Raw genomic sequence first — 72,089 nt, 5'->3', positions numbered from 1 at the left:
TCATCGCACCTCGGGGATTTTATTACGTAAGACGTAACCCCTAGGTTCCATTCCTTGTTCTGAACATGAAACCATTTACAAATAAAGATTAATTTTCTACAAAGTACAAGCGTTCTTGCTGATAGCGATCGACGAGGTTGTTGCACCTTTAGCCCTTTAGCCCTTTAGCCCATTAGCCCTTTAGCCCTTTAGCCCATTAGCCCTTTAGCCCATTAGCCCTTTAGCCAAGGAATGTGCGGTAAGGAGGAGGAAGAGTCCTTTCATCCTTTTTGCTCTTCTGACAAGATGTAACCCCTGGGTTCCATACCCTATCACGATTTTTTTTCAGCTATGTTTATGCGATAACTTGTTCGACTGATTTTTACACACAAGACGAATGATGGAAGGTAAATAATTTGAAGTTATACTTTGGCCACATCGTTTACCGAGCGAGTTAGCTGCGCAAATCATCAAAATTGTACTTTTGCTCTGAACACATCAAACAATGTTCTGATCATATCTTGAGGTTAACAACATCGATTACAGTGTTCGATTCTAGTCTTGTTATGTTTCATTCTGATCTTCTTAGAACAAGGGTACCCCCTAACATGTTCTAAATACATGTTGTATTGAGTACAGTGTTCGATTCTAGTCTTGATCACTTATTTCGTGTTCTGAACACATCGATCAATGTTCTGATCACATGTTGTATCGAGTACAGTGTTCGATTCTAGTCATGATCACTTATTTTGTGTTCTGAACACATCAATCAATGTTCTGATCACATGTTGAAGTTAACAACATCGATTACAGTGTTCTGTTCTAGTCTTGTTATGTTTCAATCTGATCTTCTTAGAACAAGCGTATCCCCTGACATATTCTAAACACATGATGTATTGAGTACATTGTTCGATTCTAGTCTTGATCACTTATTTTGTTTTCTGAACGCATCAATCAATGTTCTGATCACATGTCGTATCGAGTACAGCGTTTGATTCTACTCTTCTTATGTTTCGAAAGTCTAAACATGCACAATAATGTTATCGCTGCACGCGCTTGCCTTCGCGATGCAGGTTTAAACTTGTTCGATATAAAGCTATGCCTTGACATAAGAGGCGGAGGAGGAGGTAGAGAAGGAGGTGGAGGAGGGGGAGGAGGAGGAGGAGGAGGAGGAGAATGATAAGGCCTTAACAGCCTATGTATAGTCGCCATTGTTTTTAAAGATGATAGCTGTCAAAAGAATTTTTCAAATTATCCACCACCACATTTCAGCTAAAGAGGGCGGCAGGGTGCTCTGTTGATTAAGCACATAGAATTTCAAATTGCCCTCCACCACATGCATAACAGCAGCTGTTATCTTGCGCAGTAGCGTCTAAGCTAGCTTTCTTCATAAGAGTAGCCGCCATCTTGTGCGAGCACCCCTAGGCCGTCTCATAAGGAGCTATGTATAGTCACCATTTTGTGTCTGCCATCTTGCGTAAGCATCCCTAGGACGTCTCAAGGCATCATGTTTCTCATAAGAGCAGCCACCATCTTGAAGAAATAGATAGCTGCGAATGCCAAAGTGCTTAAGTAGGAATCGAACCGTTGATCTCATCATTAGACTATGTTTTTTCTTGTTCCTGATACTACGAACCTACGTATTAGGCGGAAAAATTTTGTCCGTTTTGCTCTACGATGCATCGTTTTTGAGATATTTAACATTTTGCATTTAAGCCTCCAAATTTAATGAATCGAACCTGCACGGTACGTTATACTCTCTACCATAGCTAGACCTGATCATGTTACGAAGACTCGCTTCAATACAAGCTAAAACAGAGCAAATGCCAAAGGGCCTAAGTAGGAACCGAACCGTTGATCCCATCATTAGACTATGATTTTCTTGTTCCTCATACTGCGAACCGAGGTATTAGGCAGAAAAATTTTGTCCGTTTTGCTCTACGGTGCACCGTTTTCGATATATTTAACATTTTGCATTTAAGCCCTAAATTTAATGAATCGAACTATCACGACACGTTAGCCTCTAAGCTAGCATTCTTCATAAGAGTAGCAACCATCTTGCGCAAGCACCCTTAAAGCGTCTCATAAGGAGTTATGTATAGCCGCCATCTTGTGTCCGCCATCTTGCGCAAGCATCCTTAGGGAGTCTCTAGCCAAGGACCCTTAAGCCGTCCCATAAGAGCAGCCGCTATCTTGCGCAAGCATCCCTAGGGTATCTCATAAGGAGCCATGTATAACTGCCATCTTGCGCAAGCATCCCAAGGGCGTCTCATAAGAACCTGTGTATAGCAGCCATCTTGCGTAAGCACCCTTAAGGAGTCATGTATAGCCGCCATCTTACGCAATTAGCGTCGAGAGAGGGCTGCTGTAGAATTTTTCTTTTTAAATTATCCGCCACCACTTTTCAAAGGTATCGAGCTAAAGATGGCAGCACTGCGGATGACAGGTGACGAATTTACATCTACTACGATAAAGAGGGCAGCACGGTGCTCTCTGTATTAAAGGTGGCGGATGACAGCTGTCAAAAAAGCACATGGCTATGTTTACCAAACAAGAGCACGTGGAATTTGCCGCCATCACATTTCAAACTAAAGAGGGCAGCACTATGCTCTGTTGATTAAAGATGGCGGATGGTAGCTGTCGAAAAAGCACGTGAGTTTGTTTCCAAACAAGAGCACGTGGAATTTTTCAATTTGCCGCCACCACATTTCAAAGGTATCTAGCTAAAGATGGCAGCACGGTGCTCTCTTGATTAAAGATGGCGGATGATAGCTAACAGAACTTTTCAAATTGCCCGCTACTACGTGCTTAAGGTAGTAGCCATAAAGAGGGCAGCACGGTGTTCTGTGGATTAAAGATGGCGGATAACAGGTGATGAAATTGCCCGCAGCACAGTGCTCTGTTGATTAAAGATGGCGGATGACAGCTGTCAAAAAAGCACATGGCTTTGTTTCCAAACAAGAGCACGTGGAATTTACCACCACCACATTTCAAACTAAAGAGGGCAGCACTGTGCTCAAAGATGGCAGATGACAGCTGTCAAAAAAGCACGTGAGTTTGTTTTCAAACAAGAGCACGTGGAATTTTTCAATTTGCCGCCACCACATAGAGGGCAGCACTGTTCTCTCTGGATTAAAGATGGCTGCTTGTCGAAAAGCATTTTTCAAATTATCCGCCACCACATTTCAAAGGTAAGTAGCTAAAGAGGGCAGCACTGTGCTCTATAGATTAAAGATGGCGGATGACAGCTATCAAAAAAGCACGTGGCTGTCAAAAAGCACGTGGATTTGTTTATCTCGAGCTAGTGAGGTTAAGTTGGTAGCACTAAGGTTTAGGTCCGTCAAGATGGCAGCACTGCCGATGACAGGTAACGAAAGAGGGCAGCACGGTGCTCTGTAGTTTAAAGATGGCGGATGACAGCTGTCAAAAAAGCACGTGGCTGTCAAAAAAGCACGTGGCTTTGTTTATCTCGCGCTAGTTAGGTTATGTTGGTACTACTGAGGTTTAGGCCCGTCAAGATGGCAGTACTGAGGTTAGCGATGCGTTGTTGTCTGTCAAAAAGCACGTGGCTTTGTTTACAAATCTGTCAAAAAGCACGTGGCTGTCAAAAAACACGTGGCTTTGTTTACCTCATGCTAGTTAGGTTAAGTTGGCACTACTGAGGTTTAGGCTTGTCAAGATGGTAGTACTGAGGTTTGCGATGCGTTGTTGTCGATGACAGCTGTCAAAAAGCACGTGGCTTTGTTTACAAATCTGTCAAAAAGCACGTGGCTGTCAAAAAGCACGTGGCTTTGTTTACCTCGCGCTAGTGAGGTTAAGTTGGCACTACTGAGGTTTAGGCCCGTCAAGATGGCAGTACTGAGGTTAGCGATGCGTTTTTGTCTGTCAAAAAGCACGTGGCTGTCAAAAAACACGTGGCTTTGTTTACCTCATGCTAGTTAGGTTAAGTTGGCACTAGTGAGGTTTAGGCCCGTCAAGATGGCAGCAGTGAGGTTAGCGTTGCGTTGTTGTCGATGACAGCTGTCAAAAAGCACGTGGCTTTGTTTACAAATTCAAATCTCGCGCCAAAATTCAAATTTCCCGCCAAAATTCAAATTTCCCGCGGGCGGCGGCGGCGGCGGAGGAGGCGGCGGAGGAGGCGGCGGGAGGAGGAGGAGGCGGCCGAACCCGCTTATTATACTACTGAGAACCTAATTTGCAACGCAAAGAGGAAAAGCGAACACCTAGTCCGTGGAGCAGATGCAAATTCAAAGAAAGAATTGGATGAGGCAAATGACAACTGTCCTCTCAAAGAAGAAAAATATCAAAAAGTAAGGTGGTGGAACAACAAACTAGCCCAAATGAAAAAAAAGAGGTGAGGATGTTGTATAGAATATCATCTAGAAATGGAGTGTGGGACGTATATCATAGGAAACTCACTGAGTATAACCTAGAGATACGGAAAGAAAAAAGAAAATCTTGGGGACTGTTATGTGAGAAAGTGGAATCACACACTGAAACAGCAAGGCTCCAGAAGGTTCTGAAAGCAACCAATATAAATCAAGTGGGGATACTGTAGAAACCAGATGGGTCATTTACTCAAGCGGGGAAGGACACGCTGGATATGCTAATGGCGTGTCACTTTGCTGAGGCTGAGGAGATGACAGAAGAAGAAACGGTTGGAACAGAGATCAGAGCTCGAAGAGCAGACTGGAACTGTGCCAGCAAAATAATAATAAACATAACACGTAAAATGGGCAGTCGAGACATTTCATCCTATAAAGGCTCCGGGGCAAGAGGAGATACTTGCGATACTCCTACAGGAATGCCGGGAGATACTCGTCAATGCCCTGACGGACCTCTTCAGAGCTAGTCTAGCTTTAGGGTACGTGCCGAAATCATGGTCTGAAGCTGAAGCAGTATTCATACCTAGACCTGGAAGGGCAAATTATGCCCAAGCCAAAGCAGACAGAATATTATGTTTAACCTCCTTCGTGCTGAAAGCAATGAAGAAAATTCTGGATAAATATATCAGAAGAACGGTGCAACTGAACTCAACGTTATATTGAAATCAGTTTGCATATAGACCTGGGAGATCCACTGAAGTAGCACTCCACCATTTGGTTTATAAACTAGAGGAAAGCCTAGAATATAAAGAAATTGCACTGGCGGCATTTCTAGATATAGAAGGAGCCTTCAGAAATACAACCTATGACTCTATGATCAAAGCATTGTTAAAGAGTAAGTTTAGTAAAACCGTCGTCAAATGGATTAAATCCATGTTAGACGGAAGGAAGATAAAAGCAACCCTGTTTGAAGGAGGAGTTCTTTCTCCTCTGCTGTGGAACCTTGTGGTGAACAAAATCATAGCCATGCTCAAGGAACAGGGTTTTTATACACATGGATACGCAGATGACCTATTGATTGTGGTACGAGGTAAGGTGATGAGTGTTTTCTAGGAGCTCATGCAAATATCACTTAACCTTGTGGATAACTGGTGTCGGGAAGAACAACTATCAGTCAACCCGTACAAGATAACTCTGGTCCCTTTTACAAGAAGGAGAAAATTAGAGGGAAAGAGATCACTGAAGCTCTTTGGACAAGGAATATATATGGAAGAACAAGCACTGCACCTAGGTTTAGTGTTAGATAAAAATCTAACCTGGAATCCACATATAGAAAGGAATATAACCCGGGCCAAGAACTTGCTGTATGCATGTAAGAGAGCCGCTGGGAAGACATGAGGCCAAAGACCATCAATGGTAATGTGGATATACACAATGATCATTAGACCGTTGATGGGCTATGCTGCAATCATCTGGTGGCAGAAAGTAAGTCAAGAAAAAGTCGGCAGTAGATTAAACAACCTACAGAGAATGGCATGCATAGCTAAAACTGGAGCTATGAGAACTACGCCGACAGAAGCCTTGAATACTTTACTAGACCTCCCATCACTATGCAATTTCATAAAAGGGCAGGCTAGAATGAGTTCATATATATTGACATAATCAGAGTGTTAGAATGCACAAAGACCCAATCTAGGACACTGTAAAATTAACAGAGTAATAACAGAGGAAGTTCTACACATGCCTTCTGATTATATGATACCAAAGTACAACTTCGAAAAACCATTTGAGACCCAGATAATAAAAAAAGAAGACTGGGATATCAACACATGGAATACTGAAAAAGAAGATAAATAGTGTGGTGGACTGATGGCTCAAAGACTGAGGATGGCACAAGAGGAGGGATCAACGGGGGAAGACCTGAGAGACCAATCTAGATGAGCCTGGGCAGACAGAGTCTTTCAAGCTGAAGTGATAGCTATCACAACATGTCTTGAAGAAAATCTGAAAATGAACTATAGGAATAAAAACATTTTCATTTTTACGGACAGCCAAGCGGCCATTAAGGCACTAGAGGCAGTCCGGATAATATCCAGAATTGTCTGGTATTGCCACTCACTTCTCCTGAAGCTCTCAAAGTACAACATATGTCAAAATAATATGGGTATCAGGGTATGCAGGTATAGAAGGAAATGAAAAGGCAGATAAACTGGCCAGGAAAAGGGCAGAAACACATTTTGTAGGCCCAGAACCTGTATGCGGAATTCGTTATGGACAAGCCCGACACTACATAGGAAAATGGGTACAAAAGAAACAAATAGAAAACTGGAAAAAATATTCCAGGATGCAGGCTTGCAAAGGAACTGATAAAAGGACAAAACGAGAAGCATACTAAAGAACTGCTGAAACTCAGCAGAGAAAATATAAGGTAGGTAGTATGACTGTTGACAGGACACTGCCATCTGAAAAAAACACCTACATAGAATTGGAGTATTAAGAGACAATCTATGTAGGAAATGCAATGAAGCAGAGGAATCAGCTGAACACATATTCGAATGTGAAGCGGTGGGTAGAATCGGACTCTCCACTCTAGGACTACCGGGTGAAGAGAGAGAAAAATCAAAGAAGACCCAATAAGAACAACCTGCAACTTTGTGAAGGGAGCCAGGTATACCTAGGTGGGAATGAAGGAAAAACATGGTAGCAAAGGATCTTAGAGGTCGACGCTAATTAGGAACTAATATTTAGAGGACTCATGAAGAAAAGAGGAATAAGAAGAAGGAAAGCGATAGTAGCAAATGTAATGTTTAAAATACAGCGGATATCTACCAGTGCCGGCCCCGTGGTGTAGGGGTAGCGTGCCTGCCTCTTACCCGGAGGCCCCGGGTTCGATTCCCGGCCAGGTCAGGGATTTTTACCTGGACGTGAGGGCTGGCTCGAGGTCCACTCAGCCTACGTGATTAGAATTGAGGAGTTATCTGACGGTGAGATGGCGGCCCCGGTCTAGAAAGCCAAGAATAACGGCCGAGAGGGTTCGTCGTGCTGACCACACGACACCTCGTAATCTGCAGGCCTTCGGGCTGAGCAGCGGTCGCTTGGTAGGCCAAGGCCCTCCAAGGGCTGTAGTGCCATGGGGTTTGGTTTGGGTTTGGATATCTACCAGTATAGTATTAAGGGGCCCATTTAAGACACTGGGTCATTTTTCCAACTTTTCAATATAAAAACCAATAATTAAAAATAATTAAATTTATATATAAAATAGCTAGGAAGACGGGATGCACATGACTTATAATTATTTTTCTAGCAAAGAGGCCCGTTTAGGCTATATATAAAATATCCAGGAAGACGGAATGCACACGACTTATAATTATTTTTTTAGTAAAGGGGCCCTTTTAGGACACTGGAATTCATACATAAAAATAGCTAGGGAGACGGAATGCACACGACTTATAACTATTTTTATAGTAGAAAATTAAAAAAATAGCTGAAAAAATATATTTAATAAATGGCAAGTTTGCACAGGTTGAAAACGAGTGAGTTGAGAGAAATAGCCAAAGAGCGGAAATTAAAGGGGTATACCAAGATGAATCGGAATGAATTAATAAGGCACATTTCTTCTAGTTTTCCTTTTCATTTGGCAAACGAAATATTTGGTGAACCGGAAGAAGAATATGAATTTTGTGGGACATGTACGACTTGGAGTAAACTTGGTCACCGCTGTTATTTTGGTGCTCCAGCTGCGAAAAGTCCACACGACAACTTTGCATACCGAAAGAAGAGAATGAACAAAATTTTAGTTTTAGTTGAGTTATTTTATGCAAAGCAACTTCCGAGACTCGACAGTATAAATAAAATTGAAGAGGTGTTTGAGGTTTTTAATAACTACTACAAAGACAAGGCTCTACCCTATTAATTTTTTGTAGCACAAATAGCCGACCTCTTGAACATGGAACACAAAATAAAAATTAATGACAAGTTGAAGAGGAATGACAAAAGTGTGGGCAGATTTTTTAGCCATGAATCCCTTTGAACAACTACAAATGAAAAACGAACTTGGAGCGTACATGGAAAAGCAATTTAGGTATATTTGCAAATGCACCAACTGGTGGGACGAAAAAATTAAATTGATGAATATTTGTTGAAAATTATAGATGAAAATTCTTACTTAGAATTATTTTCTTTCTTGCGTCTTCTAAAGAATTCAACGAAACATACAGTAATCAACTCAAGAATGCTTCGTAGGTTTTATTCATTTATCTTGCTCAAAATTTCTGTGTAACCAATCTATGATGAGCGTCAAAAATACATACATGATTAAATACATCAGTGTTTCAGCGGGTATAGGAGCATTAAATGTAGCGCACAACGTCATACTTGTCTTTGCAGCAGTTACAACATTCCTATGCTTACTCATGTTGATGACGTAAATAGGATACGATTGAATAAACTGTCGAGGACTGATGCTTACATCTAAGTTTAGTTGAGTAATTCTCTTGAAATCTGTAAACGCATCGTAAGCTTTTAAGAATTTTCTCGGAGGGTCAATATTCCAAGATTTCTCTGGAAATATTTCATCTCGACCGTTTTTACATATATGTTTTGAAGCTGAACATGATCAAACCGAGATGAATCGAACAGTTGATTTTCCTTTCTGTTGGTTTGGAAAGCTACAAACATAAATAGATGCTGATCAAACTCCATAGACTGATAGTAATTGGTGACGTCTATTTCAAAGTTTCTTTTACCAAAAATATCAGAAAATTCGTGCGCTTGTAAATCGAAAAATAAGATGAGACTTTCGGGATTTTTATATATTTGTTCTCTGCGTTCAACATAATTGGGCTCGTACTTGACAATAGGGGCTCGAATTTCCAAATGGGTAATGGTTACTTTTCCTTCTTCAGGGCGAGTTCCAACGACATCACCTCCTAAATCATTTTTAGTGAACGATCTATATAGCGCATCTTTTGCGTATAGGCTCCATGTGAAACTTACTGTGTAATTTCCTTCCCGCGCAATCTCTTGGAAATCTTTCAAGAATCCACCCAGGTTTTCCAAAGTATACAACACTTCGTTTGATTTTGATTGCAGCTTACTGCTGTTAACAACGTTGGATTCTAGTCGAACTTCATTACTTAAAGATGAAGTGAGTTGATGCAGTACCGATGCGACGATACCTGGATGTTCTATTCTAGAAACAAGATGGTTACCCTCTTTTGATAGTTACTGCAGACCACAGAAAAGCAGGGAAAGTATCTATGAGCTTTACGTTTCCCTTCATAATTTGTATAGTCGGTACCATTGACGTGAGTAACGTCAAAATTCATCACTAGTTGGAATTTATTCTTTTCCCATCCATCGCCAACTTTGATTTCTATTTCGGTGTCTTTGTTAGGCACCATAAGATTGTTTTTAGTTCTTTCATTCGGCGGGAATGAATGCCACTGATAGCTTTCAATCTTATCCATTTATAGAAAAGAAAATGTGACGTCATCTACACAATACCTTCGTCAGGGTTTACAGTTTCAGAATTTATTGGATGGCGAACGTTTAATTCCCCAAACATGATGACTTGAGCATAAATAGGTATGTACGATTTTATTAAACTTTTTGGAACAAAATGAATTACATCTCTTGCTTTAATTTTGATGGGTAGCGCATCTGGTATCTGTTTTGTTTTCTTCATTAATGTGTATATAAAAAAGTGATTTATTTTAGATTCTGGGAATACTCCAAGTACTCCATCACGACTTAAATTTTTTTACAATAACTATTTTTCTAATCCAACACTCGTATCAGAAAGTGTGAATGATAAAGGCAGTATCAGTTTCCAGCTCAGCGTTGACTTCTATCTTGTCAAACACCTTCTTACTGACATCTACTAGCTTTCTAGTTAGGTTATGAATGTCATTGGTTAAAGGAGCAATTTCTGCTTTTGTAGAATAATCGCGAAACAGTATCTCTATTTCCTTCTTTAGTGAAATAATTTTTCAGATCAGGAGTACTTGATGATGCCAACTGCTTTTCTAAATATTCTTTGGTGACTACATCGCGTTTATTGATATGTCCTGCTATATTCGCTAACCCTTTCTTGAGAAAATTGACATAGTTGTCGTTCGGCTTGAAAATTTTGGAGCGATTCTTATTTAGACTATTGAGCGGACTCTTAATTTTTGCATCCAGCTCATCTTTTGTCACACCAAACTTAACTCGAAGTTGGTTTCCAAAAATGTCTAAGGCCATTTATTGTGTCTAAAATTTCACTTCGGTTATCGTTTCCTTCGGAAAACAGTTTCAAAACAAGTAGGCACAAATGACTACAGATATATTCGTCGTAATTTTGTATTCTTTGCGCATTAAAGAATAATTTTTGGGTTTGAGATAAACAATTAATTCTTTGGACACATTGCCACCGCAGGAATCGAATACAACTTTTTCATCACCTTTCTTGAAGAAGCAAATCCAGTGCGTACCAACATGATGAGAAGTATCTAGATTTACAATGCCTGATTCAATATTTTCATCCAGTTTAGCTGGCAGCTCATCAACCATAAACACACCTCTGAAATTTTTAATCTTTAATTTTTTAACTAATTTTTCAATATCGAAATTACTTAGCGGACGTGAATATTGTTCGATAAACGAATTTAGGACGTCCGCATCTATTTCGCTAAAAAAAACCCTTGACCAGTTTTATTTTTCAGCGCCTCAATAATTTTTTCTAAGCCTTACTTGACTAAAGATGATCCAATAATTGCTCTCAAACAGGAGCCTTTCTTGTCTCTTTTGCTCTTCTAGTTCTGCATCGTTCTTTTGTTTATTGTGGACAGCGCTTGTTATTGCTGCAGCTCCTCCAGCTAGTGCACCAACAGCGCCTGATGCTGCAATTAAAATAGGTAGAAGGTAGAAATCCTCCTTCATGTTCTGTTAGACCCGAACCCTGTTTCTTTTTCTCTAAATATTCGTGTAATTTTTTCGCTACAGGTATAGCAGAAGTTAGAAGTAAACTTCCAACTTTCTTTATCTGAGTTTTCTTCTTTTTCTTTTGTGCTTCAGTTAGGCAATCATTGAGGAAATCGTATTTCTTTAGATGATCGTTTGAAACTTTGAAAGAAATAGACTTAAGTGTAGGTTTGCCACTTGGACAACGCACAAACTTGATATCTCAAAGAACTCATTTATAGACAATAAAAATGCTTTACAGTCCTAATCCATTTTGATCGAGGTTTACAGCCTTCTTCGTCAAGACGATCTCTTCCTACAACACCGTTAGCTACTTGCTTATCTAGTGGATTCCCCGGCCCGCAAAATCTGTAGCCTGGAGATGTTAAATCCACGTTATGTTTTCCTGCTTGATTAATCAACCAATTGACTTCCAAGTTTCTCAGATGGTGGGATAATTACTTTTACGCCAAATTTATTTGCTAAACTCGTTAACTTAAAATTTATGTCTTCCCCTATTCCAGATCCTACTTTTCCATTTTTCCAAAACTGTTCTGGAGTAGTATTTAGATGTTCAGGAATGCTATTTAGAAATGATACAATATCAGGAACTGCCGCGAAAATTCCATATCCAGAATGATTATTTTGAAGAACTTATTTACCATGTTTTTCCGACTTCCAAAACGTATGAGGAAGATTACTCAAGAACCGGATGATATAAGGAATGCCTTTAGGATGATTGACAATAAAGTCACTAAACTTACTCGTTAGCATTTGTGTGATTCCAACTTTCTCGTTGTTGAAGTTATTGTTGCCGGCATTTTCCTCTCCATGAATGACTACGAGTCTATCGATCAAATCTCGAACATTATCCATCCAAACATATTCTACTGGCTTTTCTGTGTATTGCTTCACAAATCCTGTACCAGTTCTTGGCAGAGTGCTTACAGACTTTGATATCGATGTTTTCCTATACCTTTTTCTTCCTTTATTTGTTTCCACACTCTACTTAGAATATGTTTCCATTTTTCTGCAGTAGACGATCTTACTTTCCCCGTATTCGGATCGTAGTTTTCATAAACCAAGTTTGTGTCTACTGCAATTTCTATGTAGTGTTATAAATCGACATCGTCATCGTCTTCGTTTTCTGTATACTTTTTGTTTAATTCTTTTCTCGTTAACAGTGTTAAGAGGCCTTTTTTCCTATATTTTTTTGCCAGTGCTTTCAACAACGAAATCATCGTGATCGAGAATGACTCTCGAATCTCCAATAAACCTCGCTTTTCCTACTGGCCTAATCCAAATATAAAATCGTTGGCATTGTTGAGGGCTTCTAGTAACTCAGGTCCTACATTGATGAGATTTGGGTTATCCTTCAATATTCCTTTTTTGAGCATTCTATTTCTTTCTTTGTCTTCAAATTGTGCCAAGAGTGGCTCTAAACTTCTTCTTGTTGGAGTATGGATCGATCCATCATCACTTGCAAACAAATTTTTCTCAAAGGATGTTTCTTCAGGTGTGGAAGGTATCGGGAATAAATTATTAAAGTCGTGTTTGTAAGGTATTAATTTTTTTCAACTTCTCTATTTTCTTCTATTGCTTTAACGACACTCTCTTCGATTCCTCCCAATTTATTTTGAAGTTTATCGATGGCATCTATGACGGGCTGATCTTCCTTTTTGTATTTTTCGTATTTTGTTATCGGCTTTAAATTCCAGGCTTTGAAACCTTTAGTTCTTGAAGTTTTCTAAGATTTTTATTTGCTTGCTTAACTGCTGTTTCAGAATATCCTGTTGGTTGTTTGATATGCTTCTTCTTCTTTTCCTTCTTTGGCTGTTTATCAACCACAGACTCATAATGGGCTAACATTTATTTGGCGGAAAAACAGGCTGTTGTTTTATGCAGGAATGTTGCAATTTTATGTCTGTATCTGCCATCGTGTGCTTTACGAATCAAGTCTATAGTTACAAATCCAAAATCATCTTGATTCCAACAGTTACTGCACATTTCTTTAAATCTGTCGAGTTTCATGTCTCCCCCGACATTTTCATGGTAAACGTGATTTAAGTTGGAATATATTTAAAAAGTTCAAGTTATCTCTCACCAACTGTTTTGGAATTCTAGAGTAAGTTTTAGATAAAGAAAAGCAGTCAATGCCCTTGTGTCTTCCCTTAGTAAAATATTCCCTAACGATGTCTTGATTTTCTAGAATAAAATCGTCAAATAAAACCACAGAACAATCTTCGCACTCATCTAAAGGTACAGCATCTTCATTATTGCAACTGCAAGACTACAGTCGTCGTAGCGCCATTAAAGTCGATCAAGTTATCTTCTTCATCTGTGATCTCGAGACGTATATTTTGAATTTTGTCATGAAGAGGTACAAACAGTGGGCATTGCGGTTCGTAGATGATGGGATCACCAAATTCAGCATTTAGCATGAAAGAAGCAATGGCGTTTGTTTTTCGGTGGTAGTGGTATCCATATTTTTTCAAACATGCCATCGGCTAAATTAAAGTGAACTTTGATCATCTCGAGGGGAATAATATTTAGAATGTCACGCGCAAGAGTTTTTGTTTTTGGCTCTACGATTTGATTATTGAACCTCAATACTGACACGATACTCTCTTCTTTATCAAAGTACAATTTAAAGTCGCTTTTGATTTCAACTCTGTTTAGCTGTTTATTTGCTTCAATATTTATGCTTGTAGCGTTGAAAGGGGCTTGAGTCTGAATCACTTTTTCTAAATCTTCTAGTGTATATTGACCAGGAGGAAGAAACATCTTAGTGATCATATGTAGTCTATCGTCCATTAATCCAGGGACAACTTTTTCATAATGGAGTTTATTGTTCTTTGAAGTAACATTTGGCGTTAAAAATCGAGAATAAAATCCCGCAAGTCTAACTTGAGTAAATGTGTTGCTGATAGGCACGGTTAGTCTTTTTTCTAGGATAGATGTATCTCCACTCAACTTAAATAATCTACTCATTTATAGACAAATAAATGAAGACGGACTGGGAACCAAGAATAAGACTTCCCGAGAAAAAATAAAACATAGACATGGAGAAATTTTGCCGAATTCAATTCGTTGTGCCGTCATTGGGCCAAGTGGATGTGTGCTATTTCAGAAAGGCAAAAGCTATCGTATGAGTTTAAAAAAGAATTTAGTGACAAATACTTGAATTTATCCTGGATATGGAGAGGGATAAAGAGGAAGAAGATGTTTACTGTAAAAGGGACCCTTAGATATTTACAATTTTCACTTACATGAATGAACAGACTAATCCTTGTTACAACCACGATCCCAGTGTTGGATGGTTATCCAACACTAACCAATCAAAATCAAACTCTAACTACCATAAATTATTTACATGAATTTGGTTCTCTATCAGCTGTAGATGAAAAACAAACTTCAGAAGTAAATGTAACGACTTATCAACAAGCTATAAAATTATTACAAGAGTACTACAGTCTCGAAGTGACTGGAACATTAGACCAAGCAACATTAGAATTAATCAGCAGTCCGAGATGTGGTGTTCCGGACGATGAAATATATTTCAGTACAAGAAAGTACAAGTGGAACAATAAAAATATAAAATGGCATTATGCTTTAGCCAATCAACAAGTACTAGGAATAGCCGAAGCTGCTTTCGAAGCGTGGCAACAACATGGTGATCTAGAATTTAAAAATGATATACGGAATCCAGTTATTGTTATTTCTCGCAAGCGAGGAAACCCACACCGAAATTATAAAATCGGCGGACAATGTTCTGGTAGATTTGATGGTAAAGGAGGAATACTGACACACGCAAATTACCCAAATAGCGTGGCAACAACATGGTGATCTAGAATTTAAAAATGATATACGGAATCCAGATATTGTTATTTCTCACAAGCGAGGAAACCCACACCGAAATTATAAAATCGGCGGACAATGTTCTGGTAGATTTGATGGTAAAGGAGGAATACTGACACACGCAAATTACCCAAATAGCGTTAATTCACCGATTGAAATTCATATCGATCAAGACGGAAGTTGGTACTTGAACATTGATCCCAATACACCACAAGGTCAAACAAATCTCTATGCGTTTTGCTACACGAATTCGGACATGCTCTAGGAATAGCGCATTCAAATAATCCAGATGCCATCTTGTACGCGTACAATAAAAATCAAGTAGAACTACACCAAGATGATGTTCTCGTTATTCAAAGTCTGTATGGAAATGTTACCGACCGTGATGAACCAGGAAAACATAATCCAACCCCCGAGTTACCAAAGACAGAACCTAAACTGTGCGATTTGAATGAAAACACATTTTAAATTGTCAAACAACTGATGTAACCATTTCATGAAAAATGGTTCTCGATTTTCGACCTCGATAATTCGACAACGATGAAAAATACGCGTCCTCAACTCATTACGGATTGGTTGAAATTCTTGCCTCAATATTTTAAAAACGTTACGGCCGTTTATCAAAGACCATCCGGTGAGATTGTCATGATCATCAACAACCAGATTTACATGATGGACTATCCGAGGTTAATGTTGTCAAGGGGCTATCCAAAATCTATGTCTATGTGAAGTATTTGGCCAGATACAAACATCCACACAGCTCTGAATACGTATTCGGGTCATACATTTATTTTCTACAATGACGCATTTTTTACAGACGGGTGTAATTTTAGGCCTAAACGTCACGGAATAATTTCTAGAAGTTTTCCAGTTTTACCTCCAGCTATGGATTCTGCGTTTCGGTACATCAACGGGATGTTGTATTTTTTTTTTTTTTTTTTAAAGACACGGCCGTGTATGAGTGAAAGCAGGAAAATTTGATCTCGCGTTGTTTGGTATATATTGCCCAAAGCAGTCTTCTTCCTTTACAGAAATTTTAAATAATTTGAAAAATGTTGCGTCTCAGTTAGAAAACAGTGCCGCCTAATTTTTAGATATATAAATGGTGTTGTACACTATCCTGAGAGAACTAAAAAATTTCAATGTAAACTATTATTTGAGTGAACAAGCAAAAGTGTTCTTCAGTAATGATACTGTATTTATGGCGTACACCTTTCATATCGAAAACTTTGACAGAATTAAATTTTCAAAATTTGAAGATACAGTAACTCAACGTGAAGATTATGATGGTTGGGAAACTACCGCCGGCATAAGCGAGCACGTTATTGATTTATATTTCAATACTGGTCACAAATATATTAAATTTGAATTTTTTGAAGATTAGTTCATTTTTATCTATATAAATGGCATTGTTTAACGTTTTGGATGAATTAAAAAATTTCAACATCGACTATGAATTAGATGAACTTCCAAAATTGTTCTATGCTAAAGATAGTAAACAAGTATACACAACATACACTATACACATCATTAACTATACTGATGGCGATTTTTCTATATTCAAAGAGGCTATTGCCGAACACCACCACTATAGTGGGTGTAGTGATGTCTGTAGAAAAGGCGAGCGCGCTGTTAATTTTTATTTCGCTACTAAGCATGAATACACAAGAATTGAGTTGTTTTTGTGAAAATTAAAATTTGTATTTTATTCTACTTCCTAGAGCTTGTTTTGTCAGATCAAACGTTGCTTTGTTCTTACTTATGTTGTATCCACAATTGAAAAGGTGTTGTTCAAAATCTTTTCTAATAATTTCTTGTTTATGTGGATACGTTTCAAAACAGTTTTGAATCATTTCAATAATTTCTTCTGTGTTTAGATCATTTAAGATAATTTTGTCTACAACTTTATTGTTAATTTTAGTAACGAGTTCTTGAGAAATTTCTAGGTACTTAATTTTCGGTGCTGGAGATAAAAGATGATCAAATAGCTTTTCTGCTACTTCATCACTATTTAACTGTAGTGCGTTAGAAATCGAATTGGATGATAAGTCAACAAAATACTCCAAATAATATTTTATGTCTTCAAATGTCATGTTGTACAATTCTTAATCGTCTTCTACTCTATGTGACTTGAAACTAGATTTAAAAGGGCCTTCAATAGCTGGATAAAAATGCACTCTCGAATATAGACACATTAAAATTTTATATCTGGGTCTGTAGTCACGATGTAGATATCCTGTAGTTCAATTTTCGATCTTTTTTTTACAACTTTTCTTAGCTTTATCATTTTGTCTTCTTTTTCTTTTAATTTTTCTTCGTACTCTCGAGTGAGTTGTTATTTTTCTTGTTGAGCTTGGATAGTTCGTTGTTGTTTTTCTGTAGCTTATATTCTCCTGTTTTGCGAATTGATGGTAGAACATCCTTAGTCACCCACTTTTTAAACTTTTTCGCTTCTTCTTTTTTCGAAGTCAATATATGGGAATACATATCTGATTCATTAATAAATATAGCGTGTGGTTGTAAGTTAGAAGGGGGTGTCTGGCGGACGCCCCCTATATTTTCACATATATTAGTATCCTCTGCATCTACATTTTATCGAATTGCTTGCTTTGTATCTTTATATTCCAAAATCTCGGTGATATCTTTAGCTTTAAACCATGGATTGTTTTCTTCATCAATTACTACAAACACTTGTTTGCCATTGTAGACAAGTTGGTTGTTTTGTACATCCATAATTGTCTCCATTTATATAGGAAAAACTATTAAGTGAAAAATAATCCAGGTTCATTGATAAAAGTAGATTTTCTTTCATTATAGGTAAGACCTGGTAAATTGCCGGGTCTAAATATTTCTTGATATTTATTTTGTCTTCTTCAATAAAATTATTTCATTACCTCTTAACCCCTACAGTTTGGGGGGGTTTAAAATGCCTAAGGTAATTTTATCTTCTTCATCATGCTTGAAAGCCTTTTCTGCTTTGAGTATTCTAATATTTCAGCAACTTCTTTTCCTTTGAACCATGGATTATTTTCTACATACATAATTACAGTAACTTGTTTGCCATTGTAAACAAGCTGGTTATTTTGTATATCCGTAACTTGCTCGATTTATGTAGGGGCAAAATATTAGGAGAAAAATAATGCAGGTTCACTAATGAAAACTGTTAGACTGCATATTCAAAGGAGTGAACGAATCGTTCACCCTTATATCATTAATAAATATATTTCTCTTTTCGCTATATGTTAGACGGGTAGACCCGTCTGGGAGACGGGTCTTAAAATCAGTGACTTTTATTTCAGTAAATGGCATATCCTTCTCTCTTAGGTAATCTTACTGTGTGCTTTGTTGTTGTTTAAAATTGCAGGGCTCAAATATTTGATCTCTGGATCAGAGTGGCAAACTTTGCTACCCTAACTTTCTTTAATAAAACCCATGAATTCTAGAGAGTTACCAGCTGCGAGGACGCCCGCGCCTGAAATTCCATAATGAATAAAGCCTCTTAAGGGCGTCTGGGCAGACGCTCTTTATATTTTATTTTATTTCGTAGGGTTCCGCTTAAAGAACACTAAAATACCGTAGTGAATAAAAAATCATTTCTAGCTGGTGGTTACACTTCAGGTCTTTCATTACTTTTTAAGGGGGGCTATTCAGTAGCCCCCCTTTATATTTCAGATATTTCATGTTACTTATTTATGTCTTGAATTAATTGTACTTGTGAGTAATTACCTTTAAGGTTGAAATCATTTCTAAAAAACTCAATATGATTACTCAGGTTTTCTTTCATCCTGTGATATAAATTCATTGTGTTAGGGTCATCATCTTGTGTCAAGCGTGGTTCGCAGTTTGGATGCCTATCTTCAATAAAATGCAACTGTCTTTGAAGGGTCTTAGCTTGAGTTCGAATCACATAATAATTATATTCACAGTCGTTATCAAATAATTTTAAAAGTACGAACGTTGGTCTTAATTGTGGGTTTCTTGTTGGCGGTACAGCATTTGGAAGCATTTCATTAATTAAGTTTTCTCTTTCGTTTAAGGTATCAATTGCAAGATGAACAGTATTGTTTAAACATTCGATATGATTTTCTCGAATTCTATTTATATTTTCCAAGTGGTTTATTCTACATTGATACAACTCCTTCATATCGTCCATAACTTCTTTTCTAATTTTATATTCACCGTATTTTCTAATTGACGGTAAAACTTCCTTAGTTACCCAATCTGTGAATTTTTCAGCCGCTGGCATTTCAGATCTAAATATGAGTTCGTAAAGAGCCGATTCATTGATGAACATAGTGTTTGGCTTACTATTGACAGCCGTAAGTCGCTGACTTTGTATAATTTTTTGTCTATATTATCATAAACGGCTTGTCTTGGGTTTTTATATTCTAAAATTCTAGCTACATCCGTTCCTTGAAACCATGGATTATTTTCTTTATCAATAACCATAAAAGCTTGTTTGCCATAGTAGACAAGCTTGTTGTTTTTATATCCATAATTTACTCCATTTATTTGGAAACGTTTTTAGAAGTAACTTTATTTATATAGTAAAAATTCTATTCAAACTTACATAGGCAAGATGCTTATCCCGTCTGAAATCTATATCTCTGTAATCTAGTGGGGAATGGCCATCCCCCACTGAATTTGCAACTCTGTAATTTTCAGGGTAGATGCTCATACACCCTGATATTCATCATTTTCCAGGGAGTATACTCATACCGGCTGCAACTCCATAGTTGGAATTTTACTCATTTTTCTCTCATAAATGGAAAAACTTTCAATGGTTATCTGTCCCTTGTGCAACGAAGAAACAGAAATTTTAAAACATCAAAGTCACTAAGCAGAATTTACCTTCAAAGAGTGGGTGTTTTCAGTGTATAAAAACAAGGAAGAAGGAATATAGGAAACAGCATTCAGAACACATAAAAACACTCGAACATAACTGGAAGAAAAAAACATTTACTTGCACACAGTGTGAAAAAGAAGTTAGAAATAGCAACAGATATATTCACAAATGCGCTTATCGGCATCCTAGAGAAAGGCGGTGCTTAAATTGCACCAACAATTACATTTCTAAAGAATGCTCCAAGGCCTACTATCAAAATTATAAAGCAAACTTATCTGAGAAAGTTGAAAGTGACTGCGGTAAAATTATTTCCAGATGTATTTTTAAAAGCCATCTGAAACTACCTTACCATAAAAAATTGCTGCATAAATTTTACATAATTAGTTTTACTCAAAAATATTCTTCTAAATTTTATTTCTAATAAATGGACACTCTCAAAGTTTTCCAGTTAAAAGTTCAAGCTAAAACTTTGGGGCTTCGAGGCTACTCCAGGCTTAATAAATCCCAACTGATTAACTTAATCAATAGCAACAACAATACAGAACCAGTTAGTAGAACCCCTACCGTAAAAGAACTTCAAGCAATTTGCAAGTCTAGGGGTATCAAAGGATATTATAAACTTAAAAAAAGCAAACCTTATTGAGCGTGTAGAAAATGTTAACAGGCAGAATAGAGAAGCGATTGAGGAGTTGCCATTTTCTAATCTAGAAAACCATGAAATAATTTGTACTCCAGAACCGACTCCCATAAAATATGTATTTCCTTATTCTATTGAAGTATTTAGGCAACCAAGACCCCAAAGGCCTAATCGAATTCCCAACATAAATTACTTTTACCGGTTCGGCGATGAATTGTTTAATTCTAGCAGAGAACAAAATCAAGACATGTTTAGCATCGTAGATTCGCCACCAAGGTTCAACAAGAGATTTAACGCACACGAAATTAATTACAGCTTTGAATTCAACGAAAATGCCAAGTTTGAAAATCCTGACGGTAACGTAATTGAATCAGCTCTAACAAAAATGTTAAGGTTGAACTAATCTACGCAGAAACGATCGGATCTGTATTTTTTATCGTAATCCGCATTTTTGGTTTTCCATCTCCACAGGACTTTACAGATTTACGAGCTACAATGAATCCGTTCGCTCATTATGCGATCAAATGGCTCAAATTTTAATTTCAGATGAATCTGTTGACTTTACTAGTACCAATTTTAACATCAGAGTGATATCAATGCCTAGAGATGCTGGGGGTGGAAAGAAAATTATAAATTTAAGTAAAGATGTGCGGACAAAAAGTGCATAACTCAGATCAACAATGCAGATAATTTATGTTGTCCTAGAGCCGTCATTACGGCTTTAACATGGCACACCAAAACTATCCTCGACAAAGAATTAAGCGATAAGGAGGTCACGTATATCAGAAAAGGAAGGTTATTGCAAAAACTTGCTCTAGAATTATGCAACAGATTAGGTGAATTTAATGAAGAAGGCTTCACGTTGACCGATATCAAAAATACCGAAGACTTATTAAATATTCAAATCAATGTTGAAAACTTTAACTCGATTATTTATAGAGGCAGTGACAGAGAGATCAAGATATATCTGTACAAAAATAAAAACCACTTTGACGTCATCAACAGTATGCAGGCATTCTTTGGATCATCCTACTTTTGTAAGAAATGCAATACTGCCTACAACAATAAAAATAAACATAGATGTAAAAGTAAAAATAAAGAAAACGTATGTGTCATGTGCTCCGGAGTAGAGCATAAAATTGAAGAACATAAACTATATTGCCACAAATGCAACAGATATTGTTTGTTTAGATAACCACCAAAACGTTTGTGAAACAGTTTACAAATGCAAAGGATGTAACAAAATTGTTTGTAGAGATTCTAAGCATTGGTGTGGCTACGAAAGATGTAGAAACTGTCACTCAGAGGTCGAAATTAAAAATCACAAATGCTACATGAAAAATCAGAATCAAAAGGGTGGTGTGTGCTGTAGATTGTTTGCGGAAGATGGTAAACCCTTGATGGCTACAGGATGTCGAAACTGTAGTACAAACTGATGCACATTGACCGATGCTTTCGATAAAAACAAACATGTGGAACAAGTACCCTATTATTACTTCAAATGCTCTGAATGCAAAAAAAGTTATCAAAGGTACCGAGTTCAAGTGCTGTAAAGGCAAAAAAGGTAGAAATTCAAAACCTGTAAAAGACTGTAGCTATATATGTGGTTCGATTATGAATCACAACAGGAAACTGGAATTCATGTACAGAATTTAATTGTGGTTCACGATTTCAGTGGCAATGGAGTTTATCGGTTCAAAACAAATGAAGAGTTTTGTAGGTGGATGATTTCTGAAAAACATAAAGACCACACATTTATCGCTCATTATGCAGTCCTATGATTCACAGTTTATTCTAAAGTATTGCGTCGAAAATACGATTAAACCTTACACTATCTACAACGGAACAAAGCTCATGTTACTCGAAATTCGCAAATTAGTCATCAAAATTAATGACAGTAGTAATTTTGTACAAGGTTCTCTGAGTTCCTTTCCAAAAACATTTGGGTTGAACGAACTAAGAAAAGGATACTTTCCTCACCTGTTCAATATGAAAGAAAATGAAAATTACATAGGTCCTATCCCCGACATAAAATGTTATGGCGTTGACACCATGAAGCCTAAAGATAAAGAAATCTTTCTGAAATGGCATAAAGAAAGAGCTGAAGTAAATTATTTGTTCAACATGGAAACCGAAATTAATAAATTAATGACTACTGCAACTCCGATGTCAATATTCTGAAGAGAGGATACTTAGAACTACGAAAACAATTTTTAGAAATTGCAAACATTGATCCGTTCTGCTATTTAACTATAGCTATCGTGTGTATGGGTATATACCGATCAAAATATCTCCGATATAAAACCATTGCAGTACTAGATAAAGAACAAAATGAAAACTACAGTAAAGCCTCTATATCGTGCTTAACAAGTCAGTAAATATTCAACATGCTTTAAATGGTGGTGAAGTTTGCATTGCAGGTGCTAAAGTAGATGGGTTCGAGGAAAAGGAAAATACAGTGTATCAGTTCCACGGTTGTTTCTGGCACGGATGTCCAAAATGTTTTGAGTCAGAAAGCATCAACAATGTTAATAAGGATTCTATGCGCGATTTGTACCAAAAAACTTTAGAGCGAAGTAAACAAATAAAAGATGCTGGATACAACCTGATTGACATGTGGGAATGTGAATGGATAAATTATCAAACGTACAAAACAATGAAAAAGAACAAGAAACTTCCTGAAATTATAGAGCCGCTAAATCCAAGAGACGCTTTCTATGGCGGTGGAACGAATGCCATAAAATGAAGAGCTACAGTTGATGGAGTTAAAGAAAAATATCGAATACATAGATGTTTGCTGTCTGTATCCCACGGTACAGTTCTATGATTATTATCCGGCAGGCCATCCAATAAAAATACATACACCCGATTACTACGATCGTGCTTGGTACGGAATAATAAAATGTAAAGTTACAGTGCCTAGACAATTATACTATCCTCTTCTTCCGTTAAAATTAAAAATGCACAAAAATGATAAATTACTATATCCTCTATGTCTCAAATGTGCTGAAGAACAAATACACATTTGTAATCATTCAGAATTAGAAAGAAGCTTCGTAGGTACATGGACAACTGATGAGATTAACAAGGCTATAGAGAAAGGATATAAGATCGTAGATATCTACGAAGTATGGCATTTCAAGAATAAGAGCAACAAATTATTTAAAGGATATGTAAGATATTTTATGAAAATCAAACTCGAAACTAGTCCTTGGGTAGATAATTTTAAAAGCAAGGAAGATTATGTACAGACAATTAAAAAGAAATGAAATATTGCTTTAGACTATGACAAGCTTGAAAACAATATAGGTAAACGCGCTGTCACTAAAATTTATTTAAATTCACTGAGGGGAAAGTTTAGTGAGAGACAAAATATGTCTCAAACAGAATACGTAACTAAGCTGGTTAGATTTTATCAAATTTTAACCGATGACCGCTTAGAAAATATAGAGGCTACGTTTCTCAACGACAATATGGTTCAAATGACCTATAGATTCAAAGATTATTATGTACAAAATAACACGGCCACAAATATTTTCATAGCCGCGTTTACAACTTCAAATGCAAGGCTAAGACTGTACAAAATGTTGGATAAATTAGGAGCAGCTGTTCTATATTTCGATACGGATAGCATCGTGTACAAAAGTGATGGAAAAACACTGTAAAACAGGTTGCATGCTTGGTGAATGGACAAATGAGCTAGGGAATAATGTTTGCGGCATCGACTGGGCTTCATCCGGTCCCAAAACTTATTACCTGAAGAAAAACGATGGCACGGAAATTACAAAAATAAAAGGGTTTACTCTAAACTGGAAAAAATTACAACAGCTCAATGGGAAGGCAATGATAAAAATTATGAAAGCGAAGTAAAACAAACTATACCACTGCAGTACAACCAAATAACTAGAGATAGACAAACTAAAAATTTAGTCAATAAAGATGTCACAAAACAATTTTCATTCGAATACGACAAAAGAATAATTCTTCCAAATTACGACACAGTTCCTTACGGTTTTTAACCCTATATAAATGGAACAACAACCAGTAAACGAACCTCATACTTTCTGGAAGTCGGAAAAGCACGGCAAAGGAATAGTAAACTGGTTAATTAATCAAGCGGAAAAACATAATGTAACTTTAACATTTCCTCGTACTTACTGGGGGAATGGGTTACGCTTAAATTCTCCGAAGCAGTCTGAAGATACACATTTTTAACTATATAAATGGAACAACAAATCGACTTCACCGGACAACTGAAAAACGAACTTAATAAGTTAAACGATTGGAATAGTTCTACACCGTTCACAAAATTAGTTGATTTGAAGAAGAACATAGCTTACAACATTTCCACAGCGGAAATTCTCGAAACAGTTTACGGATCTAAACTAGTAGTAACATTACACAAGAAGCACAAAGTTATTCTTCCCGACAGATATTCAAAGCTACAGTATTTCTTGAAAATGAAAATAAACTACAGTCTCTCTCTAGTTTGAAAATGGTCTACAGAGGAAAAGCACAAGCTAAAGATCACTTCGTCCACGTCATAGAATTTATTCAGTAGCGGCTGGTAAATGAAGTTTAAAAGTTTTGGAATTTTTAAAATCGGTTCAGAATCAGCCGAGATATAAGCATTTAATGTATTCACTGACGCCGGGATACGATCCAACGCTTGGAAAAAAGAGTAATGATAATATCTATCCTGTGCTTGATCTTGTCGCGTACTGACTGCAGAAGCACTGGGATCTTGCTGTGAGCGAGCGAATCTGTTAATGCATCCAGCTTTAAGCGTGACATCTTTTCAGTTTCGTTGAAATGAAATGTCGTATGGCTTTTTAGTGCCAAGATATCCCAGGACGGGTTCGGCTCGCCAGGTGCAGGTCTTTCTATTTGACTCCTGTAGGCGACCTGCGCGTTGTGATGAGGATGAAATGATGATGAAGACAACACATACGCCCAGCCCCTGGGCTACTGGAATCAACCAATTAAGGTTAAAATCCCCGACCCGGCCGGGAATCGAACCCGGGACCTTCTGAACCGAAGGCCAGTACGCTGAACGTTCAGTCAACGAGTCAGACTCCAGTTTCAACCGTGACGAATTACATATGTGTCACGCTCTACTGTCACGGTTGAAATATTGGCACTGTATATGAATTATAAAGGTCAATGTTATCGCCCTAACAAGGAAACAAGCAGAGTGCACATGTTGATAAGAAGAGGATGTTATTTAATATGCAGTGTGTGCATACAGTTCCTTCGGAGATTACATAGGCAATGATTAGATTAGTCAACATGGGCAGCACCAAAGAGCGAGTTACTGAGTTTCAACCTGCGCAAACATGCCATTTATTAAATATATTTTTCAAATGTTTTTTTTTTAAATTTTCTACTAGAAAAATAATTATAAGTCGTGTGCATTCCGTCTCCCTAGATATTTTTATATATAAATTTAATTAATTTAATTATTGGTATTTTATATTTAAAAATTGGAAAAATGGCCCAGTGTCTTAAATGGGTCCCTTTACTAAAAAAATTTATAAGTCGTGTGCATTCCATCTCCCTAGCTATTTTTATATGTAAATTCCAGTGTCCTAAAAGGGCCCCTTTACTAAAAAATAATTATAAGTCGTGTGCATTCCATCTCCGTAGCTATTTTTATATATAAATTCCAGTGTCCTAAAAGGGCCCCTTTACTAAAAAATAATTATAAGTCGTGTGCATTCCGTCTCCCTAGATATTTTTATATATAAATTTAATTAATTTAATTATTGGTATTTTATATTTAAAAATTGGAAAAATGGCCCAGTGTCTTAAATGGGTCCCTTTACTAAAAAAATTTATAAGTCGTGTGCATTCCATCTCCCTAGCTATTTTTATATGTAAATTCCAGTGTCCTAAAAGGGCCCCTTTACTAAAAAATAATTATAAGTCGTGTGCATTCCGTCTTCCTAGCTGTTTATATACATAAATTTAATTAATTTAATTATTGGTTTTTAAATTGAAAAATTGGAAAATGGCCCAGTGTCTTAAACGGGCCCCTATATTACTGAGTATTAATCGAACTGGGGCACAGAATTAGTCGCACAACACGGGGATCGAACCGCGGGTGGTCGGTAACCGAGTCCTGAATACAATTAAGTACTCCAGGACCAGGACAAATACTTGTTTTCACCGAGCAATAAGTAGTTTTTTTCTCAAACTGTATTGTATATTGATACCAATATTTAATTGCTCATTGCCAGGATCAAACCGTAACCGTCATTAACAGAGCACAATACACAACTACCCCGGGACCATTGCAGTTGCTTGTTTTAACCGCTGAAGAGTACCACGTTTTCGTTATTATTTATATAAGTACCATGTGTAAAAATGGTACAGTATCGTCGCCTTAAGACCTATCTGTGTCGGTGCGACGTAAAGCAACTTGCAAAAAAAAAAAAAAAAAAAATGGTACAGTATATTATGTTAACATAAATATGGATCTAGGTAATATAATTTTGTCTACCCATCGGTTAACTAAGTACAGGGCAATTCAAAATGATGTATCCGATTTCGTAAATTTATTCTCTGAAATCTAATGAACATATCGTAATGTGAGACATGATCTTTCTGCGGGAGTAATTTATACAGTACGTACCGATAAGTCATACATAAAAAAGTAAATTTCTATGTATTGTTTGATGATATTACGTTGTATATTCTGATATGTAAAACCATCTAACGAGGAATATGGGAATGCTAATATTTAATTTAAATGTAGGCTAACTTTACAGTCATCACATAGGGGCCTACATTATTAAAGACAATGACTATACTGTTTTATTACACGTCTATTATAATATAAAATGTTATTACAGGTCTACCTAATAACACAGAATTTCTAACCTCTTAAATGATTGTGACTTATATACCACGTACTATCTGCGCACTTTTCAGCGATAGATTTACACCCTAGAGCTGAAGCGATCGACCTCGGCAATCTTCGAGATTCGTACTGGCAATCTTTGAAACACAAACTATGAATCGCTTATGCATCGCTGTGCGACATCTGGCGTACACTTTACGTACTAGTACTGTTGTTATTTACACATCAAAGCCAAAGTATAGAATTCACTCTAGAAATAAGATTCGCATCGAGAAATGTTATATAATGTTATATAATGTGTGTGTGACACAGTTATTGGCTTAAAATAACAAAGATTTAGAAAATTCATATAGATCATATAGATCGATCATATTATCGATTCATACCAGATTTCATTTCCATTCAGTTGGCAGTACTTACGGAACCACCGAGCTCGATAGCTGCAGTCGCTTAAGTGCGGCCAGTATCCAGTATTCGGGAGATAGTAGGTTCGAACCCCACTGTCGGCAGCCCTGAAAATGGTTTTCCGTGGTTTCTCATTTTCACACCAGGCAAATGCTGGGGCTGTACCTTAATTAAGTCCACGCCCACTTCCCTCCCACTCCTATCCCTTTCCTGTCCTATCGTCGCCATAAGACCTATCTGTGTCGGTGCGACGTAAAGCAACTAGCCACTTACGGAACCGGAAGCGCTCCCTAATTACTCCTCAAACCCGTACACAAATCTATCGCTAAAAAGTGCGCAGATAGTATAAGAGCCTCCGTGGCTCAGGCGGCAGCGCACCGGCCTCTCGCCGCTTGGTTCCGTGGTTCAAATCCCGGTCACTCCATGTGAGATTTATGCTGGAAAAAGCGGAGGCGGGACAGATTTTTCTCCGGGTACTCCGGTCTTCCCTGTCATAATTCACTCCAGCAACACTCTCCATTATCATTTCATTTCATCTGTCATTCATTAATCATTGCCCCAGAGGAGTGCGACAAGCTTCGGCAGCCGGTACAATTCCTATCCTCGCCGCTAGATGGGGCTTCATTCATTCCATTCCTGGCCCGGTCAAATGACTGGAAACAGGTTGTGGATTTTTATTTGCATAGGCCTACCACGTATAAATCTAACTTTTAAAGTCTTATGTCAGGTAGTCGGACTCTGAATATAATAAATACTGATAGGCCTATATACACACGGTATAAGAAAAATAAAGAACATCTTAAAACACTCAACTAGTCTATTGTTTATTGAAACTCCTTCATCTATCAGCTGATTGTGTACTTGGCTAAAACATGGCGGTTGGACTGAACTTGGCCGTATAGTCACTGTAGTGCTAACTGCCTGTGTATCGTAACAGTCGTCACAATCAGGTAGCAACGGGTATACTTAGGCTCTTCGTCCACCGGTACAACGCAACTTAACCCAACTTATTTTGGACAGTTGTAAGAGAGTTGCGTTGCATGTTCTTCGTTCACTGACGCAACTCTCCTGCGACCAAGGAACCTGTGAAGTCAAATCAACACTTGGTCAGTCTGCTCCAGAATGTCAACCCGTGCGGTGCGTAATCGGAATGTTGTCATTGCGTATCGGTTACGGAGGCTTCAAAGCAGGCGGGAATTTTTGGTTCATCCTTTCATTCGTGAAAAATCGATCACATTCAGCTTGTGCATTAGCCCGGCTACGGCTACGGAGAAATTTTCAATGTTGAATGCGTGAGCTTCGACTTATCTCAATTCACTTGATACTTTGGCATATGAAAGGCAGATAGGAGTGTACAGTCCTACTCTCATCCACAAATTAAAGACAGTTGGGATCTGCCGTTATTACTCTAATCGCCTCATCTAATAAATTAGCTAGGAACTATGTCATAGATCTGCTTTGTTTTTTATGTTAAAAATTGTGGTGTGTTTCTTTTGTATATACAGGTGATAAATCGAATTACATTTATAAATAAACTATCGACGGAAAGTGCATTATCTATAACTTTCGTTATGCTGTATTTATCGAAGGACCACTAATAACATAGATATTTGAGAAATAAGTTTTAGGATTTCCCCTAAGCTACCATTACACCGATACACAAATACCAATCTTTTTGAATTCTGAGCAATGTGCCGACAAAATTCTTATTTCATACAGTATATATAGAACGCTGTACGAATAAACACCCAATAGCAGAAAGATAATAAACGCTTGTACTTACAGTAGGTACAATGTAATGTATGCAATGTACTTACCACTCCTATCAACATCTTTGGCTACAGCTTCCCATCCATTTTCCTGAGCATTCTTGTTTGAGTATTCTGGCAAACTATAGTGGAATAAAGAAGGGTGCTTTTCCACTGCTTGTACGACTTGTATTCACAACTGATGATCACGATCTGACATAATACACTGTGCACTGTGACTTGGGAGGGACACAGTAGTAGTAAAGCGCCGTTGCCAAGACAAGTCAACAATGAATAACAGGAAACGCGTTAATCACAGATACCATGAATGTTAGTTCCTTCTTCCCTTGATTGAATGATTAAAGAAGGGAATAGCACGAATAGTTGTTGTGAACTGCCATGATGATTTAAACCAGTTTCCGCGGACTGCTGTGAAATGTTATGTCATTCACGTAGGGATTCACGTAACACAGGCGGATATCGGGGTGACTCTGGTAATGCCCACCAAATACTTCAGTGAAAGAAATATTGTTTAAGGTGTTTACACCAATGTCACGATACAGTAGGCACTACTCACTGCGTAATTGGCAAAAACATGTACCAAATGAGCGTGCAAATAAATAAATAAATAAATAAATAAATAAATAAATAAATAAATAAATAAATAAATTAATTAATTAATTAATTAAACACATAACTAAATAAATATTTTACACAAACATACTTTAATAATTCCGTTGATGGTTCAATCAGCTAACATGAGTGTTAGTTCCTTCTTCTTCCCTCGACTGAATGATGATATGAAATGAAATGGCGTGTGGCTTTCAGTGCCGAGAGTGTCCGGGGACATGTCGGCTCGCGAGGTGTAGGTCTTTTGATTTGACACCCGTCGGCGACCTGCGCGTATCTATAGGACCATTAATAACATAAACAGATATTGAAATGATGATGAAAACGACACATACACCCAGCCCCTATGCAAGTGGAATTAACCAATGATGGTTAAAATTCCCGACCCTGCCGGAAATCGAACCCGGGAACCCTGTAACCAAAGGCCAGCACGCTAACCATTTAGCCATGGAGCCGAACGATTGAATGATGGGAGATAGAACACTCAATGTATGGATCAAATATAAAACGAAAAGCCATGCGTTTCAGGGTGGAAATGTAATCGTCAACCACGACCAGCTGAAGACCGTTACTGCCCTATTCCAAAGGTGCAATGCCGCCCGAGATTCAGATGGCCACCGAATCGTTGCTGCTGGAGTAATTTTCGTCTGAACCAGTACTGCTATTTGAACCGGTGTCGCTCTCACCACCAATTTTAATTATTAGCTGTTCTTGTACATCATCCAGCAAGGCATCGTTTCTCCAGCAAATAGCTTACAATTTATCCACATGCTCATACCACTTATCTGCTGTTCATCATCATCATCATCATCTGTTTACCCTCCAGGTTCGGTTTTTCCCTCGGACTCAGCGAGGGATCCCACCTCTACCGCCTCAAGGGCAGTGTCCTGGAGCTTCAGACGGCCAGGCGGCCTCACCTGCTATGCTGAACAGGGGCCTTGCGGGGGATGGGGAAGATTGGGAGGGATAGACAAGGAAGAGGGAAGGAAGCGGCCGTGGCCTTAAGTTAGGTACCATCCCGGCATTTGCCTGGGGGAGAAGTGGGAAACCACGGAAAACCACTTCCAGGATGGCTGAGGTGGGAATCGAACCCACCTCTACTCAGTTGACCTCCCGAGGCTGAGTGGACCCCGTTCCTGCCCTCGTACCACTTTTCAAATTTCGTGGCAGAGCCGGGAATCGAACCCGGACCTCCGGGGGTGGCAGCTAATCATGCTAACCACTACACCACAGAGGCGGACTTATCTGCTGTTACACTGGTAAACGCTTCCCTGGTAATATTTTATATGTCTGCATTTGAGTGGTTTTAGGTTTTTCTCAACTACTATCTTTTTTTCACGCTACTCCAGACGTATTCTATTGTGTTTAAGTCGCAGTGATATCGGGACAGTCTTGTAAGAGTATGCTCAGCAGATTTCAAAAGCTCGTCCACAACGAACGTTGGGGTCGATTTCTTACGCGTACAGTATTAACTCGCACTTTCTGGCATCTATGTTATTTACTATCTATGTTACTTCGAGATAGCCACGTCTTCATTTCCTCTTTTCTGCTACTCCAAGTGGATGGTTTATTCATCTGCTCTCTGTGGTACGGTGCGTTATCCATAACAATAATAGCGGCCTCCGGAATGTTCGGCAGTAGCTGAGTCCGGAGCCATTTCATGTTTTGCTATTCATCGCGTTATGACAGTCCCCTGATTTTGTCTTTCACCGGACATTTAACAGTGCCCCAGGAACAAAACCTTCCACACTGCCAAGGTGAACAATAATCCACCTCTGCCTGGTACTATTAAGTGTTAAAACAGCAGTAGTGTCGACATTTAACCAACACTTTTTGACGGTATAAGTCGGGTAGATGTAAGTTTCGTCGAGATAACTGACTAGTATTTTGCTCTCCGCTAATCCGTCATATGCCCACAGAGTTAGGTTAAGCACCGCTTGTACACAACGTCACTTCGTTCCATTAGAACTTTTCTTTTGTTCTGGCATTTTTGAAATCGAAAACTGATCGAATGCAATGATTGTCTAAAATGCTCTTTGCTTCCTCCGTACTCAATGTAATTTTGCAGTATCGCGCGCGAGCTTCGTAAAGTCGGAACTTCTTTCTTCAGGGTATATAAATCCTGTATTTTTCTCTTCCCTATCCCATCGTCGCCATAAGGCCTAGCTGTGTCGGTACGACGTAAAACAACTTGTAAGAAAAATAGCTTGTGATGATAGCAGTATTTAGTGTGAAATGTGTTGGACTAGAATTTGCCTTCATTCTAACATAAACTAGTCAGTTTAGGGCGTGAGGTTTCGGACGCATGGCGCTGTAATAGAGCTCTCTGCGTGCAACCTGAGCCCTCGGCTATTGCTCGCAACATGATGACATGTAGGAAACAAATGGAGGTTGTTGATACGGTCGTATCGTGGTTGGAGGTCATGGAGAGTGAAAATACTGGTAACTACACGTGGCGCCCGCGGCCATGGCCTAGTGGGCGGTCTACAGTACCACCAGGTGGTGATACAGCCCAACGGAAACACTATCTCTGTATTGCGTGCGAGGTTTACCGCATGTTTGAAACTACTGAAGGGAAGAAACTTAACCAGTAAGTTCAATGCCATTTTAAAAACGAAGGATGTTTGAAATCCATTGACAATTGAGCCTTACAAATATAACTCTTTGTCTTAGTAGCTGATGAGAACGAGTCATGAGACCCATCAAATCATTTAAGAGTATTGTATTATGCACATAACATAAATCCAGTACCGGTATGTTTTTTGTTTTCAAATTCTTCCTCCATTCGGAGGCTGCCAAAGACAAATAATATACAAACAATTTCATTCAAAAATAAAAATATAAAAATAAGTAAATTTTGTCTCAGTCGGGAGAATATAAGTGGTGTCTGAATATCAAAAGAGAACCCCTGAGCGACTTAAGCCCCCAACGATGAACTCGTTGGTACTGATGTTAAAGGTCTTCATCAGTTCTATCGTGGTAGTTTTACCGTTCACTTGAAGTTGAAAACAATAAAACAATAACTAGATTTACGAATAACCTTAACATTTTTCTTTTGATGTTTAACGTCGTGCTAACACATGCTGAATTTTGGCAACGCTTGAGTACCGGAGGGCAAAGACTACGGAATCCAAATTACAGCACCGTCATTTTCCTGATGCGAAAATAGGTAGAAATCCTCAGGACGCTATTTCCAGTATGGTCGATGGTAACATTGAAACCATCGTCTTCTTAATGCAAGATTTTTTTTTGCTAGTTGCTTTACGTCGCACCGACACAGATGGGTCTTATGGCGACGATGGGACAGCGAAGGGCTAGGAGTGTGAAGGAAGCAGCCGTGGCCTTAATTTTTTTTTGCTAGGGGCTTTACGTCGCACCGACACAGATAGGTCTTATGGCGACGATGGGATAGGAAAGGCCTAGGAGTTGGAAGGAAGCGGCCGTGGCCTTAATTAAGGTACAGCCCCAGCATTTGCCTGGTGTGAAAATGGGAAACCACGGAAAACCATTTTCAGGGCTGCCGATAGTGGGATTCGAACCTACTATCTCCCGGATGCAAGCTCACAGCCGCGCACCTCTACACGCACGGCCAACTCGCCCGGTGTGGCCTTAATTAAGGTACAGCCCCGGCATTTGCCTGGTGTGAAAATGGGAAACCACGGAAAACCATTTTCAGGGCTGCCGACAGTGGGAGTTCGAACCTACTATCTCCCGAATACTGGATACTGGCCGCACTTAAGCGACTGCAGCTATCGAGCTCGGTAAAGCTCATCTTGTAGGATTCCAGCAAGTTATAGCAAATATCTTGGATTCAGGAGGTCAAATGGACTGTATCGCGATTGACCTGTCTAAGGCATTTGATAGGGTGGATCATGGGAGACTACTGGCAAAAATGAGTGCAATTGCACTAGACAAAAGAGTGACTTAATAGGTTGCTATATTTCTAGAAAATAGATCTCAGAGAACTAGAGTAGGCGAAGCTTTATCTGACCCTTTAATAATTAAGATGGGAATTCCTCAAGGCAGCATTATTCGACCTTTATATTTTCTTATATAGGTATACACAACCTGTGACTATAATGTTAGGTGAATGAAGTCAGAACGGCAACACTGGCGGTACACAACCCTGCACCTGCGTAGCAGCAGGTTTTGACCACCTGCTCCCAACGTTGTTCAGTTGAGCATCGTGTGTGCCGTGTAAGACCTGTTTGACACAGTGCGTGTTTAGTGCGTTGGTTCTGAACTGCGAACAGGGACATAAACGACCAAAAGATCAATGCACAGTTTTGTTTTAAGCTTGGCAAGACACCGAAAGAAACGCATGCGATGCGGGTACATGTTCCTGAAGATCAAGCACTGTCCTTGAAGTGTGTACAACTTGTTCGCCCGTTTTCGATGAGGCCAGGAAAGTGTTTCTGAGAACCCCCGTAGCGGAAGACCGGCGACCACCATCAGCGACGAAAACATTAAGAAGGTGAGAACATTAATCACGAACGATCGGCGATTAACTGTGCGCATGATAGCTGATGAACTGCAGATTAACCGTGAATCCGTGCGGCAAATCGTTACCCAGAAGTTAGGGAAGAGGAAAACGTGTTCTCGTCTTGAGCCACATCACTTGACTGACGATCAGAAGCAGGCACGTTTAGAGGCTTCACAGGATTTTGTCGAAACGGCGGATGTGGTACCAAATTTCTTGAACTGTATTGTCACTGAGGATGAAACCTGGTGTCTCAGGTACGACCCTGAAACTAAACGCAAAGCATGGAATGGCGTTCTCCGGGATCCCCTCGTCGGAAAAAGGTCAGAGCTGGAAAGTCACGCAAACTTGCTTTGAAAGGAAAGAGATTTGACGATGTTTCTGACATCCAACGAAACGTGACGAGACTTTTGAACACCATCCCAAAGGAAGCCTTCTTGCAAAGTTTCCAAGACATGTATCGCCGATCTCAGCAGTGCATAGTTATGGGAGGGGACTATTTCGAAGCACAGTAAGGTCACTGTCGTGCATTGTTCATCTATGTTTATAGTATAGGACTATTCACCGAACTTTATTTTACTAGTTGCTTTACGTCGCACCGACACAGATGGGTCTTATGGTGACGATGGGGGAGGAAAGAGCTAGGAGTGGGAAGTAAGCGGCCGTGGCCTTAATTAATCACCGAACTTTATTGCCATAGGTTGTATAATAATAATAATAATAATAATAATAATAATAATAATAATAATAATAATAATAATAATAATAATAATAATAATAATAATAATTTCGTGTGACTATTTCTAGCCGAGTGCAGCCCTTGTAAGGCAGACCCTCCGATGAAGGTGGGCGGCATCTGCCATGTGTAGGTAACTGCGTGTTATTGTGGTGGAGGATAGTGTTATGTGTGGTGTGTGAGTTGCAGGGATGTTGGGGACAGCACAAACACCCAGCCCCCGAGCCACTGGAATTAACCAATGAAGGTTAAAATCCCCGACCCGGCCGGGAATCGAATCCGGGAGCCTCTGAACCGAAGGCCAGTAGACTGACCATTCAGTCAACGAGTCGGACACCGGTTGTATAAATGGTATGAGTAAAGAAGTCTAATCAGAGATAAGGCTTTTTGCGGATGATGTTATTCTATATAGAGTATTAAATACGTTACAAGATTGTGAGTGGACCTCGATAATGTTATGAGATGGACAGCAGGCAGTGGTATGGTGATAAACGGGGTTAAAAGTCAGGCTGTGAGTTTCACAAATAGGAAAAGTCCTCTCAGTTTTAATTACTGCGTTGATGGGGTTATTTATTTATTTATTCGTATCAGAAGCATACATTTTACATAGCATAATGGTACTTAATGACATACATATCAAATAGTGTCTGCCCAGAATTTTGCCAAATCACGGGCATTAGGTGTTGCAGCCATCAAGTTCCTTATTGGGATCACTGTAAGTACCTAGGTATTAATATAAGGAAAGATCTTCATTGGGGTAATCACATAAATAGGATTGTAAGTAAAGGGTACAGATCTCTGCACATGGTTATGAGGGTGTTTAGGGGTTGTAGTAAGGATGTACATGGGATGGTATACAAGTCTCTGGTAAGACGCCAAATAGAGTATAGTTCCAGTTTATGGGACCCTCACCAGGATTACTTGATTCGAGAACTGGAAAAAATTCCAAAGAAAAGCAGCTCGATTTGTTCTGGGTGATTTCCGACAAAAAAGTAACGTTTCAAAAATGTTGCAAAGTTTGGGCTGGGAAGACTTGGGGGAAAGGAGACGAGCTGCTCGATTAAGTGGTATGTTCTGAGCTGTCAGTGGAGAGATGGCGTGAGAGGACATCAGTAGACGAATAAGTTTGAATGGTGTCTTTAAAAGTAGGAAAGATCACAATATGAAGATAAAGTTGGAATTCAAAAGGACAAATTGGGGCAAATATTCATTTATAGGCAGGGGAGTTAGCGATTGGAATAACTTACCAATAGAGATGTTCAATAAATTTCCAGTTTCTTTGAAATCGTTCAAGAAAAGGCTAGGAAAACAACAGATAGGGAATCTGCCACCTGGGCGACTGCCCTAAATACAGATCAGTAGTGATTGTTTGATTGAACGGTTTCGTCTGTGTTGAAATTCAAACCTTACAAATGGACACGTGTTTATAATTCAAAACCAGGTGATCCCGCAGGACGTGTGCGTTATAGCGATTGGTTTCCATCATCAGTGACTGAAGCTTCAGTCGACATTTCCAGCACTTGCTTTGATATATGATAGTTTACGAAACTGGGTCTCGGAGCGAACGAGCAGAAGTATTCAAGTGTTGGTAATTTTTTCACTCAGATGACGATTGTTTTTCCTAACGTATTAAGAAAAATAAAACAAATTTCTAGAATCTAAATATATATATTAACTTTTAAAATAATCCAAATGCTGAATATTTATAATAAAAAATTTCATGTGACTATTATTATCCTGGTGCAGTCTAGTAAAGCAGACTCTCCGATGAAGGTAAGTGGCGTCTGCCGTATATGGAAAAGTGCTTGTATTTTGTAGTGGAGGGTAGTGTTGTGTGTGGTCTATGAGTTTGAGGAATGTTTGGGACAGTTCAAACACACAGACACAGAGCTAAGGTATTTAACTATTGAAGATAAAATAAACCTCGATTCGGTCAAGAATCGAACCACGGGGCCTGAGGACTGAAGGTCAAGACGCTAACTACTCAACCGTGGACGCGGGCAATTGTTAAATTAAACTATAAGGCAGAAATAATATGCATACGTTTCTTATTGAACGTAGTTTCGTTCAATAATTTTAAGAACGCCTTCGGCTTGATTAACTTGTGTACTAGTATTAAGTGGAATGATCCATTAGGTTGGTAATTAGCATTTGTCGTTGAGATTCATTCTTAAACTCCACTGCGATTTGTTCGTGAAGTGCACAAGTACCGTTAGTCCTAATAAGGATGTTTTCATATCTCGGAATACTTTTCCAATGTTTTATTGTTGGATTCATTGATATCTTTACACTTAGTTCATAAATAGGCCAACATAGAACTATGACATCTCTGGACCTTTTATCAAACAACAACAACAACAACAATATATGGTTTCCCGATTTGACGAATAGTTTTCACTTGCTGGGAACGTTTGCCCTGTCATTCAACGTAGCTGCTGGTATCGTTCGATGTCACGCACGCGCTAAGCAGGTCAAAAGGCAAGCGGGCTTTTCGTGGTCACGCATTTCAAGTGACAATCCCTCTGAGTATTCAGTGTTAGCTCATTGAGGGAAGCGTGACTAGGTTGCTCTATGTATATATACAGTACAAGATAAAGTTGCCCACATAACACGGGGCGATTGATATGATTTTGTATGGCTATTTCTAGCTGGGTGCAGCCCTTGTAAGGCAGACCCTCCGATGAGGGTGGGCGGCATCTGCCATGTGTAAGTAACTGCGTGTTATTGTGGTAGAGGATAGTGTTATGTGTGGTGTGTGAGTTGCAGGGAGTTTGGGGACAGCACAAACACCCAGCCCCCGAGCCATTGGAATTAACCGATGAAGATTAAAATCCCCGACCCGGCCAGGAATCTATCCCGGGACCCTCTGAACCGAAGGCCAGTACGCTGACCATTCAAGCAACGAGTCGGACACGAGTCAATTAATAGTTGCTAATTACGACAGTGTTTTGAAAAGAAAAGCTATGCCAAACCAAATTCCATGGCACAACAGCCCTAAAGGCCTTGCCCTACCAAGCGACCACTGCTCAGCCCGAAGGCCTGTAGATTATGAGGTGCCGTGTGGTCGGCACGACGAATCTTCTCGGCTGTTATACTTGGCTTTCTATGCCGGGGCCACTATCTCACGATCAGATAGCTCCTCAATTTTAATCACGTACACTGAGTGGACCTCGAACCAGCCCTCAGATCCAAGTAAAAACCACGACCTGGCCGGGAATCGCACTCGGGGTTCTGGTTAAGAGGGTGGCACGCTATCCCTACACTGCGGAGCGGGCTGAAGGAAAGCTATGTTATCTGAAATTGTGAGACCGCACACCAGAAGTTGGTCCATACCTTCCGTTTACCAGAAACGTTATCACAATCTTCGAAATACCCTTAGAGAATTTCACCCCCTGATATATGGATGGTAAACTTTGAATGTAGAGATAATTATCCTCTTATCTGTCTTAAGTTTGCTTATTTATTCTAACTCAAGTTGGCTTGCTTTATTTCTGGCACTGACATCAGTAGCAGGCCTTCAGGTTGAGCAGCGCTCGCTTGGTAGGCCAAGGCCCTTCAAGGGCTGTAGTGCCATGGGGTTTCGTTTGGTTTGGACATCAATAGCTCCACTGGAACTAAGAATTAATTGCTATACATCCCTGCCTTTATAGTTCTCGACACTTTCGCTAGGACGAGCGCATGTGACGTGAGACATGCCGATATTTTCGTCTGATAATTGAGGAAGAAACCACCCTGAGAAGATTCAACAAAATTCGTTGCGATTCAGGACCAAATCGTTTGATTTTTGTCTCTCAATATGATCATATGATATGATCCCGAGTAAAAGCTTATAGCTTACGATCTGTTCACTGTAGCCAACTCGCTTGTAAAGCAAAATCTTTTGGCCCAAGTTGAGATGCTATGAAAATGATGATAGAAGGAGATAGACAGAATATACATAAACGAAGAAAAAACTGGACGTTGCCGGCATCATCCAGGATAGTTCAGAAGTTTTGTAAGTATTATTTTGAAGGAGAACATACAGATGAATGTTAACGATATGTATATTGACGATCCATTAATTTGCAAACTTCATGTACTTTACACAACCTGATGAGTAATGCCATCTTATTCCGTAAACATTGTTAACTAGTACACATTCTCAAGCACAGAGTTAATGATTTGATTACTAAGTTAATGGTTTCCCTTCTTGAAATTATGATTTACACATTTATCATCCACACCAAGTCATAGATATTGTGTAAGGTATTTTTCGATATATTATACTCAATCTTTGCTTAGGAAATCAATTCAGTACCTCAACTCATCAATAATTTATTCAGTTCATGGGTCCACTAACGGGATTAACAGGAACTTCAACCAATCAAGAGCTATATTTCTCCATAATTCGTATGAACACTGTGGTATTATTGCACCTATGTGCACTTTATTTTATATAAATGTACATTTAATTTCAGTTTTCTCTTTATTGTTAGATTTATAATTGATCAATAAGCTATGCATCACTGAATTTGCTGAATGGAACAGCCACACTTTATTTCTGTATAAAATTGTTTCTCTCATCAGGATAGTTTATTGTTCTTTTGCTGCAATAACGTGATTCACTTGTCTTCATTATTATATTTAAGTAACTGTGTTATTCTCATGGCAGCCAGCATATTTGTATACTACGGCCGAAAGTGTTTATGCAAAAAATAAAGCAGTATACTTCTGAATGTTTTGTTCGCTGTATGGGTATTTGATATACCTAGGTGTGATTTATTTTATTTTTAGGAACTTTTAATATAATTACTCATTTAATTTTAGAGTTATTCACTAAATAGACAAAATAGATACAACTTGAGGGCAAGATTCTCTCTAGACAGATAAGTTCTCTCACTACTATGTTGCTCGCGAATTTATCGATAACATTTGGAGCCTTTGTTATATTACCACGGATAATAGGACATTTCCAGCATCCATCGACACTGGAGAAACGGATTTCACTAAGCAATAATTATGAAGTCAGTATACACATCTTCATTTTAGACAGTTAAACCCTTCAACGTTCTGTTTGCAACCCTCTGTGAATGAACTTTCCTTTTTCTATAGACACCATGTCTGTCGTATCTATCAGCCGAATATAATCTCTTGGTCAATGGGTTGTCAGATGCCTCCTGTTTGGATCCAGAGGTACCCTGCCAAATAACATAGCCACTATCCTTCAAAATTTACAAATTACTTTTTACGACATAGAGAAAATCTTATTATATACATAACATTACAGATTCTCTGCAAATTATACAGTTTCATTTATACTTGAAATCGCAATCTCCTTACGATGAATTTTCCAGATAAGATATGATTTCATTATTATAATTACACACTGAAGTTATGTATTCCGGACTGTTACGGTCACCCTCACTGGAGGACGGGTGATGTATTTTTTAATAAATCTTACTACTGGGGTAATTATTGGGAATGTTGCGTGGCTACTAACGGTTTTGTGCTTTTCATTTTGTTCATGGACGCTTTTTGGGATAATGTACTTAACAGTTTCTTGACCCGAAAAGATCCAGTGCCGTATTAGTCATACTAAAATGATATTTATTTGTTAATTACTTGAAAACAAAACCACAAAACCCATTTTCCTCCCGGTTTATTTTCCAAATAATTCCGTCATTAACTATTGCAAATGTTTTGTTCAGACAAAATGTAGGGTAATTATCGGGAATTTTGTGTTGTTAAGTCTTATACATACTTTCATAAGCATATGTATACACATTTAATTTTTATTTCTTTATTAAAGATAGTACGGACTAAAGACTGCTTTAAACGACACAAAAGCGACAATTCTACATCTTGCCTATAGTCTGATTCACATAAATATTTTTTTGTTCTGATTTAGGGCTAATGTTCATATTATACCCTGTGAATACTTTGGCACACATTGTTAAGAAATATTTTGCACATCTTCAAATTTAGTATCTTGATTGGCATTGGACTATGGTAGCAAATTTACTTGTCAGTACACAACATGTAGGCTACGATTTCACACAGGCCACAAGGAGTTGTATTCGTACTGTCCTTCATCACAGCTGACATATAAAGTACTTCCATGCTGAACGTTTTGTTCGCTGTATGGGTATTTGATATCCATAGGTGTGATTTATTTTTAGAAATGTTTAATATAATAAGGGCCTACTTAATTAATTTTGGAGTTATTCACTAAATAGACAAAATAGATACAACTCGAGGCAAGATTCTCTCTAGACATATAATAAACTTTTAGTGATACTTCAGCTCCCTAGTGCTGAATCGCTAGACCTCGGTTAACTTCGAGATTCGCATTGGCAACCTCTGACACAAAAAAGATGAATCTAATATGCATCGTCGTGAGACATCTAGCGGCATAATTGCAACACTTTAAATACTGTTGTTATTTACACAGCAAAGTCATAATATAGGTTAAGCTTGAACATGAGTGAGGGAAATCAAAGTACATCACAGGAACAACCTAGAACTCCTACACGGAAATAACGGTTTAGAAAATTCATATCGATCGATCATACTATCGATTCAATTCAGATTTCATTTCCATTTAGTTGGCAGTATTACCGGAATCGTTGTAGCTCCCTCCTTAACTCCTCGCCCCCGTAAAACGAAGTGTCACTGAAAGTTTCGTGCATATTAATGGTACTGTAATCTAGCAAGAGGGTTTCATAGCAAGATTCAGTCAAATCCGGACTTGGCCGGTTTTCTAATGCAAATTCGTGATGCAGCCAAGTGTTTAACTAAAAAATAGGAGAAGCCTCTATAGCTTACATTTTGTAAAGACCAGAGAGTCAGATTACGATTGAGCAGGCAGCGACTCGTCAGGTTTCTCATTAGTGAGTAAATAAATAAATAGAAGGCAGGGCTTACCGTTTCTGGGTGTCAGTAAGTGCTCCCGAGCGGTACTGTGCCAGTAGTGCCTCAGGGGACCCGCATAGGTCCTCTCCATTATCACTACTTCTCACGTACGACCCGCATTCCTTTCTCTTTCGTTAGAATCACATCGATTTCAGGAAGATGGTTCCATTGCTCAATGTAATCAAACCAGCTATTTTGTCATAAATTTTCCCCGGCACTGTGGTACTCACAACAGACGACAGAGTCTAAATATTCCTGATTTTAGTGTGACCGCCTATTGGGAGATTCTCCTGCATTCCCCTAGTTGACAAGCGAAGTAGCCTGTGAAGAAAGTTTTGAATATCAAGGTAGAAATCAATTCTTTTCTTCGAGACCTGTTTTCTCTAGCTACTTCTTAATCTATAAATTTTAGTAAGCGTTCCTTAAATTAGAGTAAGAACTTCCTGGTTTATCAAAAATGTGAAGGTCTTGCTGTTGTCAAGTTTGACGTTGTTCAGTCAAGAGAGACACCTGCGACCATGGTAAATTTTGACATGTAATTTGGCCGCCTATTCAACAACTAATATTCCTGGATCTGAAGATAATCACTTGACAATTGAAACATGTAATCCCACTTCCGCCCTTAACGTACAGAAATATTATATATTGTATATCGACAAACATAGGCTATATCTTTTTTCCAGGCGGTCGTAATACGTGTACCATTTATTTAATCTCTCAAGGTCCTTTATGCATAATAATAATAATAATAATAATAATAATACACTTTTGACGTCCTTCCGAACTATTAACGGGTTTAATGGCCACAAGGGTGCCCGAAGTTTGCCCTTCAGAAGTTCTTTTACTCACTGGAGACCAACGGCACGGGATGGTCTCGTAATACCCTTAAATACCACCAACCTTAGCCGGGACTGAATCTGCTACTTTGCGGCGAGATGACAAATGACTGGTGTCATTCTTATGTCTTTACTTTCTTTTTCTAGTTAGTTATCTTAACCACGAACGTTACAGATTTTTTGTTATTTCCGTCTATAATAACTTCGGTAGCGAAATTGTCTCTTACCCGGACCGGAGATCACAGGTTCTATTACCGGCCAGGTCAGGGATTTTTACCAGGATGTGAAACTTAGATTACCAGGCGAGTTGGATGTGCGGTTAGGAGCGCGCAGCTGTGAGCTCGCATCTGGGAGATAATGGGTTCGAATCCCACTGTCGGCAGCCCGGAAGATGGTCTTCCATGGTTTCCCATTTTCACACCAGGCAAATGCTGGGGTGTAGGGCCTACCTTAATTAAGGTCACGGCCGCTTTCTTCCCACTCCTAGGCCTTTCCTATCCCATCGTCACCATAAGATCTATCTGTGTCAGTGCGACGTAAAAGCAAATAGCAAAAATAAACTTAGATTGAGGTCCACTGAACCTACTTGATAAACATTGAGGAACTATCTGACGGTAAGATAGCGGCTCCGGTCAATAAAGCCAAGAATAAATGCTGAGGGGCCTCCTCGTGCTGACCACGCGTCACCTCGTAATCTGTGAGTCTTCGGGATGGGCAGCGGTTACTTGGTTGGCCAAGGTCTGTCAGGACTGTAGTACCATTTGGGGCGAGTGTTTATGGAGCAGTCAATTCATATTATGTGGATGTTTTAGAACGGCACTGAAACTAAGTTTGATTAGTCGTTCTAAACATTAGCTGTCAAAGCAATGGACGAAATGTGAGCAGCAGTATCTCTACTTTGTCAGCTGACAGACATTGAAACGAGCATGAGAGCATTCTAATCCATAAGACGAGAGCTCAAGGAGCATATTTCCATCTCCTTTGTTCACTACCTCTAAACTGAAGACTGCTGTTGTTTTTGTCTCACGGAAAAGGATTAAAGGATAGAGAGACTATGTCAAGTCGAACTGATAATTTGTGTTACTGTTGTGTTTGCACTGACGAGTACACCTGTAAAAATAATATTGTAATATTTTGTCTGTACACTTCAAACATTTGCCTCATACTTCGTATATATTCCGGTTTAGGTATGCAAAAGTAAAATAATGACCCCGTTTGATTTTTGACCTTTTGTATACCCGTTTGTTTGTATCGACATCCCCGTGAAACGGCTGAACAGAACTTCTCGAAAGTCGAAATTAAAATTCAGGGATAGTCAGGGAGTGTACTATGTTATCCAGGGTTTTTCACAACTAACACACAACACAGATAAAACTTTAAAATCTCATGTAAAAATATTCCTATGTCACTTTTGAGACGAATATTTTATAAAAGGAAAGCCTAATTTTCAACCATTATTCTATAGGATGTGACGTTATCGACAAAATTTAAGCGGTAACTTATTCTTCTTTTCTGAGTTACTTTTTTGTTAAAGTGGTTGCAAAATTTCAGATATTCTGTACAGAGGGTTTAATTGCCATGGGAATAGTTTAATTATTGATATGTGTATCAATTTTTGTGCGATGAAAACTGTTTTACTTGTGATACATGTCTAAAATGAAATGCTTTTAGCAGAAACGGAGAGGATTGAAGTCGTGATTAAGATAGGAGTTTTTGTTAGAAGACGTTCACAACGAGAAGTATGCATACTTAGAAACTCATTCAAATCGACAAACTATTTCACAGGTAACTTTGATTCGAATAGAAACAACATTCAAACTACGTGGACATGTGAGAGACAGAAAAAGTTCGGGAAGATGATGCTTGTTGTTTAAAGGGGCCTAACATCTAAGGTCATCGACCCAAGGTTCCGGAAGATGGGCAACATGATGTTTTATTAACAAATCAAGAGAATCCAAATTCTTCTTTCAAATAATTATAAGCTGCATTTGACATCTCGAAAGGAACTGCCTGAAGAATATTGAATCGACTTACACACCACCCTTATAACGTGCAACCCTTGCAGAAGTTGTTGAAAGATTACTTTGATAGAAGGTTATAGTTCCGCGATAGAAATTTGGACTTTGTATCAAGTGGGCAATGCCTTTGCTGGCAGGACCTAGTGTTTACAGTGCACTATGTCTTCTGGTATAGGCTAGAGCAATTTTGTTACTTTCATAGATCTGTCTCTGTCTTATCCTTGGCTTTGACAATATGAAAGTGACTGAGGTATGAGCGATGCTAGCAATGCCATTCCTTATGCAGCTAGTCCTTGCTATGAATGGTGTGAAAATGTTGCTCATAGGGTCAGTTAGTGCATGCATTTCAGTGGGCTTGGCAGACTGATATGTAATAGCAACTCTGGCTCGGTGAGGAAAACGGGAAACTATCTCACTCCTCATTTCCCTAGGACGCCTCTTCAGTGATGCCTAGGCCATCTGTAACAGCTGATGGCAGAGCTGTTGAGGATCCCACCAGCGAAATCGCTGACGGGCTGAACATACATACATCAAGTGGGCTACTTTCATAAATAAAGCTTCGTTTTGTGTCACCGGAAAACTGAATAGACTAAACTGCAGGTATCGGTCATACAAGAATCCACACTGGACGACACACACACACAAACACACACACACACACACACACACACACACACACACACACACACACACACACACAGAGTGCATTCTTATAAAGTAAATCTGGGGCAGGTATTCTGGGACCCAGAATTGAAAATTATTTTGCTAGTTGCTTTACGTCGCACCGACACAGATAGGTCTTATGGCGACGATGGGACAGGAAAGGGCTAGGAGTGGGAAGGAAGCGGCCGTGGCCATAATTAAGTTATAGCCCCAGCATTAGCCTGGTGTGAAAATGGGAAACCACGGAAAACCATTTCAGGGCTGCCGACAGTGGGGTTCGAACCTACTATCTCCCGAATACTGGATACTGGCCGCACTTAAGCGACTGCATAATTGAATTTTTGGATCCTTACTTCTTGACAATACCTTTATAGGTAACTGATACTTGGAATTGCTTCGTGATGTTCTAATACCATCTCTTGCTGACTTCCATCCACATTTTTGAAGATCTAGACGTTCCGCATGATTCATTCTGGCATCAACATTATCGCACATTATGCTGCTCATGTTCGAGAGCATCTGGAAGGTATTTTTCTAATTAGTTATTTTGGAAGAAGAAGACGACCAGATCTCTCTCCGCTTGATTACTTTTTGTGGGAATGTTTTTGAAAAGTAGAGTCTTTGTTATGAGGCCTGCTAATGCAGAATAGTTGAGAATGATGGTCGAGAAAGAATGCAGGGATATACCACCAGCAGTAACTGAAAAGTGTTCGAAACGAATTCATACTCTAACTTAGCCATTTGCCAGATTTTAAATGGGAAGCATGTCAACACCTTGCTAAATAATTTGAAATTCATTTCTTGTATTAATGAAAATTGGGGAGAAAGCTAGTAAACTAGTCTGTACACATTAAATAATTAATTTGTTATAGTAGTGCAGATTGGGGAGAAAGCTAATAAAGTTGTCTGTACACATTAAATGGAAATTCATTTGTTGCAGTAATGAAAATTGGGGAGAAAGCTAAGAAAGTGTTATGAACACATTAAATAATTTGAAATTCATCTGTTGCAGTAGTTGTGTAAATTGTGTAAACTGTAGAGAAAGCTAATAAAACAAGTCAAGAATTAAACTCGCGTAGCAACCAAACCTTTTTTTATGAACAAATGGAATTTTCTATGCAGCTAATGATAAGTAACTTTATAAAAAAAGGAGTAGGTTACCATTTAATATTTTTGTCGATGACGTCATATCCTATAGAATAATGGCTGAAAATTTTGTTTGTAATTTGTAAAATATTTATCTCAAAATATTAAATTTGACGTGTCCGCACATTTTAAGAGAGTTCGTTTCGGTTTTATTTTTATTACGCGTTACTTATAAAAAACCTTATATGTTAACTAATTAGTATACATTGGCGTACTAATATAATGCGGGCCAAAACAGAAGATGTCAAATTTCTCCGACAATATTACCTGATCGAAGAATGAAGATAATTTCCTATCCTTTTGTTTCATGCGTTTGTACCGTGAGAATAATATCGGAGATATTCGCAATTATTATATTTTCCACAAAAGTTGAAATGTTCCTTAAGATATTAAGTCAAAATATTTAGATAACATTACAGTAATTATAGAAAATATAATTCCAAACATTTATCTATAATAATAAGAGGAAAAATTTGTATAAGTTATTCGTTTGTAACGGATGGACTCAAAAACTAATGAACCGATTTTAAAAATTACTTCACCTATAGAAAGCTACATCGCCAGTAAGTAACATGGGCTGTATTTTATTTTCAAAACAATTTGAGGGGGGACGGACGGGGGAGATATAAAAATATAAAAATAATAGGTTAATTTAGGCGAAATCGATTTCGTCGTACAAAGACGAGACAAAGCTCATTTTAAGCCCCTTGACGCAAAGAACAAATTTCGGTAAGCCCTACCGGCCCTAAAACCAACCATTTTGGAGATAATGGCACCACACTACCCCTGCTCTAGGAATCGGATAAAGAAATGAACTGCCGTAACAATGGCAACGTCAGATCCAGTATTTTTACAGCAGCGAAATTATCTACAATATATCACAAAAACAAACATGTTACAGACGTGAAAACTGGTATTTGGAATCTCCTTTAAAATAGATGAATACACTTTTTTTTGGAAAATCCTTTTAAGGGGGTGAAATAATAAAAAAGCGGGTGAATTTTTAAAATGAGTATCTTCTTCTTCTACCGCTTTTCCCACACCTATGGGGTCGCGGGTGCGAACTGTGTAGCACATGTGGATTTGACCCTGTTTTACGGCCGGATGCCCTTCCTGACGCCAACGTGTGTTGGGATGTAATTACTATTGCGTGTTCCTGTTGTGGTTGGTAATGTGGTGTGTTGAGTGAATATGAAGAGGGAGTGTTGGGACAAACACAAACAACCTGTCCGCAAGTCAGATGAATTAGTCATAGGCGATTAAAATCCCCGACCCAGTACGGAATCGAAACCGGAACTCTATGAACTGAAGGACTCAAGGCTGACCACTCAGCCAAGGAGTGGGGCATTTTTAAAAGTGAGTATATCTACAGTATATCTCATGCACATAACATGTTACAGACGTGGGAATTGGTATTTGTAATCCCCTTTAAAAACAAAGAAACACGTACTTTTTGTTTTCGGAAAATCAACTAAGCTGGAGATCGAAAATAAGTGAAGAATGAGTTGAATTCTCTTTATGAGGATACTTATATCTCAAAAACTGAGAAGTTACAGACGTGAAAATCGGTATTTTGAATCTCCTTTACAATAAAGAAACCTCTTTTTCCGACTTAAAAGAGGACTGTTTCTCACATGTAGAGTTCCATGTCGCATGTTCCAGATTTAGCTCTGCCAGTAGCCTGGTCATCTTAGCCCCAAAAACGTGGTTTACAAAGAGGTTCTGGGGTAAATGAAATGCAAGTTTCGGTGAGTTTTTATCCTTTAGGGATTTTGAGATAATGTCTTAGTGCAGTAACGAGGAACAATTAATTTCTATCAACTTACCAAATCCTCGCGAGCGAAGCTGTGGGTAACAGCTAGTATCTGATACATGTTTACTGTACGAGTTAATTAACGGCAAGCGTCGCCAAAGTGGAAATATTATCCTGGAGTCACTAACTGGTGACAGTGATGGCTGTTGTGATTGTTACTATAAACTGGAATGGTGCTATTCATCAGGAAGATAATGAGGATGACTATCGAAATGGAAAGGAAAACATGAAGGAACGATCACTCTAAGAATTAGGGAACATATTTTTGGGTAGGGCTTGAAAATGTAAACTTCGAGTGTCTTAATATCGTCTAGTCGGAAGGAAACAAAATGTGATGGCCATTCTGTGTCCTGATCTCCGGCAACAGTACTGTTATGTAAAATTAAAGTAAGCTTGTAGCTTTGCGTGACACTTCATATCACGATCATAGCAATAGGACACTCACACACCACACATAACACTATCCTCCACCGCAGTAACACGCAGTTACCTACACATGGCAGATGCCGCCCACCCTCATCGGAGGGTCTGCCTTACAAGGGCTGCACTCGGCTAGAAATAGACACACGAAATTATTATTTATAGCAATAGGACCACTAGTTTTACGTGGAATCCGAATCACAGGCATTTGACCATTAATTTCAAAAATTCCAGAAGCATCGGCTGGGATTCGAACCGCGACTGGCATGATAAGGAGTTGGTGATTATTTTACTCGGCTATCACGTATCACGTAAGATTGCCTTAAATGTTTCGGATGAAAACAACTTACCTAACATTAATATAGACTCAATGTTCGTAACTTGTTCACTTTCAATTTGCAAATCAGATTTCTGTTACACCATCTGGAGATTAGAATACTGCATTATGCATTTTGTTACGCGAAGTTAGCGGAGGTTAATCGGAAACTACCCTCAGATATAACAATCCACGTGCCCTTAGGTTCGAGATAACTTGCGCTGTCTGCTTCTAGGGTGAAGTAAATTACGTCAGTGCAACCAGGAAGGCGAGATGTGAAGTATTTCACTAACATATTTGTGAAGATTGATCACGATCACCACCACAATAACCTGGTTGTATCGACTCTCATGTATTTTAAACGTGATAAATAGGGGCCGGAGGTTTATGACATGTCACATTTTTCTTGGTATTATTTCCATGGAAAATACAACTTGATTATATCTACGGTAACTAAAATTATGCAATTTTTCATGCTCATGTAAAGTCATATTTTGGCTTTTTTAACGTTTTTTATTTTTCCGGTAATTTTTCATATTGTGGTCATACAGTATTCCTCCATGAATATTCGTACTTTCGTCATATTTTTAACTTTCTTATTCCATTTTCACATACCTGCTTGCAGGCGTCTCAAAGACGTATTTTTCACATCTCCTAATTGTTCCTTATAATGTCTTACAATTATCTTTCTTAGAAATATATATCGTCGCTCTTATGCCAAAACTGCAAATGTGACAATGATCTTCCAATCCATTATTTTTCTTAAGATTGGTATCGCGCCCCCGCCATGTATTGATATACAGTCCATCAGAACAATTATCTTTGAGCATTTTCCTATTCGAACGTGTAAAGGAAACTGAACCTTAAATACATCATAATCTAGGAGCGGTTAAATATGTCATGCAAACATACATTCCTAAAGTACGGTACAATAAGGTTCATTTTCCTTTACAGTTAAGCATAAGAAAATGAACTCAACGAAAAATGTTCTGATGGACTGTATATCAATATGTCGCTGGGAGACGTGGCCAGTCTTAAGGAGAATTCGTCACATTCGTCGTTTTGGCACTGGAGCGAAGATAGACGATATATTGTACCAGGAACACTGGTCCAAGATAAAGTCCCCGCACTTCGAATTTGAATTACGCGCTAACTCAACAGCTAGCTGCAGCATGCAGACCGTACGCGACGTGGAGCTTACGACGTCACAGCCTACCTCACCTTGTGACAGAATGCATCAGCCAGAGAACATCGTCCGACTGCAACAATGTGGACCCTCAAGTTTGAATGTACTAGAGCTCCATATGTGTTAATGCTATTGGTTTTACTCCCACTAACATTTCAATAGAGTATGTATGTATGTTTAGTCCTCAGCCGGAAGGCTGGTTGAATCCTCAACAGCTCCACCATCAGCTGTCATAGATGGCCTAGGCATCACTGAAGAGGCGTACTAGGGAAATTAGGAGTGAGGTAGTTTCCCGTTGCTTTCCTCACCGAGCCAGAAGTTGCTATTACATATTAGTCTGCCAAGCCCACTGAAATGCATGCACCAACCGACCCTATGAACAATATTTTCACACCATTCATAGCAGGGACTGGCTGCAGAAGGAATGGCATTGCTAGCATCGCTCATACCTCAGTCACTTTCATTTTGTCAAAGCCAAGAATAAAGCTGAGACAGATCAATGAAAGTAACAAGATTGCTCCAGCCCATACCAGAAGACATAGTGCACTGTAAACACTAGGTCCTGCCAGCAAAGGCATTTCAGTATATTTGATTGATTTCTTAATATAAGAGGCATAGAATGTAATGTGATCGTAGACTACTTCGCGACTGCTATGAGCCGATCGACTGCGTTCGACCGTGGTACTTGAGACACTGATCTGCCTTGGGAATTAGCCCTCTTTATATACGCAAATCGTGAAGATAGCAGTAATTGTATTTCATTGAATATCTGCTTTAGCTTTCGTCCGATTTACACCAAACTTGGTGGAAATGGAAACAAAAAATATGGCAACACGATGATGTTATTCTCATAATCTAATTGTTATCCTAAGGAAAGTTATTAGGCATAGAACATCTCGAATGTGCAGAAGCTGCTTTCCAAATTAATACGTCCAGGACATAAGCGAGTGTATTCACGTTCATCCTATACGTAACCAATCTCGACGCATACATGTTTGGTCACATCTGCCCTTTCGGCTTCTTTGAGTTGACTATTGACTCTGTTCTGTTATTAAATAGTACCACGAATTTCACAAATGAAAATCGGTGGGCGCGTAGCATAATGGTTATCGCGGTAGTCTTAACATTGAAAATTAAAGGCCATGAGTTTCGAATCCAGTCGGCATTTTTTACTGTAAGAAAATAGTAAAAATAATATTTTTCTTAACTTCCCACTAAGTACTTTTACGGTTTTCGGAGACGCTGAGATGCCAGGTCATGATATTTTTCAATAGGCCCTACTTGCGGTCGTTATCAGTTCCCATGCCATTATCTTGCTGGGTAATTTGTTCAGCGCGTAAAACTTTTCTTGGAATATAACGCCAATGTAAGATTATTTAGTGACAAATTCTGATACATTGTGAACAACACGCCAGTGCGCCATACAGATGGCAATATGTTATTGAAGAGTGGGTCACACCTCTTTCAGAAGAAATACTGCGAAGTGTTCTTTCCTTGTCCTACGGCTGGCGACGTTCCTTGAAATCCGGCTGCTACCCTCGTACTACCATGGGCTCCTCTCTTTACCATGGAACTACGATTCCTCGATGGAAATTCTAGACGTTCTGGATGGTCTGGAATTTCTAGAACGTCTAGACGGTCTAGAAGTTCCAGTAGTAGGGCCGGTTCTTCATGTGAATTGCCTGACGGTATGACGAACATTCTAAGTCTTTTTCTGGATGTGAGTGAGTACAATTCATAACAAGGTCATAATTTTGTGAATTAAATAACATTTTCTGTATATGCAATAAATACTTTTTAACTTGTTCTACAAAGATGGTTTTTGAACGCTAAATATAATCTCTAAAGATATGATTATTTCCCAACATCATTTTGTATGTCGAATAACCCGAATACAATATGTTTGTGATTCATGTGGGTTAACATTGAAAAGGAAGTGCCTGAAACTGGCATGTTTCGTACCGTCAGGCAATTCATCTGAAGTTCAAAGGGGAACCGTAGAAATCAACTCGGTGTGCTTGAAATCCCTTGAACCGTACTTACAGTTTTAAGGAAACAGAAAGCCAACGCGGGACAACAAGTTGATTAACCTCAATATCAACTCCCAGAGAGCCTCCGTGGCTCAGACGGCAGCGCGTCGGCCTCTCACCGCTGGATACCGTGGTTCAAATCCCGGTCACTCCATGTGAGATTTGTGCTGGACAAATCCAAGGCGGGACAGGTTTTTCTCCGGGTACTCCGTTTTTCCCTGTCATCTTTCATTCCAGCAACACTCTCCATTATCATTTATCAGTCATTAACAATCACCTTGGGTGCGGCGACCCCATTGTAATAGCAGCCTATATATGGTTCATTCATAACATCCCTGACCCGGTCAAAGACTGGACAACCAGATTGTAGGTCTTTTTCATTAACTCCCAGATAATGGGCCTAGATTGCAAATAACTCGGATATTCTCTTTGCTTCTCCCAATTTAAAATTACCTCTTTACCCATTGTCGACAAAGACTGTTACAACTTCCTGCGTTGAATTCATCGTCCATTTTACTTGGAGAACCTGTTATCTTCAAATCACAAAAATTTGCAGTTAGTTCAAGCATGAGACTCAACAATTCCTCGAACAGATACGAAAACGTGCTGACGGAAGTTCGAAGAGTAGATGACAAGTAAGTTAGTAGCGACACGTAGTAGTAGGAAAGCAACAAAGTGCTTAGTGACAGATGTATATACACACTTTCTTCAAATTTTGATGTATGTTATTATTATTATTATTATTTGTGTCGCAACTCCTAACCTATCCACGAAATAATACATTTCTACAATGACCGTTCACCCTTGATCTTTTTAAGGTCATTACTCAAGAACGAACCGAGTGCTCTAATTCCTAATAAAGGCATAATTATGGATGAGAATTCAAATATTAACCTCACACCTGCGGGTTCAGAGAATCTTACACAGAACGACCCAGTTATCAAGTTGATATGCAAGCACTGTGGACGTTATTTTCAAGGTGCCAAGGGTTTGGGCGTACACATCAGCAAACCGCATCCAGATGTCCAGAGACAAATTATTGTCGATCGACAAACGAAGGATAAAATTCCCCTTGGTAACACATGTTCCTCAGACGACGTATCGAACGATGTACCACCCGCTCCCTGTATGTCAAAAGACACGGACTTGGCACATTCAAGACTGATATGCAAAACTGGAAAAAGCTATTTCAGGATAATATGAATAATTCCACGTTTTCGCATTTGGTAAATGACTTCTCCGACTATCTTGTGAAAGAAATCGATATCTTTCCTGAGCCTAAACACCCTGCCAGAAAGTTTTATGCGTGGAAGAAAAATAAAACAACTTACACAACCAGAGAAATTATGCAAAATCATCAACTTCTGAAAGACAACCTAAAAGAGAAGGACAAAAAGACAAGAAACGTGTGCCTATCAGCTAAAACAATTTAATACTCAGAGAAGAAAAGCAGTCCGCAGGGTACTATAAAATAATGGAAAGCAATGCAAAATTTCTAGTCATGACGTTGAAAACCATCTCTCTTCTCTCTTTTCAACTGTCAGTGATTGCATACGAAATGATTATCCAAGTTCATTGTCCGCATCAGAACGAATCACTTTACATGTCACCTATCAACTCAACATCTCTAAGGAAGCGGTTATCTCCGCAGTGAACGGTATAGCTGTTGATATACCGCCAGGACCAGATCATGTGTTGATGAGGGTTGTGAAAGATGATTCCGTGTGTGATATTATTGCTATAATAGCAACGAGAATGTTAATAACGTCCCACGTCCATCCTTGTTATCAAAAAGCAAGAACTGTCTCGATTTACAAGTCAGGCGATGAGAAAGTTGCGTCAAATTGGAGGCCCATTTCCCTCTGTTTAGTTTTACGTAGGGTTATCGAGAGACTTCTAGATCGCCGGTTGAGAGAATTCATGACATTCAATGATAATCAGAGGGGATTCACTGCCTCACCCGGCACGTTAACTCATACTTCATTGCTACAGTCGATTCTGATGAAGGCAACGAACGAGAAAACTGATGCAACCATAGTCTTCCTCGACATCCAAAAGGCTTTTGATAACATGGGCCCTGACCACCTGAGAAGAGCTCTAGAAATTTCTGCCGCTCCATCTAAACTTGTAGAGCTAATCCTCTCCCTTCAAGAGGGCAATACAACCCAAATTGAAGCCAGTTACTCGAACTAAGAGCATAAAATTGAGGAGAGGTGTACTACAAGGTTCACCATTGTCACCTACGCTCTATAATATCGCAACGGAACAAATTCTGAATGAACTCCCAGACGAATCAATAGCTAGTGAATATGGGTTTCCACTCGTAAAAGGTTTGAAGTCTCTCACAGTACTGGAGTTTTACCATGAAACTCTTATTGTCGGTAAAGACAAAGCTTCTGCACTATATCTGACTGAATCAGCAATGAGAAGATTCAGAGAGAGAGGTAGGCTTAAACAACAATATGCCTAAATCAGTGTCTATCTATCAACATATCTAAAGGTCAGCTTACTGATGGCCTAATGTCTGTCTTCGGTGGAGATATAAAAGCGATCTCGCAAGATGAGTCCGTCAGATATCTTGGACTGAACGGAATTACCTTTGACACACACAAAACGATGCAGGATCTAGGTCTCAAATTGGACTCACTGCCATCTTCTCCTCTCCTTCAGGCAGACCAAATGTTCACCGTCATAAATTCTTCCTTATGTGCAAAATTGATTTATCTATTTCAGACAGTTGTGCTAAACTGCATACCTCAGAAATTACGGAAGACAGCGACAAAATTATAAAATGCACGCTGAAAGAAATCCTCCATCTTCCTGCCGACACACCTGACAGTATGATATACACACACCGGAAGTTCAAAGGTCTAGGACTTCTCCGATCACAGTGGGAAGCTCTCCTGCAACCGATTAGTGCCCTTGTTACCCTACAAATAAATGGCAACCCTTACATTTTGGGAAGTAGGCATCTCTCTGAGGAGAGTAACAAATGCCTACAAAACCTGGACATTTAACCCAGCGTCAGCTTATTAAATTCCAAAAATGGTCTTTTGGAGTCTAAGGAAGTTACTGAGTGATCAGGAATTCCAATTATGGTGTCAGCTTCCTCAAAAGGGTAAAGATGTTATATTATTTAAAGAAAACCTTTCAGCGAACAGTTGGATAATACACCATGATGGCCTGTCTTGCAGTGACTGGCATGATGCTCTAAAGTTGACCGCTAGCGTCGCAGCCGTTCGAGTCGTGCAAAGCAGGTCCCAGGACAATAACCGTTGTCGGCATTGCCACAGCGAGATAGAAACCCTTTCTCAAGTCCTGGGATACTGTCCCTACGGCGAAACGCTGCGACTTACTAGACACCACGCGATACGAAGCTCCATCGCTCAGTCATTGCGAGATGCTGGTTACACAGTGCACGATAAGGTACATGGATTGTCGGAGAACGGCGGCACCCGAACGATCTATATGATAGCCTTCAAAAATAACAAGAATGTATATATTATTGATCCTACGGTTCGGTTCGAATCGCATGCTAATCATCCCTGCGAGGAAAAGAAAACCGTCTACGAAGCAAATATCCCCTTCTACCGACGTGAACACGGACTGGATGACATCGACGTTATAAGCCTCATGATCGGTGCAAGAGGAACAATTCCACAGCTCTTCGAAGAATTCCGCTCAAATTTCAATCTATCAGAGTCAATAACAAAAACTGTGGTCCTCAAGGCCTTAAAAGGTTCATTATCCATACTGAGGAATCATCTGTATAGTCATAAATGTATATAGTATACTTTGTTCTCATGGGCAACCTCCGTATGGCGGAAGTGTTTATTCTCTCTGAATAAATGTATATAGTAGTAGGCCTAGATAATATGAAGGATAAAACAGTTCTGCAAAATGTTCCAGGTATGCTCAATTCCACATTATTGGGTGCTTTCTTTGATATATATATTTAAATATACCCTTTGGTATATTTGTCAAACTTATTCAGATTGAATTAAACCTCCTCCTTTTTCTTCTTCTCCCGGTGTTTATCCCACTTAATTGCAAGGTTCACTTTTCTATACTTCGTTTTCCATCGCTTCCGAGTGATTTTCCCCAAGTACGTGTCTTTCCGTAGAGCGTCAAGCCATCTCTTCCTCGGCTGCCACCGAGGTCGACGGCTCTCTAGGTACCACTGCCGTGCAGGACAAAGCCATACCACCTCAGGCGAGTTTCCCACATTTGATCAATATCTGAAATCACTCCAAATGTCGCTCTGACATCCTGGTGTTTTAAGCCGTCCAATTTAATGAATCTCAGAGACTATCAAAGCATCTTTATTTCCATGATATGGAGATGTTCAAGTCTTTTTGTGACTGCTGCTACTGGACGGATGACCGTTCTAAAAATATTGGATTTTAAGTACAACTCAGATTGAATATAATATTTCTTCTAAACTTTATCGCGCCAACTGTAACATTACTTGTGAAAAATACATGGACTATAGCTGGGCGGAGTTTCACAGCCGCTAGAACGCTGGTCTTCTGAGGTCAACTTCACGCGTTCGATAGCTGCTCTGTCTTTTGGAGGTGCTCAAATACGCCAGCCTTGCTTCTGTAGGTTTACTGGAATGTAAAGGAACTCCTACGGGACAAACTTCTGACACCATGGTGTCTCCGAAAACCAGTAAAATAATTAGTGGGACTTAAAACCATTATTATTATTATTATTATTATTATTATTATTATTATTATTATTATTATTATTATTATCAGACGGGCAATAAATGGTTCGCTGACCAGTGGGAAATGATCGAACGATTGACGGAGAATCCATTAACTTCCTATCAAAGAATACTTGCGGTCTGCAACACTACGTGAAGGAATCCCCATAAAAGTAGTTATTTCTGAATTTGAAAGCATCACAAGGAGGATTAAAACTAGTTTCAACAAGAAAAGGTTGGATTATGTCTCAAAAAGAGGCTATAAGAAATATGTTTGGTTGCTGCACGTCAGGTCCTTGGCTACAAGTACGAGGCTGACGATGTGAATTTAGTTGTTGATGTCAGCGGCGCAGTCGGTCAGTGGAAATACCTATAGAAATTACACATTTGTCTTACTAATTCAGTTAATGAACTGAGCAGAGTGGCTGCGCGTGTTAACGCACTACGGCTATCGATCCAAACTCTGTACTTGGGAGACAAGTGGATTCGAAACCAACCGTCGGCTGTCTTCATAATGGTTTTCTGTGGTTTCCCATTTTCAATTCCAGACAAATGTCCGGGAAATTGCTGTTCATAGGCCACAGCCGATTCTTTCCACCCAATTTCATTCATTGTAGTTCATTTCATCCCCTTTAGCTCCTCAACTGAAGTTGGCGTAAGGAAGGTTGAAACATGCCATATGTCATCTCACCTCATTTCCGATCCCATATCAGGAAACGGGACTGAAATGGCGTATGGCTTTTAGTGCCGAGAGGGTCCGAGGACAAGTTCGGCTCGCCAGATGCAGGTCTTTTGATTTGACTCCCGTAGGCGACCTGCGCGTCGTGATGAGGATGAAATGATGATGAAGACGACACATACACCCAGCCCCCACGTCAGCGAAATTAACCAATTATGGTTAAAATTCCCCACCCCGCCGGGAATCGATCCCGGGACTCCTGTGACCAAAGGCCAGTACGCTCAATATTTAGCCATGGAGCCAGGAAACAGGACTAAGGGGTAGACAAACATCTTTTTCTTCTTTCTTAGTCTGTTTACCCTTCAGGGTTGGTTTTTCCCCCGGACTCAATGAGGGATACCATTCCTACCGCCTCTAGGGCCTTAATTAAGGTACAGCCTGGTATGAAAATAGGAAACCACGGAAAATCATCTTCGGGGCTGCCGACAGTGGGGTTCGAACCCACTATCTTCCGAATGGAAGCTAACAGCTGCGGGCCCCTAACCGCATGGCCAAATCGTTCCGTGTATATCTTTTCCTGACGGGGAATCGAACCCACATAATTCCATATGAAACAAATACGTTTTTACCACGTCGGCTAGGCCGCCTCTTACAATGTGGCAAAATGAGTAACAAACAGCTTAGAACATGAGAGAAAGATGTATTTTTTAAAACATGCAAAAAAATAAACGTCGAGCATTAAAATTATTAATATGATTTCTTTTTTTTTTTTGCTACTTGCTTTACGTCGCACCGACATAGATAGGTCTTATGGCGACGATGGGACAGGAAAGGGCTAGGAGGGGGAAGGAAGCGGCCATGGCCTTACTTAAGGTACAGCCCCAGCATTTGCCTGGTGTGAAAATGGGGAGCCACGGAAAACCATTTTCAGGCCTGCCGACAGTAGGGTTCGAACCTACTATCTCCCGAATACTGGATACTTGCCGCACTTAAGCGACTGCAGCTATCAAGCTCGGTATGATGTTTATATTTCATAACAATGTTTTATCACACATTATACAGAATGTACCTGTGTCGCCAGTAAAATTATAAAAAACACAGTGATCCTTGAAGTGAGTATTATATTTCGTTCCTTTCTTTTAGTTTATACTATTAAATTGATATTTTGGAGTAGCGCACATGGCAGTGCTTCCCGAAGTGTGGGTCGTTACGCCGTAGGGAGCTGCAGCATTCTCGCTGAGGCACCACGGATTAATACAAAATGTTTTTTTGGTGCAGTCCAATTTCTCAACTACTGACTGGCCTGGATAAAGCCTCCTCTTCTAGGTGGCGTTCTGCAATAATTACCTGCTTTTATGGATTGTTCCAGCAGATTAACAAATTTCTCAGTGCGTTTGTAGGTAAACAGCAGTCATTTTTTGCGCAGTGAACAATTAGTGGTTTTCAGACTTTTCCAGTTGAGACGTCTTGTTAAATAAGGATAATTGGACACTAAATCAATTGAATTTTCCCGACTAAGCATGCGGCTAAGTCTGTTTTAAAGGAATGTCTACTCGTATTTTTAAAATATGGACTGTTCTTTCTTGAAAAGCAATAGAGGTTGGCCCGCTCCACTATCTCAGGAATGGCAATGAAAACTTTTAATTGGATAGGATTTTTGTGAGAATGAAATATTGAGGTAGCACCGACGGCCACTGTACGTAGTGTGAATATGATGAGAGTTATCTTAACTTCAGTACTTCAACAATAATAGATTAATATTCCTTTCAAAGTAGTAAAGATCAGTGAGTCCTAATTCCATTTTAGACTTCTTATTTGTGCAGACTTATTACACATTAATAGCGTTGAATACTGTTTCAGTTATTTTAATCAAACGTACCTAATCGCACCAGCAAGGTGGACTTATTAGGCATGTTTTGATCTAGGGTACCATACTCTCGTTTAACAAGGCGTCAAGTGGAAAAGTCTGAAAACCACTGAAGTAGGAAGTATCTGGAAACTTCAGTACCTGCAATCGTGTGACTTAGACTTCATCGGCATGGTCAAGATTTGTTGTTCTACAGCCTTTCCACGTACTTTGCTAGATCACTGAACATAACTGTGAGTCGTCCAAGCAAATTTAAGTCCACTCTTCAGCACAATAACATGAAGAAGGAGGAACTTTATTTCTTCTCCCATTGCAGCAGACTTAATCTGTCACCTCGTTTTCACCCTCATCGGACCTCCCAAGTTGGTCATCTTCGTCGTACGTGACTTCTTCGCTTTCCTTTAATCTTTATCGCCTGCTTATTTGCTAGATTATCTCCAGAAATTGAAGCGAGGAAGGAATTTTAAATTAACGTATGTATGATCAAAGTAGCACATTCCAGAGCAAAGTAATTACTTTAAACTTGAGATGGATTAAAGTTGACATGCAATTAATAGTGTGCTTTATACAAGATAATTAGCAATTACATAAATATCACTTCCCTTTACTGTAGACAGTTTGTGGAGATGCTTACCTGTTACATTCAATCCGAAATGCTTCACTCTCTCCTACTTCCTCTCTCACACAGGATTCTAATTATTCGTATTCTAGTTATTCTGTCAAATACATTTGCCTTACTTCCTGCCTCAGAGAGTTTAACAGTTCTACTCATCATCATCATCATCATCATCTGTTTACCCTCCAGGTTCGGTTTTTCCCTCGGACTTAGCGAGGGATCCCACCTCTACCGCCTCAATGGCAGTGTCCTGGAGCTTCAGACTCTTGGTCGGGGATACAACTGGGGAGTATGACCAGTACCTCGCCCAGGCGGCCTCACCTGCTATGCTGAACAGGGGCCTTGTGGAGGGATGGGAAGATTGTAAGGGATAGGCAAGGAAGAGGGAAGGAAGCGGCCGTGGCCTTAAGTCAGGTACCATCCCGGCATTCGCCTGGAGGAGAAGTGGGAAACCACGGAAAACCACTTCCAGGATGGCTGAGGTGGGAATCGAACCCACCTCTACTCAGTTGACCTCCCGAGGCTGAGTGGACCCCGTTCCAGCCCTCTTACCACTTTTCAAATTTCGTGGAAGAGCCGGGAATCGAACCCGGGCCTCCGGGGGTGGCAGCTAATCACGCTAACCACTACACCACAGAGGCGGCTAACAGTTCTACTGCCACATAATTTATGCCCTACTTACAGCTTCATAAATGTCAATGGGCAACCATTCCTTAATTTTGATGCATGTGATATTTTCCCATTTACCGCACAGGCCACAGCAAAATGTAGCTTCCACCGAAGTCTCTGTCTAAATTGTGGCTGAGGTATGAGTGATGTCTAGGATGGTATCTGTGAGTTAGGCACTAAATAATTGTAAAATAGGCAGACAAAAAGGCATACAAATTTTTGTAAATATTTACTATCATAGTCATTAAAAAATTAAATCGGAAGTAGGGTACCATACTTGAATGTAAATTTTATTTTAAATCCTTTCATAATCAGTACGGTCTACTCGACACGTCTTTGGCGTTCGGATATTGCAAACGAAGAGGTGAGAGTTGCTTTTGGCCCTTTTGCTTTTCTTCCATGCAGAGCGTATGCATGTTTCTACATGCTAAAAAATATGTCATTTTTCTCACAGTTCACTGACGTTTCACATACTTTACAGAACAGGATTGAGCTGTGAGTCGAATGCACATCTCCACCGAATTCTTTAAGTGGAATCCTAACAGAACTTTGGAATTTCTACAGTGTACCACTTATCACAACCAAATTTAAAACACAAGCAGATATTAATAAGATGGATCACCACACAAACTTTGAAGTTAATTAGTTAATTTGTTGCAAAGTTATTAACAAATATAATGTTTACTTTTTTATATGTTGCACGTAAAATTGCCCTTGTGGCACAGTTTTTATTATTTTTGGTTTATAATTTGTCAGATTTGTCAAAAATGCTCACACATTTCATAATAAATCTAGATTTTGCAGTCAGGAATAAATTATTGGAAATATAAGTTTTTTTAATTTTTCATTACTCAAACAGTAGTCAAAACTGTTGTTTGGTGCTATTTTAGAAACGAAAAATGTGACCTGATATTAAAATGATAATAAACATTGAATTGCTGTACATAATGAAACTTTATCAGAAAATGTCAGGTGTCGCAAAGAACATTTTATACATGACAATGAGCTGATAATATTTTAATATAGAAAAATGCAATTGAAAGTTTTAAGAAACATACTTACATTAAAACTGCTCTGGACTCTAAGTTACTCCATCAGACTTCTGTTTCCTCTGATCCACGGCGTAAACCTACTACAAGTAAAATATATTCCAGGGGGATTTCATTGAAATGATAGTCCGGAAGAACTTTGAAGCCGAAATTGGCTGACAACGTGAGAGAAAGGGGCGTTATATAAGCCGTGCCGCTTCCCTTATATCTGGCATTTAGAGAGTTAAAATCGGTTTTAGGGTAAATGTGATAAACAGATTTGGGAGATTTTTAAGGTAAAAATTAAGAATTCGATTTTTGGTCAAAAATTGAGAAATTTCAGTCGTGATTCTCCTTAATGAAACGATTTAGCTTGATATTTAATGTTACCTGTTCTTTAGGCATGGTGAAACAGCTACCCTGTAGATATCAAGAAGAAACTATTGAACTGTCGGACCACTTGCAGAAATATCAGCTTTCGATGAGTGAAGAGAACTGAACGCGCTGTTTTTCATTTGCGGGTGAGAGGAAACTTATTTAGATCTCTATTATTAACAATGCAGGTTACTTAAAACTCCTTCCGTTCTTTCTAACATAAAGATTCTGAGTACAGTGTGACCACGATAATCCGGTACTTGATAGTCCGGCAGTCCCGATAGTCCGGCACGCATCAGAGATCGATATTTTCCGCGCAACTCACATCTCATAGGCTGATGCTTCACAAGCCTTAAACACCTTTGTGAAATTTGCAAAGAGGAGCCAACAATACGACATTGCTGAGGTTATGAATCTCTACATTATAAAAAATATTTTTGTCAAAAAAAGAGTTCATTCCAAGAAACAGTTAAACAACCGCACAATGTTTCAGAGGGCTCAGAAGAAAATTCAAGCTATCCTATCTGTGTTAGATACCAGTCCGACATGTTCCACGCCCTTGACATCATCAGACACCTATGCTAGGCCTTTAGACAGTAATTCAGATTGATCTGTATAAAATTATTCGTATTTAAACATTTTTTATTTGAATAACATTAATTTGTTCTTGGTTTTTAAAGCCATGATGCTACATTATTTCTTAATAGGCCTACAAAGAGAACTTTGCTAAAACTTTGAGCCTTAACGAGAGATTGTACCTTGTGTACTGACGACGTTAAATTTATCTAATTTAGGTACATTTATCTCAAGAACTATGTATGATATGGAAATAAAATTGTAGTGGTTGATAGAGCATGAGCGTCTCTTCCGTACACCATTTTTATTGCTAGATAGTTTGCAAAACGTCCTTTTAGAAATCATTTCGTATGTTATTAAAACATTCATATTTCAACTTAATTGAAAATTACCAAACTATTTAACTCAAGTTCTTAAAAAAATGCTAAACTGATCTTATGCCTATCCTTTGTAATATGTATAATTTGTATTGTCCTAAGATAGTTAGTTTCTGAGAAATTGGTAATTATCAATTTATTAAATTGTAAAATTTGGATATTTTTAATAACTTAACGACATGATTTCTAAAACCCAAGTTATGCAAGCTATCTAGCTACAAAATGGCGTTTGAGAGAGACAATCATGCTCTACCAGCCACTAAATGTTTACTTTCTTATCATGCGTAGTTCTTGAGATAGGCCTAAATGTATCTAAATGAGACAAATTAAACATTGTCGGTATACAAGGTACAATCTCCACTTAAACTCATTTAACTGTGCAGTACAGTATTTGTTTTTAATTCAGGTTTGTTTTTACTGTACGGTAATAGGTCCACTTTTAATTACTGTAATATCTTCTGTTGTGTTTAATAAATAAAAGTTATTCGTTTTTGTACGTTAAACTGTAGTTTTTATTTATATCGGCTTGTAGAAAACAAGTTTAAAAAAATGACATTGGTAATCTGTCATGTGTGATAATCCGGTAATGGCAGACCCCCGAGCATGCCGGATTATCACGGTCCTACCGTGCCTCCTTTCCTTAGAGGGATTACAAGCCAGTGGCACCAGACCGTCCCTTTTTTAAAAGTATATTTGATCATGATTACCTTGGTCGAGCCAACGTTACAGTGCTATTCTACATTTACAAATGCCCTATTCATAATCTAAAGAAATATATACGAAATACCATCACAGTCACGTACTGTATTTGTATCTTCATAGATGCTTCACTCGTAGTAGGTGCACGAGGCTGTTGACCACTATGGCTCCAGAGTGAAGCTACAACGTCCACTAACTTAGCTTGTCTTTTAGTAAGTAGAGTTGCTTAAAGTTTGCTGGTTTCCTGTGAGATCCTTTGGTCATGTGGTTGACAAGAGGCGGCTAATAGAATGTTCGGTCGACAGAGGACGGTCAATTACCCAGCAGGTCGCCTCATTAACACGTGTGGTCACGTGACCTCGGATCAGCCAGGATCAGCGTTTATTAGCACTCCACAATAATGCATGCAATCTAACGCTCTTCATTCAATCTGGGAGAGATTAGCTTCAAGGTGAGATACCCTGCTGGTGGCCAAGACATCTGCCTCTCCAAGAGACAGATGGCTAGTTTACACACACAAATATGTGCTTAATAATAATAATAATAATAATAATAATAATAATAATAAAGCAGGACTCAGCAAAGGAAGATCCTAGGCAGAGCATATCTCAACATCCAATCCATTTTACAAATTCGTAAAATCAGGCAAATTTATCACCTTTGCAGACTTTAGATATGCAAAAGACTCTACAGACAGTCGTATACTTTTCAATACACTAGAAGAATTCAAAGTGGACAGAAACACAAGAGAACTAATCAGATAAACATTAACTGACACCATTTCAAAAGTTGAATTCGTAGATATTAAAACAAGAGTTTGATGAGTAGACGGACAATACTCACTGTTATTCAATATTTTAGTGCAATAGGTAATCAAGACCTGGGAAAAATATAAAGAATAACTATTGCCAGAGTACTCAAAGGCAAAATTCATCCGTAGTGTCTGATCTTCACAGATGACCTAACAATTTCTCCAATCAGAAGCAAATCGCTTTCTTGAAAACTCCATTGCAGCCAAATGCGAACTTCAAATCTCCTATGAAAAAGACAGTTGATGGAAGGATCTTCTCGGTACCTAGAGGGACAACCTGTGATAACTCAGTTCGGTAACATTTCTGAAGGAACTGAATTCAAGTATGAGAAATCTCAGAACATTCAGGATTAAATAGCGAAAAAAGGGAGAATCTCTAAATTACAGAAATCCTATAGAATCTCCTGGTATAGATATAGCACAAAATTAATATCTTGAAACGCAAAACTAAGACACTACAACACAGTAATCAAACCCGAAGCATTTTACTTATCGGAAACCTTATTCAGTGGAGACATCACTAATTTAAGAAAGGAGATAACTAAAGAAAATCTTCAGCCCGGTCTTCATAGATGAAAAGATAATATCATTAGCTACATCGGCATTCTGAAAATATCTCAGGAAAAGGCAATTCAAATCCTACAGTCACATTATCAGAATAAACAGTAACAAAATAATTCTCACACTGAAGGCCAAGAACAATAATTGACTAACTGAAATTGAAAGAGACCTTTAGAAAACCAGTAACAAGGATCTACATTCAGAACACTAGTCGGCAATCACCAATTTGCAGACAATCCCATAACTAGACCACCAACAAAACATGGAAAAAAGTCGCAAAAAGAAATCAAACAAGGTTCAATCGTGCTCCTCAGTCGAGCATAATAATATAATATAATATAATATAATATAATATAATATAATATAATATAATATAATATAATATAATATAATATAATATAATATAATATAATATAATATAATATAATATAATATAATATAATATAATATAATATAATATAATATAATATAATATAATATAATATAATATAATATAATATAATATAATATAATATAATATAATATAATATAATATAATATAAATCCTGTTTGAAAAAGAATTCCCTGTTTTTCAACGATTGTTCTACGTATATCAAAGTTCTGTTATGACTTGTGACACTTATGACGTCAACGCATAGGCGTTTAGATAATTGGCCAGTACGTTATATTAGAAGTAAATGATGCAATCTGATGCTTGGAAATCCTATTTTGACAGCAGGATGTAAACATGTATTAGCCATAAAGAAAAACATTAATATAAGAGTGATGATGATAAATCTTTAACGAGTTGACCTCAGCAGCTCAGTCGGTTAGTCATTGTCTTTCTGTTCCAAAGATAATGGGATCGTGGCTCGGGGAGGTCGGTAATGGTGTTACTGTAAGTTCAAAAACGCTGCGTTGTTGGCTTCTGGCACTTTAAGGAACTCATACGGGACAAAATTCTGACACCTCAGCGTCTCTAAAATTCTTAACTACTACTGATACTAATACTACTACTCTTCCTTCCTCTTTTTCTTCTCGTCATTATAAAATTTTCAACGTCTCGTTCTCAACTGATGGTCTAAAATACGTTTCCGATTGCCAGCAGTTAGTTATGAAAAATGTTCTTTAACACGCCAGCCCTTTTTCTGATGATGATGATGATGATGCTTGTCGTTCAAAGGAGCCTAACATCTAGGTCATCGACCAAGCCCATATTTTTTGAGCCACGTATCTCTCATACTGAAATTCTAATAAATAGCGTTCGACGGTGTTGGTATTCTATCTCACAACCTTGAGCACAACAGGCACCGCAGAATACTGGTGAAGAAATGGGTGGTAAGGTCAAACTGATATTAAGCTTTGGGCGATATTCATTCTGGATATAAAGTAGCTGGAATGTGGGTGGAAAACAAATTCCCAGATCGGGACGTGGGTGTAACAATTAAATGAGGGAGAATTCTTACCTGTCAAACTGAATGTAGCCCACGCTATGTCAGAGTGAGGGTACAGTCTTTAATTATCTGCTGGGACGGCGTCCAATATAAAGAGAGAGGGAATACATCTTCGTCGTATTCTCAGATCCTCAGAAATCCGACTTCGTGTAGACAGGAGTGTGAGGGAAGATGGAGAGAGAAGGCAAGATGGAGAGTAGACAGTTGGGAATAGGGGTTAGGGGAACAGGGGGATGGATAAGAGGAAAACAGCTCGATGTTTTCCAGTAATTTGTGTCTCCCTAGTTCCCTGTGTTTTGCAGCTTACTTCGAGGAGCGTGGCTTGGGCAACAAAACCACTGAGACTGGAAAGGAAACCGAGAGAGTTGGCTGTGTGGTTCGGCTCTAAGAGCTGTTAGCCTGTATTCGGGTGACGGTGAGTTCGAAACGGCCCTGAATATCATTTTGGAGGCTTTCCAATATCACACCAGGAAAATGGTGGGGCTGTCGCTTAATTAAGGCTACGGTCGCTTCCGACCATACTGTCGGAAATAATAATAATAATAATAATAATAATAATAATAATAATAATAATAATAATAATAATAATAATAATAATAATGATGTGCGTGAATTGGTGCGATTAACCCACCTGGTTGTTATGAGAATAACGTGGAATTACAGACGATAAGTTAAAATTTCTTGGACGGATGAGTAGCCCTACATCAGACGGTAGAATCCATGTTGGCGGTTTTGATCCCGGTTCAGTCCAGTGTTATTTGACACACACATGGTGGTTTGTAGTGTGGTGTGCTGTATAGTGTGAATGTGAAGAAGAGTGTATTGGGACAAACACGAACACCCATACCGGGACAAACACGAACACCCATACCGGGACAAACACGAACACCCATATTGGGACAAACACGAACACCCATATTGGAACAAACACGAACACTCATACTGGGACAAACACGAACACCCATACCGGGACAAACACGAACACCCATACCGGGACAAACACGAACACTCATACCGGGACAAACACGAACACCCATATTGGGACAAACACGAACACCCATATTGGGACAAACACGAACACCCATATTGGAACAAACACGAACACTCATACCGGGACAAACACGAACACCCATATTGGAACAAACACGAACACTCATACCGGGACAAACACGAACACCCATATTGGAACAAACACGAACACTCATACCGGGACAAACACGAACACCCATATTGGAACAAACACGAACACTCATACCGGGACAAACACGAACACTCATATTGGAACAAACACGAACACTCATACCGGGACAAACACGAACACCCATATTGGGACAAACACGAACACCCATACCGGGACAAACACGAACACCCATATTGGAACAAACACGAACACTCATACCGGGACAAACACGAACACTCATACCGGGACAAACACGAACACTCATACTGGGACAAACACGAACACCCATATTGGGACAAACACGAACACCCATATTGGAACAAACACGAACACTCATACCGGGACAAATACGAACACCCATATTGGAACAAACACGAACACTCATACCGGGACAAACACGAACACCCATATTGGAACAAACACGAACACTCATACCGGGACAAACACGAACACCCATACCGGGACAAACACGAACACCCATACCGGGACAAACACGAACACCCATACCGGGACAAACACGAACACCCATACCGGGACAAACACGAACACCCATACAGGGACAAACACGAACACCCATACCGGGACAAACACGAACACTCATACCGGGACAAACACGAACACTCATACCGGGACAAACACGAACACCCATATTGGGACAAACACGAACACCCATATTGGGACAAACACGAACACCCATACTGGGATAAAACACGAACACCCATATTGGAACAAACACGAACACTCATACCGGGACAAACACGAACACCCATACCGGGACAAACACGAACACCCATATTGGAACAAACACGAACACTCATACCGGGACAAACACGAACACCCATACCGGGACAAACACGAACACTCATACCGGGACAAACACGAACACCCATATTGGGACAAACACGAACACCCATATTGGAACAAACACGAACACCCATATTGGAACAAACACGAACACTCATACCGGGACAAACACGAACACCCATACCGGGACAAACACGAACACCCATACCGGGACAAACACGAACACCCATACTGGGACAAACACGAACACCCATATTGGAACAAACACGAACACTCATACCGGGACAAACACGAACACCCATATTGGGACAAACACGAACACCCATATTGGGACAAACACGAACACCCATATTGGGACAAACACGAACACCCATATTGGAACAAACACGAACACTCATACCGGGACAAACACGAACACCCATACCGGGACAAACACGAACACCCATATTGGGACAAACACGAACACCCATACCGGGACAAACACGAACACCCATACCGGGACAAACACGAACACCCATACCGGGACAAACACGAACACACATACCGGGACAAACACGAACACCCATACTGGGACAAACACGAACACTCATACCGGGACAAACACGAACACCCATACTGGGACAAACACGAACACTCATACCGGGACAAACACGAACACCCATATTGGGACAAACACGAACACCCATATTGGGACAAACACGAACACTCATACCGGGACAAACACGAACACCCATACCGGGACAAACACGAACACCCATACTGGGACAAACACGAACACCCATATTGGAACAAACACGAACACTCATACCGGGACAAACACGAACACCCATACCGGGACAAACACGAACATCCATACCGGGACAAACACGAACACCCATACCGGGACAAACACGAACACCCATACTGGGACAAACACGAACACCCATACAGGGACAAACACGAACACCCATACCGGGACAAACACGAACACCCATACTGGGACAAACACGAACACACATACCGGGACAAACACGAACACCCATATTGGGACAAACACGAACACCCATACCGGGACAAACACGAACACCCATACCGGGACAAACACGAACACCCATACCGGGACAAACACGAACACCCATACTGGGACAAACACGAACACCCATACAGGGACAAACACGAACACCCATACCGGGACAAACACGAACACCCATACTGGGACAAACACGAACACCCATACCGGGACAAACACGAACACCCATACCGGGACAAACACGAACACCCATATTGGGACAAACACGAACACCCATACAGGGACAAACACGAACACCCATACCGGGACAAACACGAACACCCATACTGGGACAAACACGAACACCCATATTGGAACAAACACGAACACTCATACCGGGACAAACACGAACACCCATACTGGGACAAACACGAACACCCATACTGGGACAAACACGAACACCCATATTGGAACAAACACGAACACTCATACCGGGACAAACACGAACACCCATACTGGGACAAACACGAACACTCATACCGGGACAAACACGAACACCCATACCGGGACAAACACGAACACCCATACTGGGACAAACACGAACACTCATATTGGGACAAACACGAACACCCATACTGGGACAAACACGAACACTCATACCGGGACAAACACGAACACCCATACCGGGACAAACACGAACACCCATACTGGGACAAACACGAACACCCATATTGGGACAAACACGAACACCCATACCGGGACAAACACGAACACCCACACTGGGACAAACACGAACACCCATATTGGGACAAACACGAACACCCATACAGGGACAAACACGAACACCCATACTGGGACAAACACGAACACTCATACCGGGACAAACACGAACACCCATACCGGGACAAACACGAACACCCATACTGGGACAAACACGAACACCCATACTGGGACAAACACGAACACCCATACCGGGACAAACACGAACACCCATACCGGGACAAACACGAACACCCATACTGGGACAAACACGAACACCCATACCGGGACAAACACGAACACCCATATTGGGACAAACACGAACACCCATACTGGGACAAACACGAACACCCATACTGGGACAAACACGAACACCCATACTGGGACAAACACGAACACCCATATTGGGACAAACACGAACACTCATATTGGGACAAACACGAACACCCATATTGGAACAAACACGAACACTCATACTGGGACAAACACGAACACCCATACCGGGACAAACACGAACACCCATATTGGGACAAACACGAACACCCATACCGGGACAAACACGAACACCCATATTGGGACAAACACGAACACCCATATTGGAACAAACACGAACACCCATACTGGGACAAACACGAACACCCATACCGGGACAAACACGAACACCCATATTGGGACAAACACGAACACCCATATTGGAACAAACACGAACACCCATATTGGAACAAACACGAACACCCATACTGGGACAAACACGAACACCCATACCGGGACAAACACGAACACCCATATTGGGACAAACACGAACACCCATACCGGGACAAACACGAACACCCATACCGGGACAAACACGAACACCCATATTGGGACAAACACGAACACCCATACCGGGACAAACACGAACACCCATACCGGGACAAACACGAACACCCATACTGGGACAAACACGAACACCCATACCGGGACAAACACGAACACCCATATTGGGACAAACACGAACACCCATACCGGGACAAACACGAACACCCATACCGGGACAAACACGAACACCCATATTGGGACAAACACGAACACCCATATTGGAACAAACACGAACACCCATACTGGGACAAACACGAACACACATATTGGAACAAACACGAACACCCATACTGGGACAAACACGAACACCCATACCGGGACAAACACGAACACC

This window comes from Anabrus simplex, chromosome 1 (genome assembly GCF_040414725.1).
Source record: "Anabrus simplex isolate iqAnaSimp1 chromosome 1, ASM4041472v1, whole genome shotgun sequence".
Taxonomy (NCBI): Eukaryota; Metazoa; Arthropoda; class Insecta; order Orthoptera; family Tettigoniidae; genus Anabrus; species Anabrus simplex.
This window is presented reverse-complemented; position numbering follows the sequence as displayed.